Source organism: Telopea speciosissima, chromosome 10 (assembly GCF_018873765.1).
Source record: "Telopea speciosissima isolate NSW1024214 ecotype Mountain lineage chromosome 10, Tspe_v1, whole genome shotgun sequence".
In the NCBI taxonomy this organism is placed as follows: Eukaryota; Viridiplantae; Streptophyta; class Magnoliopsida; order Proteales; family Proteaceae; genus Telopea; species Telopea speciosissima.
This window is the reverse complement of record NC_057925.1, coordinates 47,734,203-47,806,291: the sequence shown is the minus strand read 5'-3', so window position 1 is coordinate 47,806,291 and position 72,089 is coordinate 47,734,203. Positions and strand designations below refer to the sequence as shown.

The window sequence follows — 72,089 nt, the reverse complement described above, 5'->3', positions numbered from 1 at the left end:
ACACTCATGTGTTTAAAAGAAACTGCATACAATGATACCTGATATATGTATAAACCAAGGTTTACCATAAGGTAAAAATACAGATGAAAAGAAACTTTAAATTACAATGAAGCAAAATAAAACAAACTCCCACTAACTAACCACATCCCATGATGCAACTAAGCTCATGCTCATAACATGTCTCTCAAAAACACAAGGGCGAAGACCTTTGGTTAGGGGATCTGCAACCATATCATCTGTACCAATATGCTCCACTGCAATGTCACTTTCCTTTACTCTCTCCTTTATGGTCAAATACTTGACCTCCATGTGTTTAGACCCTTTAAGTCTTTTATTGTTGTTTATAACCAACACAATAGAGCTGTTATCACAGTATATCTGGATGGGTCTATCCACACAATCTACAATAGTCAACTCCTTTGTGAGATTTCTGAGCAAAATAGCCTGAGTAGCAGCCCCATAGCATGCTACAAACTTTGCCTGCATAGTCGAAGTGGTCACCAATGTTTGCTTTTTACTCTTCCATGATATTGCCCCTCCTGCCATCAAGAAAACATAACCTGATGTGGATTTTCTGTCATCCTCACAGCCAGCAAAGTTTGAGTCTGTATACCCCACTAGCTTGAGTTCAGGAACGTGTTTGTAAGTCAGCATATAATCTCTTGTCCCCTTCAAGTACCTCAATACTTTCTTGGCAGCAACCCAGTGGCTAAGACCAGGATCTGACTGATACCTGCCAAGAAGTCCCGTCACAAAAGCAATATCCGGTCTGGTATAGACCTGAGCATATATGATACTACCAAGTGCGCTAGCATAAGGCACCTTCTTCATTTCACCTCTCTCAGCTTCATTTTTTGGGCACTGTGTCGAACTCAGTTTGTCACTCTTGAGAACAGGAACATTCCCAGGTTTGCAATCCAGCATACTGAACCTCTCCAGAACACAATCAATATAAGCCCTCTGAGAAAGACTTAATAAACGACGAGAACGATCCCTATGGATCTCAATCCCAAGAACAAAAGAAGCCTCACCAAGGTCTTTCATGTCAAATTCCCTAGATAAAAGTTGCTTTGTATTATGCAACATCCCTAGGTCACTGCTTGCAAGCAGAATGTCATCCACATACAGAATGAGAAAACAGAATTTGCTCCCACTGACCTTGTGATATATACACTGATCCACTTTATTTTCCATAAAACCAAACGAAGTCATAACACTGTCAAATTTCAGATACCACTGCCTAGAAGCGTGTTTGAGACCGTAGATAGACTTCTTGAGTCTACACACAAGATGATTTGAATCATCCACTGCAAAACCCTCAGGCTGAACCATATAGACTTCCTCATTAAGATTGCCATTGAGAAAGGCAGTTTTAACATCCATCTGATACAGCTCCATATCAAAATGAGTTACCAATGCCATGATCACCCTGAAAGAATCCTTCGAGGAGATTGGAGAAAAAGTCCCATTGTAGTCTACTCCCTCTCTCTGAGTGAATCCCTTGGCTACCAGTCTGGCTTTAAACTTCTCAACTTTTCCTTTGGAATCTCTTTTGGTTTTATACATCCATTTGCAACCAATGGGCTTACAACCTTTAGGTAAATCAACAAGCTCCCAAACATCATTATGTTTCATCGATTGCATTTCATCTCTCATCGCATCTATCCACAAATCTGACTGAGGACTAGAAACAGCGCCTGAATAAGTAACTGGATCGACCACACAACCAATGTCATAGTCATGTTCTCCCAGATAGACCTCATAGATAGGTGATATAGCTGACCTTCTCTCCTTGGTGGATCTCTGTAATGGTGTCACTACTGCCTCAACCTAAATCTGAGGAATCTCAGTTGGAACTGCATCAATGATAGGATCCTCAACCGTATCCTGAATAAGAGGAATCTCATCAGGTGCTACATGAATGTCGGGGACGGTATCGATCGGCTCCCGAACTCCAGAGTGTAACCAATGGCACAAGATGCCCCACATCCGTCTAATAGGTAGAAGAATAGGTACGATGTACCAACCATGTGACTATCTTGAATGACTGAGAACAATCATTCTTTTCACCACATCAAATTCCGAAACTTCATGTCGTGACTCCACAATCCTAGTACCTCCGCAGGGATTATAAAATTTATATCTCTTCGAATGATCTGGGTAGCTGACAAAGTAGCAACGAGTAGTCTTGGGATCCAACTTGTTTAAAAGTCAGATTATACAACTTCACTCCTGCAGGGCACCCCCAAACTCTAAGATGGTTTAAACTGGGTTTACGGTCGATCCACAACTCAAAAGGTGTAAGAGGAGCAACTTTAGTAGGTACACGGTTAAGGATATAAAGAGCAGTTTTCAAGGCTTCACCCCATAAGAACTTAGGTAAATTTTTCCTACTAACCATACTCCTCACCATGTCCATAAGGGTACGGTTACGCCTTTCAGCGACCCCATTTTGTTCAGGACTTTCTGGCATAGTAAACTGACTAACTATTTCAGAATCCTCAAGGTATTTGGCAAACGAGCCCTTAAGCTGTCTAGCATCGCCATGTCTGCCATAATACTCACCCCCACGATCAGATCTAACAATTTTAATAACTTTCCCTAACTGTTTCTCAACTTTAATCCTAAAAATCTTGAACTTGTCAAGAGATTTAGACTTTTCTTTAATTAAGTACAGGTATCCATATCGGGAATGGTCGTCTGTAAAAGTGATGAAATAAAATTTTTTACACAATGTGGTTGAATAGGGACCACTGATGTTAATGTGAATGACCTCTAATAGGTCAGAACTACGGACTGCAGTTTTCTTCTTTATTTTGGTCATCTTTCCCTTGCAACAGTCTACACAAGTTTCTAGATCACTTTCGAGAGTAGGCAGGATGTCAGACTTTATCAGCCTTTCCACTCTTGCCTTAGAAATATGACCTAGCCTCTTATGCCACAATGTGAAAGACCGTTCTTTAGGTAAGGGTCTTTTAGAAACAACGCTTTCAACATTACAGCAGACGTAGATATCAGTGAAAGACAAACACAATCTGTACAATCCGTTGGACATAAAGCAGGAACCAACTTTAGTTGAATTAAAAAATAAATCAATCATAGTATTCTTTATTTCAAAATAGAAACCACTAATGTCCAAAACTGAAACCGAAATTAAATTCCGCCTAAAGGACGGTACATAAAAAGTGTTCTTTAAAGTCAATTTAAAACCAGAATCTAATAATAAAATGACATCTCCCACGAACTCTACGTCAGAATGTCCATCATTTCCTACGATCAGCCTTGATTCATCCTTATTTGGCCTCCTCCGATTTATGAACCCCTGTATGGTAAAAGCAACATGGTTAGTTGCACCGCTATCTAGCTACCAAGAACTGGATGGGGCTTCTGATAGATTGGATTCACAAACAAAAGCCAAAGAATCATTACCTGATGGCTGCTTGGGCTTGAGTAACCAAGCCGTGTATTTGTCGCAGTCCTTCTTCATGTGACCCTTCTTCTTGCAAAAGAAGCAACGATCACTCTCTTTCTTCAAAGAGTCTCTCTTGGGTCCCAAATTGTTAGTCTAATCGAACTGTTTATTGGCAGACTTATGAGTATGATTTTTAGACTTTTTATTCTTATGGGCTTTGGAAGTAAACAAGGCAGTAGGCTTTTTCTCTTTCTTCAGTTTCTCTTCCTCAGACACAACCCTAGAAATTAGGTCATTAATACTCCAGACTCCATCTTGAGAAATGTAGTTGGTTTTTATGATGCAAAATTCAGAAGGTAGGGTATTTAAGGCTTGATGGACAATTAGGGCATCTGGAAGAGGAATGTCTAAGGCCTTGAGTTTAGTTTGGTAATCAACCATCCTAATAATGTAATCCCTAACACCCCCAGAACCATCATGTTCCATATTAAATAACCCTTGCAGAAATGTCCTAATCTCAGCATTCGATGAAACTTTGTATCTCTTGGAAATTGCATCTAGCAATTCCCTGGCAGTACATTTCTCAGGCAGACCACTTTTTAGGTGTTCAGGTATCGACCTCTTTATAGACAGTATACTGAGTCGATTACTCTTTTGCCATGCAGCATGCACAGACTTTTCATCCTCAGTACTATCAGCAGTTAGTTCCATTGATGTATCCATAACAAGGGACGTATACACATCTGTCATTTTCATAGCAAACATAATGTCCTCTTTCCACTTCTTAAAGTTTGACCTAGTGAGGAGCTCAATAGTAACCATGTTATTATTGACAGAGAAGGTGACTGAAAATTTAAACAATGAACAGTACAATAATTAAAATGATGCAAGTACAGCTTGAAAACTTTATAAGCTAATGAGAATTTTACACACATCATTGTGAAAACACCTTTGGGCTGAATTCTCAATATGTAATTGTAAAAATCCCTACATACCAGTGGCCATGGGAATACAGCTCAACTTTCAAAATCCACCACCTTTGGGTGTGTAGAATTCTAGGGTCAACTTATTCATATGCGTACTGTATATGTACCCCTTCAAGTACCAATACATGATCACCACCTTTGGGTGTATGACCCCACATCAGAGTTGAAGGACATCCCACAACTGTATAAGACCGGTGTTTCACAAATCCAACAAGGAAGGTCGCTTTGGCGGCTGCATCCTGTCGAAAACATGAAACCCTCTTTCGGGATTTTCCAAAATTACTTACATCCTTAAACAATGTGTTATTTTATAATTTATGACAAGGGACTTTAAATGTCTTAAAATTAACACAAAAATAATAATAATTCTGTTCATCAAGGTAGGTATTCCAGCAAGTCAGAAATTGGTTCGGTTCCCAATAGAACGAACCGATAAATTACATAAAAGGGCATGCATCAAAAGAATACCAAAAATATTTAAAATATGCATATCTGATCAAAACAGAGGACACCACTATGTAGAGCATAGAAAAACAGAGCCAACGCAAAAAACGGGACCCCAAACGAAGTCTCGTAGCCCCTAGAAAGCCCGGTCAAAGTTCAAGTCCAAATCCGGTTGACTGTACTAGTCAAACCGGTCAGAAAAGTCAAACCAAATCGATTCGATTCAACCCCGGTTCAAAAGAATCGGCCCGGACCCAGTCCAACCGAGTTCGTGTCAGACTTGATCAGGTCAATTTTTGGGTTATCGGGTTGGTAAACGGGTCGGCCCGACCCGACGGCGCACGTTAGCAAGTTATATACCTGTCAGGGGCGCATGATAGCAAAACCCTAGAAATATCTTTTTATTATTATTTTTTTTAATAAACCTGACGGCGAGTGAGATCACCCGTCGCTGTCGGCGGCTCGTGAGAGCGCGTCCGGCGACTATCCCCCCGCCAAAATTTCTGAAATTTTGTGCTCTACGCACCCATGTGGTCAGATTTTGTTTTCGTCGACTAAAAAAATCGGCAGAATGTTAGTGTCCGTACGGATTTTTGAAAAACTGAAAAAAACCCCTAAAAACCTTGATTCGAATCGAAAAATTTTCGATTCCCTTATTATGTTATATTATTGTGAATCTATATAGGTTCAAGAATAGATCTATGGAGGCTCTGATACTACATGTTAGAATAAATCGATCCGAATAGGGACAAAATCCCAAAAGCCATGATCTCCATAGGGCGTTCAATAACACAATCAAATAAATAATAGAAAATAGGGATAGAACCACCAACCTTGTTTTGCATCCATAGTGATGATGATTGCAACGGAAAATAAAGAACAAAGATCTAGATGCTTCCCCTCTATTCCCAAAATAACTGGTCTGATGAGAATACTGAATGCGCAGGGACAATGAACACTGAATATCTTCATCTCTTTCAAAAATGCACTCCTCAATAGCAATTGAGAATAATAAGTTGTGATCGGTAGAGGGGGGACCTAGCTCTCCTTATATAGTAATCCCTATAGGGTCTGTCTCATCATAGTCCCAATAAGAATCTATCTGGCCCACACTAAGCCAATCCACATTAGACTTCTAATATAACTTAATAACCCCACTTTATTAAACCAAAATCCTAATTAATCTGATTTAAAGATTTAATTATGTTCATATGAAATTTTATTAGAATTAAAATTCTAACACACATCACCATAAAAAATAGATTTATGGGCGAAGGAAAACTTAATCCTTCAAACTCTATTGTGATTTAAGTGAGACCTCTGATAACATTCTTTTCATCATATGGTCTAACAGATAACTCAAAAACACAAAATCAGGCTATTTAGAAACACTTCTAAGCGATTTTCCAGTCAAAGGTGTCTCTGAAAAACAAAAAACAAAAAAAAACTTCTTTCAAGGTAGAATAAATGACTCCAAATTGGGTTTACCACAAGACTTCCAAACAAATTTCTAGGGAGTCCAACTTGTTTCAGAAATGGTCCAGGAAAAACCCAATTTGCCAATTGGGGCCAAGAGATTTTTCCTAGTCCCCAAAAGTCTGTCTGAATAGCCTGTAAAGCCTTCCTACCTGGTCTAAGTTTTACTCTCTATTTCTTAAGATGAAAGACCCATCTTTGTTTCACGTGAAAAACCAAGCGGTGGACCCACCTGCACCCTCTAGTAGCAGAATCACGCGGGTGTACGGGTCCCGTTTTGTCACTTTGGGTTCTGGTCCATTGGCCCATCTCACCATCAACCAAGGGTTGCTTGTTTTAATTTGGAGAGGTAGATGACAAGAGCTAGACAGATAGGGGGTTAACGTTTAGTTGTATATATATGGGAAGTCAATCCTCCGCAAACCCAATAGCCCATGTTCACCACTGGTCGGGAGGGTGTCTATTTGCATCAAAAGTCAAGGTAGCATCTATTGTCTCTGTGTTGTCATTCTCTCATGCATGCTTCCTTAGAGTGAGAAAGAAAGATAGAAACGGACAAGGACTGTGCACTTTACCTTTGATGTTTTTACGTTTGGATGTCAAGAAAAGAAAAGAAAAAAAAAGAAAAATTCGAAAAAATTTAATTTTGAGAAAAAAGGTAGACACAACAATATCTTCTTCGAGGAAGTTTTTTATCCATCCTCTGAGGTACATCGAAGTTGCCACTCTGTTGGTTTTTGCTACCACTTTTTGGGATTTGAGTTTGAACTCAAATATTAAAAACCAACTATTAAAGAGAAGGTGCATATACATATTTCATATTAGGCCATTAACATGTACTATAAAACTACTGCTTCCGTGTAAAAACGCAACAAAATATTAAGAATCGTGGTAGCATTTAGTAGTAATAATTGAAGTTTGAGTCCTTATATCCAATTTGGCTCTCCTCCGGTCGTGGAGGAAGTTGGAAGATCCATTCCAGCAAGACAAGGGGGGGGGGGGGGTTTGGTCATTTCACAAATGGAACTCAAGTGGGGCACCCTGTGAAATGATCAACCCCCCCTCCGCTGGTTTTGTTGGGCTGGATACTCCAACTCCTGCGACGATTGGAGGAGAGCCAGATCCCCTTATACCAAGTTAGTTGATACTTGATAGGATCTAAGGATTGAGCTTATATGTTAAATCTATCTGGGTTGGGGTTGGGGTTGGGTTATGAGAACATACAAAAATATCATAAGAGTGAGATTTTCATTTTTCATAGGAGGCAGGGCGATTACATCCCATTGTATTTGAGTGTGGCTGTTATTACACTTCCCTCACAAAGAACTTTTCTCCTAAGCCTATAAGCTGGGGTTGGCCCAGGTGAAACTGCAAGTCCCATAATGAAGGGGAATTAAGCATGCAACAAAAGTGGTGGAAGGAACACAATAAGCTTTACTTCAACTCTTAATTAATCCTAATTTGTGGGACACATGCATGGGTCTCACTTCAGTCTTTGTTTACAAGAACGAGGGATATATGTCACAAGAAGATCTCCTGAAAGCAGGACACGCAGCCAGACACTAATTATGTCTGTCAGGACAAGAGATGGAGCTCTTGTTTCCCATATTTCAGCCTTCACGCTTACCCATTCCTTGATTCATGGATTCTTAAATTCTCTCTTTCTCTCTAGCTTTGCTCTTGTTTTTCTCAATTCTGCAAAACAAGTTACGAAGCGTGGATTAGCTTTTTCCTTGTTCCCTTTGTTACTCACTGTTCATATCTCCTCGTCGACTCTCTAATAAAAGAGGATGATATGGTAAAGACAAGGCGAGGTGGAGCATATTAGATGATTCTGATGAGACATTAAAGAGGGGACAACTCTGAGGCGAAGTAATGAGACTTTTTTTTAGCTTTTCTTATAATTACTCCCACGTAAACACATGATTCCAAGACAAATTAATTTGAGTGGGGGGAAGGTGTATCCCTTTCTCTCCCTAGAGCCTACAAGATAAAAAAACCAAAAAAAGAAAAAGTTTGTTGTCCCCCTTCTTTTAGTTCCAAGCTCCAACAATGGCAAAGTGGTCGGAAAATTCATCCACTATGGTGATAATAATTATAATAATACCACGTATGTTATTCAAGGCATGTGATTCTGTGCAATTAAAAAAATGCTATATATTTTTAAAAAAAAATTTATAATAATATTTGCAGGAAAAATGATGTACACACGAGAGAATGTATGGAATCTTATATATTAATCATATGAGAAAATGTTTTCTGCATTGGAGACGCAGGATGATGCACCTAAACACATGGGGTGGACGAAATGACCGCCTCGGTCCCCTGAATGGCTGAAATGATCGTTGCATCCTGTTCCATGTGTTTGGACATAGTTTGTGTCCCCATGTACTCTTGTTAAGTTTCATATTATGTGGATACGGATGATTTTCCATTGAGATTGTAAAAAATAAATACACAAAGAGGGAGTCAATCACTCCATAAAAAAGGAAATATAAGAATCAAATCCTAACTGTCCTAATCTGTATCCTAAATTAATTGACAAAGATATACAAGAAATATAAACAATATAAACATGTTGAATTAATGAGTCAATACCAACTCATTAGAATATATCGCTAACAAACTTTCCTCAAGGTGGAGCATGAAGGTCCTGAATGCCCAACTTGGACTTGAAATGCTAAAATGACGCCCGTCCAAGAGATTTGGTGAATTAATCCGCAATTTGATCTTCAAGTGCTATCTTTGTAGTACAGATCAGACCTTGTTGCAATTTTTCATGAACAACATGACAATCAATCTCGATGTGCTTCGTGCGTTCGTGATAAACAAGGTTGGTGACAATGTGAAGGGTTGCTTGGTTGTCACAGTAGAGAGGAACACCCTGCGGGGGTGCTAAGCCAAGGTCATTGAGGAGATAAGAAAGCCAAGTAATTTCACAGGTAGCGACTGCCATAGCGTGATATTCGGCTTCCACAGATGAGCGTAACACAGTAGATTGCTTCTTAGTCTTCCAAGAAATGGGACTAGAACCAAGTAAAATGTAATAGCCAGTGGTGGAACGTCTAGTCATCGGATAGCTTGCCCAATCTGAGCCACAAAACGCAGTCAAACGAAGATCTGGGGAAGCACGGAGGAAGATGCCCTGGCCAGGGCTGCTCTTTAGATACGAAGTAAACGGTGGGCAGCCTCAAGATGCTGTTGGCAGGGCTGATGCATAAATTAGCTAAGAATGTTGACCATATGCACTATATCAGGTCGCGTAACAGTGAGATAGATAGGGCGACCAACCAATCGGCGATAAGGAGATGGATCAGACAGTATGGCGCCGATCGAATAAAAAAGCTTGAGATTCTGTTCCATTGGAAGGTCTGTCGGGTGAGTGCCACTGAGACCACTATTAAGTATATCAAGTGTGTATTTTCTTTGACATAGATAGAGACCCTTAGAAGAGTGAGATACCTCGATGCCAAGAAAATACTTCAAAGTGCCGATGTCCTTTGTGTAGAACTGTGTACATATATGTGTCTTAACCTCATGGAGCAAAGTAGCATCAGAACCAATAATGATGATGTCGTCGACATAGACAAGAATGAATATCGAGGCAGATTTTCGCTTAAGAACAAAGAGCGAATGATCAGCCTGCGATTGAGTGAAGCCGTAGCGGACCAAGGCAGAAGATAACCTAGAAAACCAATTGCGGGAAGCCTGCTTGAGGCCATAAAGAGACCGTTGTAGCTTACAAACAATGTTCTTCCCCTTACGACGATAGCCAGGAGGAGGTGTTATATATACATCTTCGTGGAGGTCCCCATGGAAAAAAACATTATTAACGTCTAACTGATGAAGGGGCCAACCATGAGAAATGGCAAATGGTAAGAAGAACCCGAACTGTGACTAGCTTAGCTACCGGTGTGAAGGTGTCATGATAGTCAACTCCTTCAATCTGTGTGTAGCCCTTAGCAACTAAGCAGGCTTTGTAACACTCCAGGGACCCATCCGCCCGCCATTTAATTTTGAAAACACATTTCGAGCCAATGACCAGTTTGCCAGCAGATAGAGGAACAGCAGACCATCTGTTGTTGGCAGTGAGAACCGAAATTTCAGATTGCATAGCCTCACGCCATTTTTGGTGTTTCATGGCTTCGACAAAGGTGGTTGGTTCAGAAGAAATGGTCAGGGTAGTAAGAAAACATAAGTGAGGGTTAGAAAATTGATGATAACTCAAATAATTAGCAAGGGGTGGTGTGTACCTGGACCATCTGTAAAAGAGAAGTTTGCGCGGGCAAGAGACACATAGTAATCCTGCAAGTAACCAGGTTGCTTAATTTGGCGAACAGGGCGGGTTGATGGAGGGTTAGATGGGACAATGGGTAACGAAGCATGCAATGGTGGAGGCGGTGGAGTGGGAGCATGAGGTGGCGATGATGGACTTGGCGGAGTAGGTGTGGCAAGTCAGGGGGTGGCGGTGTGGGAGGGGGGTTTGGGGAATCAGGAATGTTGGTGGCGAGGAGAGGAAAAATGTAGGAGGGAGAAGAGGACGGGTCCAAATGAAATTGAAAGGGAAACACGTGTTCATGAAAAACCACGTCACGGGAGACATAGGTAGTTTTGGAAGCAAGGTCATAAATTTTGTATCCTTTCTGGCCATGAGGGTAGCCAATGAAGACCCCAAGAAGGGTGAGCTAATCAAATTTATGCTTGATGTTAGGGCGGCAACCAAAACAGAGGCAGCCAAAAACTTTGAGATGAGAGAAAATGGGGGTTTTGTGAAAAAGTTTTTTACGGGGGGGTTTTTTGTGATGGAGAACAGAAGTGGGTAAACGATTGATTAAATAACAAGCTGTAAGAATGCAATCGCCCAAAAAATTTGATGGTAAATTGCCTTGAAAGAGGAGGGCTCTTGCAATACTAAGAAGGTGACGGTGTTTACGCTCCACAACACCATTTTGTTGTGGGGTATAAACACAACTGGATTGTTGGAGAACGCCCAAGTTTTGAAAAAATTGAAGAGTATCAGTATTAAAAAATGCACGATTGATTAAATAACAAGCTGTAAGAATGCAATCGCCCAAAAAATTTGATGGTAAATTGCCTTGAAAGAGGAGGGCTCTTGCAATACTAAGAAGGTGACGGTGTTTACGCTCCACAACACCATTTTGTTGTGGGGTATAAACACAACTGGATTGTTGGAGAACGCCCAAGTTTTGAAAAAATTGAAGAGTATCAGTATTAAAAAATGCACGGGCATTGTTAGAACGAAAACAACGAACAGAAGTGGAAAATTGTGTTTGGACCATAGTAAAAAAATAACGAATGATAGAATTAGCCTCAGATTTATGGTTCATTAAAAACACCCTGGTGGTGCGAGAGAAGTCATCAACTATGGTAAAAAAATAGTGTGCACCAGACAGAGAGGGAATGTGATATAAGGTCCCCAAAGATCCGCATGAATTAATTCAAAACAACAGGTTGTAGAAATCATGCTAGAAGAAAAAGGGAGATGTGTTTGCTTAGCTAGAGGGCACACAGTACAAATATTTTTATTCAAAATATTAATATTATTGTCCAAAGTATGAAGCTTAGGAAAAATGGTGGGGGAGGGATGTCCAAGTCGCCAATGCCAAACATCAAAGTGGGAGGGGGTGGTAATAGAGGAAGTCATAGGGACTGAAGATTCCAAAAAATAGAGACCACCATGCTGTTTACCCGTCGCAAAAGTCGTCTTCATCTGTTGGTCCTGGAAACAACAAGAGTCAGAAGAAAAGAGAATAACATAGTTAGTTTGGGTAGTGAACTTTTTAACAGATAAAAGATTGTACTGAAAAGAAGGAACATGTAAGACATGAGAGAGTTGAATGTGAGGAAATAAAGCAACAGTAGCAATATGGCTAACCGGGGCAGTGGAGCCATCGGGTAGCCGTATGGAAGAGGGGGAAAGGGATGGGGTAGATGAAGAAAATAAGTGGAGCCATCGGGTAGCCCCGGTATCAATGATCCATAACGAAGAGTGGGGCATGGCAAGAAGGGCGGTACCTGCAACATGGGCGAGTGGGTGTAGATTACCAGAGGGCAACAAGGCTAGGAGCTGCTGGATTTGTTCGATGAGAGATGGCGGGCGGAGCGAGCATGTGTGGAGCGATCTTTGTCGGATCGTGTGAGATGGGCAGTGGGGGAGCGTGCGAACCAATAGCCGGGTGGAGCGAGTCGGATTCTTAGTGCCAGCTGTATTGCGAGGAGTCCAATTGGGAGGGTACCCATGTTGTTTGAAGCACCGTGAATTAGAATGTCCATCCATGTTATAGAAGTTGCAATGGTAATGGGGACGAGTAGTATTTTTAGAGTCCATGCGAGACGATGAATGCTGGGTAGCCAAGGCGACTTGGTCAAGAGTGACAGGGCGAGAACCCTGAAGTGAATGTTGGCGGTCCTCTTGAAGGAGGGAGTAGGCCTTGGCCACAGTGGGCAGCGGATCCATAAGCAAAATCTGACTTCGAACAGCAGAAAAAGTGTCATTTAGGCCTTGTCAAAAATCGATGAGAGCATCAGTTTCAACATACGCATTGAGGGTGGTCATGGTGCTAGCTGCAGGTACAGGTAGGCAAGGACCGGTATGAAGAGAGCACATGCTGATATGCCTTCAGAGAAGTGTAATAAGTGGAGGTGGAGTTAGTGCCTTGTGAATGATTTAAGATGGCATGCCGTATTTCAAAGGGGCGTGTAGCATTTTGCTGAGAAAACCGATCAGTGAGGTCAACCCAGATGTCACGAGCATTGGAAGTCCAGAGGATACTGTTTGTGATAGAGGGGATGGTGGAATGAATCAACCAAGAAGTAACCATGGAGTTGTAGTGAGCCCAAGCAAGAACGTCTGCAGATTCGGTGTCGGGTTGCTGGAGGGTTCCATCAATGAACCCAAGCTTGTTCTTCGCCTGAAGTGCCATAGTGATAACACGACTCCATGTTGGAAAATTGTCGCTGGTGAGAAGTTGGGTAACCAATGGTGTGCCGGGATGGTCGGAATTTGAAGATAATAAGGGGAGGTGGGATCGGAAATAGGTGGTGTTTTAGCCATTAGAGAAGAAGAAGAAGAGCAGGATTCGTGGTTAGGCTGATACCATGTTAAGTTTCATATTGTGTGGAAACGGATGATTTTCCATTGAGATTGTAAATAATAAATATACAAAGAGGGAGTCAATCACTCCATAAAAAAATAATTATAAGAATCAAATCCTAACTATCCTAATCTGTATCCTAAATTGATTGACAAAGATATGCAAGAAATATAAACATGTTGAATTGATGAGTCAATGCCAACTCATCAGAATATATCGCTAACAACTCTTGGGCAGAGAACATCGCCCCTAATCATATTGACCATCGGATGAAATGAAATACATGTCAATAGTTTGCTCCCATTATCGATGTAGTATCCATGATCCACTGCTGTTGCGTGGAATCTCTCCCTCTCCCCTCCCTGCTCTGGTGACTCGCCAATAGTCCCTACCCCACTCCACCCCCATCATCACTGGTCAATATGGCTCCATTTCGTTTCTAACCATCGCCTTCAGCCCCATCGCCCGCAACTAGTCAGAATGGCTCTATCTTTCTCTCAACTAACCGCTGCACATCCCTCGCTCACCACTGTAATCTGAACCCTCATTTGTCTTTTGTAATCCATCTTTATTACGGATTATACAATCTGTGTTCAGGCATTATTTGAATCTATTGTAAATATTTCCCATCTATTGGAAAAATGTTGATCTATTAATGGAGTCTAAACGTATATGCTTGCTCAGAGTTATTTTTGAGCAAAGATTAAGATGTATAGGTAGGTGGTGGCGACTGAGCTAAATGGCCACAACCATAAAAGCGGCTAAATAAGGCACTTTGGGCGAAGGGCTACAACGACGGTTGTTGAAGACCGTGAGAATGGATCATATGCACGTATGTGCAGGTGAATATACATCTCAGAGGCAACCACATTTCCCTTTTATTTCCATAAATACCTCTCCTCCCCTTGTAATTGGCAAAAATAGGACATATGGTTGCCTCTCACATGTACGTGCAGAGGAACCAAACTCAAAGACTGCCGTGATTTTTTTTTTTGGGGTAGAAAGCAAATTTATTAAGAAGAAGAGCTACTACAAGCAGTGGCATCTGTATTGCAAAGTTGCAGAAGCCACAGATTGGTGAGAGGCCAAACTATCGATAGCTCAACCGAAAAGGACCAACCTGGTTACGGAATCCACCATAGCATTGGTGGGGGCGGGCTACGGGTGTGAGAGGCAGGAGTTGGAGAGGGAGGGGTAAGCAAGGGAGAGCACAAGGCACTAGGGGGTGGGCGTAGAGGTAGGGTAGGTCGAGAACAGGGGAGAGATGCAAGGCAATGAGTGGAGGAGAGAGAAAGAAAGGGGGAGGTGCAATGGCATTAGTGCAGTAGCGGTGGAGGGAGAGATATAACATTGGATAAGATTGAACGATTGAGATGCTTCCCATCCCATCCAATGGTCAATAAAATGCTAGTGTGTAAATTCCATGACACACCGCTAGTGTGTAGATCCCTCTCCCATAGTTCTATTTGGAATTGCAATAAAAGAAAGGGTAAAATATTGTTGCTTGGTTGCATGGACCTTGCACCAGCATGAGGGCTATTGAACCCCCCCCCCCCCCCCCAAAAAAAAAGAGTTGTACAAGGTGTTACTTAATTTCCATTTGTTTGTGGGTTTAACTTATCATGTAAGAACTCATCATATGTTCGTTTAGACTTCAGTTTAACTTTGTAACAAGTAATATAAAGACTACTGTGAGAGAAATATGAAACTTATATATCACAAGGAAAGTGTGGCTCTTCCAAAATATCAGTACGAATTGAAACAAAGATAATGAAGACTATAAGGTGTACCAATGAGAACTTTCCTTAAGATATAGATGCCCTCTAGCAGTACAGTTGGGTCTATGCGAATTGGCCTCCAAGATACAACAGCCTAATTGTTACCAGCAACAATGGTGCACTCTCTTAGTACAAACCCCTTCGAATTCTACAAGGTTGTGCTCAACCTAATTACAAAGAAGAGATAGAAAAAGAGATGTTGAACTGAGAGAGTGTATGTGTCGTTGTATGAAAGAGACCAGGACAAGACAAAAAATAGAGTTTAATTGAGAAAATATCACTAGAGAATGTAATCTTGAAGGTCAAGGACAACCTCTATTTATACAATAGAGGAACCCCTTAAAAGTACTCTTTCCAAAAGAAGTCACCCTCAAAGCAACTAATCGTTACCGGCACTTGAAGAGTGTTGGATGGCTCTGAATGAGAAGTCGTAGATGCTAGCGCCGGTTGGTACTGATGCCAACGTCAAGCCAACAGGCGCCGGACACTCCTCCCCCGACACGAGCTGGAGCAGCCCATGAGCTGGATAGAGGGTGATTTGGGTCGATGGGGGGAGGGTTTGAAAATCTTTGGCATTCAATTCTGAGGGCCGGCATCGGTGATACGTCAGACGTCGCCGAAAACTGCAAGCATAAAGCCGGACAAAGAGAAAACATAGCCAGAATGGATCCTAAACGACCTTGACACAAGATATATTTTTCCCCGGCATTTGACGGCCTAAAAACAACGTCGAGTAAAGGATCGTTATCGCGTCAAGTAAATGTGCATCGTGCGGCTGGACACCGTCCATGTGTGCATGGTGGGGCCCACTCTGTGCACATGGGCAGTGCCCAGCCATACGATGCGCACTTGACCGCGTCAAGTACTTGACATGATAATTTTCCGTCAAGTAAAACCCCGTTAATGTCAGAAAAACTATATCCAACGTCGATAAAATATTTACCTGAAAATTAATCCGATTCAAAAAATAATAATATTTTATATACAAAAGCCTTCCCTCATCACGTGCATGTGAAAAACACCCTCTACCAACCCCGGAATTGAGAAAAGAGAAAATAACTCTCATCAAAGAACCCTACTCTTATATTTTCATTCCTACATATTAATATTTTTTAAATATTTTTATCCACCTCCAATTTGAGACTAAAGCTCTCCACAAAGTTCCTTTCTCAAAAACAATTATTCCAATGAAATTCAAACCTTATGGGAGGGAAAACAAACATTTAAGGCCAAAAAGAAGGTATATTGAAGCTTCTATTTTATAACACATATTCCAACAACTATGCTTTCCACATGGCACTATGGCAGTACAGATTTTTCAAAGATGATTCAAATATAATTTTGAGAATCTTTGCTTTGATGGTTGGAAAGTTAATCTCAGAAGTGGTCTTAATTGACCATATGCTTTCATGTTCAAATCCCACCATATATATCTTAATATTTTTTCGTGTATTTTAAATTATCTATTTGTTCTCAATAAGTTTATTTTTATAATTTATTTTTATCATCTAGAAACTCTATTAATGCTAAGTTTGTCATATGAATGGAGAAGGGGTGCAAGTTTGGTCCTGTCGGCCCGAACTCGTCCTGGCCCGCCCTGAGCTCAAACAGGGTCTGAGCTGAGATATTTAGCCATGTGGGTGGGTCAGGGTTAGAAATTTTTGGTCCTGAGTCAGGGTCGGGTCGGGCCAGCGTTGAAGCCTCGGGCTAAGCCTAGCCCAGCCTGGCCTAACCCTGTTATAAACTATATTATACAATATATATTGATATAATATATATATTATAAACTTTAAACGTGACCTATATTTTGTTATATAATATATTATATATGAAGATATAAGTGATATAATACATTTTATTATAGTGTTATTTTACGTAAAATTAATAATTTTCTCCCCGGCCCATTCCAATCCATGCATTTCCTTCCCCCTCTCCATGATCAGGATCAATCAAGGCCAACCCAGCCCAACCCTGAGGGCAGGTCAAAGCTAGATTTTCAGGCCATGAGTCAGGGTTGGGTCAGACCTGGGCCCAACTAAGGGGATTCAAGGTTGGACTAGGGTTCTATAAAGCCCAGCTCAATCCGACCCTGTTGCAACCCTACCGCTTAGAGTCTATCTATCCAGAAAAAATTATCTCATCCAACTTACCACGTGACATCCTAGATCCTCAAACTATGAACCTTAATCCTAGTAACGAAATGTAGCTTCGTCACTCATGAAATAAAAAATCATGGATAGAATTACTTATAATACATCCAAACTGATTTCTTATCTCGATCATATGTCTTATTATCTATAAAGCATTTTGTTTTTTAAACACTTTACCAAAAATATTTTGTTTTTTTAACAGATCATATTCTTTAAACAATCCCAACATAAATAAATACTGGCATTTGGCAAAAGAATTTCCACATTATTGTTCTATAAAACCAATCATTGCATGATACAATACTATGTCATATAGTGACTCAAGCCATTTGATGAATGGTAATTTCTTTGGAATTTGTTACCAAAATAAAAAAAAAATTCTTTGGAATTGACCATTCTACTTCAAGTACCATATCATGCAACCTTTTGCCTTATTTAATTTTTTTAAGGGGGTGTGGGGGTGGGAGATTTGATTGATATAACCACGATTGGTTATACTTAACCTGACTTGTTTGAATATAACTTTTGATTTACTTCTGTACAGTATGGGGTATTTTGGATAGTCAAAATATGGTCCTTATTAATATGTTTTGTTTTACATCGAAAAGGCTTTGTCACATAATAGGCTCCGTTTGTTTCGGTGTAAAATTTGCTCCTTTTGTTTTTGTGTAAAATTTTATCTGAAATTTTTTTTTTGATACATTTTACTTCGTAAATGTAAATTTTTATTTGTTTGAAAATTTTTCAATGTTTTTTTCCATCAAAAAACAAATATTGGAACACTTTTCAACATGAAAAATTTTACAAGTCAATTTTTTTGAAGTGAAAATTTTCAAGTAAATTTTTCCAAGTAAAAGTTTACGCCAAAACAAACAGAGCCTTAAGATTAATGCTTTTTTCCCTCCTCTTTTTTATGGAAAATTTGTCATTTCACTGTTTACATAGTTAACCCGCATAATTCTTCCATGTGGTTGGATGATATATCGATTTTAACTATTGGATAGAAAGGCAACATTTGGGTTGACCATGGATCAAATTTCAAATTCAGATCCAATCAAATATCCTTTCATGTATTTTTCACGCACTCATGTATTTTTCAGCCCTCAATGCATTGGCATGCACCCTCCCATAAATATTATTAATTTTTCTATTATATAGAGTTCAGGGGTTCAAGGTACTGGTATTGTATCAGATGATACATATTACTATCATTGGTACCCGATACCGATACAATACCAACATTGTGGCGGAGGTATTGGTCCAATTGAGGGAAAGTGGTCCAAAAACTCAAGGTATAGATATTTGGAATAGTAAAACAAGGAGCTCGGATCATGTCCTTGTACAAGTATCATCCAAGGCCCTCCAGGATCACTCACATGGAATCCACTTTGCGACCCACGTGAGGAGTGGATTCCATGCAAAGTGGATTCCATGTGAGTGGCCCTGGAGGACCTTTGATGATAGTTGTACAAAGATACGGTCCGTATTGGTGAAACAGTCCTATTCGGCCCAATACAACCAATCTGTATTGATATAAGCTAAAATCGATACATAAATTGATACCAATACCTAAGACCTTGAAGTTGTCTACTAGCTCAGTTGGCAAGATCTGTTCCTGCTAAATAGATGGATGGACTAACAACATATCCCCTGAGTTAACTCGAAACGATTGAGACTTACCCAGCCAATAATACCACTCATCTCTTTGATGAATTTCTCTCTCTCTCTCTCTAAAGAGAGGAATCTGAGCCGTGCTTATCTTCTGACCTGTACTTATCTTCCTTTATCTGTCTCTAAAGGGTCTTCATATTATTATAAGAAACTCTCAAATGGTGACGAAAGGACATAGGCGTGCCCAACCGATGCTGAAGTGGAAAGCCATTCATTTCCACGTCACAAGAACAGCGTCTCTCTCTCTCTCTCTCTCCTTCGCAGAAGGAGAACTGTCCTGGTCAATGTCCCCATTGACGGCGACGTTTTGTTCCTTTTCGTCTCAGACCAAAACGATTTAACGAAACCTCTTTAACTCTTTTACTGAAAATTACTTACTTTCATCCCAAACTATAATCCCGAGAATACCCACCAATTCTTCCTGATCAAAGTATCAAACTGCAATAAGATTGTTCTTCCTTCGACCCTTTTAACAGTTTGATCTAACTGTGACCATTTCAACACGCCATGTTTCACCTCCCCAACCAATTTGAGCTCACCAAATCCTCCCTATTCTAATTCCTAAGTAACCTTAATAAGTATTAAGTTAATGCCTCTCATAAACATTCGCCTTTTAACTAAATGATTCCTTTTCATTTACGTGTTTGATCTATTACCTCAGAGAAAGAATGATATGACTTAGCATGGTCCTGCAACTCGTTTAGTTGTTTTTCTTGGGTGGTTTTTGGGTTCTTTTTTTTTTTTAATTATTTTTTATAATGTTTTCAGGTAGAAAGAACTTGTGCAGTTTGACTGGAGAATGGTGATATACTATACGGATTTGGCAATGTAGCCTTGTATTGTAGTTGCATCAAGAGGGGTAGCAAACGTGGTTTCAGGTGAAAAACAGGGGCATTTGTTTCTTCAGTATTTGTTATAAACAATACCCTTCCTTCTCACCCCAAAACTCAACTCTTCAAGACCCTTACGTGGAGATAAACACCTACACCTAAGAGCCCTCCTTGGAGTAAAGGAGGTATGTTAAAGTCCCACTAGTTACTGATTTAATATTGAATGAATGAGTGAACTCCCTTTGTTCTTAATTTTTCCTTTATATGTATGTGTTGTGTGATATTCCTTAAAAAGGGGGATTCTCTATAAAGAAATCTCCTTCCTGCTTTAATTTCATGAAGTGGGTTCGTTTATCAGAAGATACAGTGTTCTGACTTCTTAGAGTTAATTGGGTTTGGATGTTTGAAGTTTCTGATGGGTTTGAGGGTTCCACGGTTTTCTGTGAAAGGTGAATTTTCTTTTTGCATCTCTAATGGAAACCCATTTGATGATTTTTTCGTCTCCCATTCTTACTCCTACCGTTCCTTTTCTGAGGGGTTGGTAGGAAATTCAGGAGTTCTAGTTGAAGCTCATTGCTGTCCCCTCTTTTTTTTTTATGAGAATTATCTGCACTTCTTATTTTTCCAAATTCTCTTTTTCTTTTTTTCTTTTTTTTTTTTTTTTAAATGGGGGGTGGGAATTGGTGATTTTGTTACTGAATTTTGAAATTAAATGTTCCATTCAAGGGTTTGGAAGTTATGACAATTAATATGTTGAACTTTTTTCCTCTTTGTTCCTCTTCTTAAGAAATGGGTGCCCGGTGCTTTTACACTTGGTAATGCTCTGCTCATTTTTCTTTCTAGATGACGTTAGTCTGTTCATGGATTTATCAACTCCAGTTGAAATTTTGGGTTCTTTCTTTTTTCTTTTCTATTTTTTTATCCCACCCTCTTTTCCTTCATCTTTGAGTGGATTTTCCTTCAAAACTTAGTTTTGCTCATTCGGAGTAAATTATGTTAGAGAGCGTAGTTTGGTAATCAAGCCTCATCTTCCCTTCCTTTTTTTTTTTTTTTTCCTTCTAACAGATGAAGTGTTCTGCTTATTCTAAAGCTTGGCTACTTGTACACTCTGAATTGGGAAAGTCAGTCCAATTTCGTTGCAGTAAATGTCTTCTGATTTTTCTTTACTGGGTCAAAATCTTATTTAAGCATTGAAACTTATTACATCTTGATGTTATTTGAATAAATTTGAATCAGAATTGTGGGTTCTGCAGTCTGTGTTAGTTATGTGATTTGTGAATATTGGTCTTTTGTTTGGATTATTGTTTTCACACCCATCCCTGCCTCCCATGTTGCATATTCATGGCGTATTCAACTTAACACTCGTGGGTCACCGTCATTATTCATCCCGCTGATTGTTCTTGAGCTTCATAGTTTTATATATTTTATTTATGTTACTGAGATCTCATGATACATCAAGCTATCTAGTTACATATGTGCCTTTGGTGGGTCTTATATGGTAGCCTATCCTGTGTTGGAGTCTACCTGTAATTCCTAGGCTAACATCTTAGTATTATGCTAAGCCTACCACTAGTCGGATCCCATTTAACTAAAGTGGTTGTGTAAACATTTTGCAGTTTTTGCCATTTACAAACATGATGTTCTAAGCTTTATGGATATATGACCAGAATAAGAGCTGATTTATGCAACAATCAATCTTAAATAAACTATCCCTTAATATTCTTTTGTAGAAGACCCCATTCCCAATCCCTGCTATGAGTGAAAAGGTTTTTGGTTGTTTACATAGTCGTCGATGTTGATGTCTCATCTACCCAACGAGAATCTGCTTAATATGGTCAGTTAATTTGATTGGTTTTATTTCTCCTCTTTGAAGAAGCCTATGTATTAGAGCTCTGTTACTTCCACAAGAACAAAAGGAAAAGAAGTAGGCTTTATCCCATGGGTTCGATCTGAACCTTCTCATCTACTCTATCTTAGAGGATGCATCACGCCTGCGTTATCGCATTAATTCTTGCCGGCCCTTCCTGATTCCAATTCCTTATTGAGATCGAAATCTTGTTTAGAACTTACTGAAAGACTCAATGACGATTGACGAGTGCTAAGATCATAGAATGGCCATGTCATGAAACAATTCTTGTAGTGGTTATTCTCTCTCCCTTTGCCTTTAAGCTCCAATATAATCCTGCCTGCCGGAGAGTATCTTGTATAAAATACCACATGATCCCTCTGTGTCTCCTGTCAGTTGATTTTTTTTTTTTTTTTTTTTTTTTAAGGGGGGTGGGGGTTTGTTGGGCCGTTGGAGGAGTAATGGTCTCTTGGCCATTTCATAAAGCATTCAATTGCCTGTCTTAAAAATTCACTCTCCTGAGTCTCTTCTTCCCTAGGCTTCTTCAGCCTGAACTTTTTACTCCGTTTAGAGTGAAATAAACTTCAAGGATGCGTATTATATCATGCACCATACAATTCTGAAACCCTTTTTGTTTGCTCTAGGCAGACTATCCCTCTTTTTCTTTTATTTTTATCTTTTCTTCTGACAAAACACATTAAAGAATCAAACTAAGATCATCTTGATTACAGATGATCCTTGTTACTTTTAACACTATATTTTAGCCTTACTTATGTCTGTAATATTGCTAGTCTGTCCTAATGTTTGTATTCTCTCTGTACTCTTTTCTGAAAACAGAATTTCACCGTTCATTTCTTATCTTCATTGCAGACGATACTCTCTTTAACTTGTTCATTTATGGACGTACAATTGATGAGAAATTGGAGAAGAACGAAGGAGTTGTATAATTCAGTATTAGTGTCTTATGGTTGGAAATGATTCATCTGGTTATTTGTCAAGGAGACTCTATGACTATCTATCCTGCATCCATTAATTCAGAAAGACATTAATACGCCACTGCCTTCTAATTTCTACCTATGATGAGTTCTCACTTAAGGTCAGACAATGACTCTGCCAGAAACAACTATCAATATTACAATAGCTTTTCAGTGGCTGGGCTAAGTCAATGGGGAGATTATTCTTCTAGGCAAGCTTCTCTTCAACATGGAAGTTCTGGCAAGTCAGAGATGTTGCACTATCAGCCGATGCAAGAGGTTGAGACCTGTTGCTTGCCTCAGAATTTTCCTAGTTCAGACCACTGCCTATACTCTGATAGTGGCTCCCTAGGGAATCAGATTCCTGTTAAGACTTCTCATGAACAGTATTGCACCCTGGAACCATCCTCAGCAACTGGGAGTTACAATGTTTACAACTCCCCATCCACTCTCAGTTTCTCACCTAATGGAAGTCCTTTATCACAGCAAGAAACTCATTCGTACCCATCAGGCCCACATCATTCCCCTGACAACAACTATGGATCTCCAATAAGTGGGTCCTGCATAACAGAAGATGTCAATGACCTGAGACACAAGCTGAGAGAGCTGGAAACTGTGATGCTGGGGCCTAATTCAGATATCGTGGACAGCTTTGATAGTAACTTCGATGGTGGAGCCCAAGAACCATCTTCAGAGAAATGGAAACAAATGGTAGAGATGATTCCCCGAGGAGACTTGAAAGAGGTGCTCATTGCCTGCGCCAAAGCTGTATCTGATAATGATTTATTGATTGCAGAATGGTTGATTGCCGAGTTAAAGAAGATGGTGTCAGTTTCCGGGGAGCCAATCCAGCGGTTGGGAGCCTACATGTTGGAAGGGATCATTGCACGGTTGGCCCATTCAGGGAGTTCCATTTACAAGGCCTTGAGATGCAGAGAGCCTGCTAGTGCTGAGCTTCTCTCATACATGCACATCCTGTATGAGGTTTGCCCATACTTCAAGTTTGGATATATGTCTGCTAATGGTGCTATTGCAGAGGCTTTGAAGGATGAAAACAGAATCCATATTATTGACTTTCAGATTGGACAAGGCAGCCAATGGATCACCCTTATACAGGCTCTGGCAGCTCGCCCCAGTGGGCCCCCATACATCCGCATCACCGGTATTGACGATTCCACATCAGCCTATGCCCGAGGAGGAGGACTTAAGATTGTGGGACAAAGACTCTCAAGGCTTGCCAAGTCATGCAATGTTCCCTTTGAATTCCATGCAGCAGCTATGTCTGGATGTGAGGTTGAGCCTGAAACCATTTGTATTCGTCCTGGGGAAGCTATAGCCGTAAATTTTGCATTCATGTTGCACCACATGCCAGATGAGAGTGTTGGCACTGAGAACCACCGAGACCGGCTGCTGAGATTGGTTAAGAGCTTGTCACCCAAGGTGGTGACGCTTGTGGAGCAAGAATCGAACACCAATACTGCTCCTTTCCTGCCACGTTTCCTTGAGACTCTAAACTATTATACAGCTATTTTTGAGTCAATCGATGCCACCCTCCCTAGGGATCACACGGAACGTATCAACATAGAGCAGCACTGCCTGGCACGTGATGTGGTGAACATCATAGCATGTGAAGGTGCTGAAAGAGTGGAACGTCATGAGGTTCTGGGGAAGTGGAGGTCGAGGTTCACAATGGCTGGGTTCACTCCATACCCATTGAGCTCATTGGTGAATGCCACCATCAAGTCTTTGCTGGAAAAATATTGTGAGAACTATAGACTTGAGGAGAGAGACGGTGCTCTCTATCTTGGCTGGATGAACAGAACTTTGGTTGCATCCTGTGCATGGAAGTGAATATTGGAACAGGACCTACTCCTGCTTTACAATATACTTCTCAGGCCAGGTAAAACCTGTAATTTTTGTTACCTTGTACTAGTTTACAAACATGGGAAGTGTTAGATTATATAGTATATAGTAATCCATATTAGCTGTTCCTGGAATGCCATCTCCTGAAGTAGCTACTTAATCTGAAATTTTGGTATAGAGCATCAGTTTTGGTATAGTACTTGCATTAAGGGATATAGCATAGACTGTCTACTTGATGTTTTGTTGGATAATTACACATCCCATACCCTCACCCTCACCCTCACCCTCACCCCAAAGCACACATACATTAGCACAAAAGTTCTTCAGGTACTGGGCATGGCCTTAAATTTCTATCGAGAATTCAGTATGATTTCACCCGAATGGAGAACGGGTAAGGATTGATTCCAAACATCTACATGCATCAGTAACTCACCACCCTCTCTTTTAACTAGGCTTGAAATTTCTTTATTATTTACTAGTCTGGCATTGAGACATACCGTGGCAATGATGCATGGTATATGAAATGGAACATGTATGAATCTTGTGCTGTTGTTTTTTTTTTTATCAAAAGCTATTCATTGACAGGCGAGTAACAGGGGAAGCCTTAAAGAACTCAGTGAAGACAGGAGAGTCAACCCATGACCTCCTGCAACTCCTACACTCTACTGGCAGGGGTACCAACCAACTGTGATAGCAGTTGCGTTCGTGCTGGTGGATAAGGTGTGGACTTTTTATGGTAACTAAATTTAGTCCGTCACCTAAGTGCCAACTGTCACATCTCTGAAATAGGAGTATGCTCAAGTGGAGTTCACAACACACTGATGCATGCCAAAAGGCTTGCTAAGCTGGTAATCTAGGGAGATTCATGCCCTTGAGCATTTACTAAGCATGGACCGCTATCTCACTATCCATCTAAAGAAAATATAAGAGGGGCACCATAACACAGTCTGAGCCTCTCTCTCGCTCTCCCCATGAGTACACAGGTTCTTTGCATGCAGTGAAATATTCTCTCGGACAATTGATTGATCAGTAGTGACTGGGTTATCTGCAGGGGATCTGGCTAGGTCACCCAACCATATCACATGAGTCATAAGAGGAAAGAGTGTTTAGGGGTATTTATGATAATATATGTGGTGGGTATGCATTATTACAGGAATTGCCTTTAGATACCTTTCTTGCTCATTAAGTTGGGCAGGTGAAGTAGCTATGTCTCCCGTCCCTCATGGGGGATGCAATCTCTTTCTTTTCTAGGATATCATCATGACATTCTCTAAAACCTTGCTGTCCCAGATGAACCCTGCTATTTTGTAGTCCTCTCTAATAGTTGAAATGTGCTCTTCTTTAATTCTTAGTTCACACCAGTTGGGTTGTGATCTGGTGGTTTTCTATTTTCTGATTTCCAGAATGTGTTCTAGATTCAGAATCTATTTCGGAGTATGTCAATATGGGTTCTAAGCTTCACTATAACTTTAAAAAAAATAAAGGATGGTGAACAAGGAAGCACCATTCATGTTTGATCCAATTAGTTTTTCAAGTTCAGAATTGTTCAATTAAGTTGAAATTTTAATATTTTTCCTAGTGTACTCTTAAGCCTAAGGATGACTTTCTGTGGAACACTCTCAAAAATTCAAATTGGAGGGCTGGATTAAACGTGATTCATGATTCCCAAATATCCTATATGATGGTTTTGTATTGCAAACCTGAATTGCTATCAACAAATCTGGTTTTTAATTTTCCTTCCTTAATGTAAGTTTGACATATGAATGGCAACAAGGGACCACAAGCCTATGCTTTTCAGGTACCACCTAAATTCCGGCAAGGCAAATGTTGAAAGTTCAGTGCCTGCCTCAGTAACATTGTCACACCATAACCTAATTAGCACTCAAATTTTGTCAACAAGCAAGACACATTGCCTACCTAACAAGAAAAGGGAGGAAAAAGCAAGATAGGTTTTTTAATTTTTATTTGTTAAATATACCCAGATCCAAATTTGATTCGATATCAAATAGAAATTTCATTTGGGTTTTTTTTTTTTTTTTGTTTGGGAGAGGGTTCTCTGAGCAAGTAGTGTATTCTCCACCGTCCCATATAAATATTGTTTATTCATTTAATAAAGGAGAGAAAAAAAAACAATAAAAAATATAAAATGAGGCAAGGCAATGTACGTCTTAGGCTCAGAGAGCCTTTTCCCAAATATAAAATAGAGGGAAATAATTTTCTGTCCGGGAGTGTAGCCTACGCCAACACTCCCATGTGTCTATCTCTCTCTTCCTCAAAACAAAGCGGCATAGGTGTCTTTCCATATGGAGAGGAGATAGACAAACTCATGGAAGTGCTAGCGTAAGCCATACCGCCACACTCCCGCACAGAATTCTTTTTCTTTAAAATAGATAATAAGCAAACATTTTCTGTAATTACCAGTTTTTCAGAACAAGCTTTTTTGCCCAATTATGAGCAATAGAAACTTCATCCCTTCTTTTTTCTTTTGGTAGTAATTGAAAAGAAAGCACTAAAATAAAAAGGAAGATACAATACCCAATATGTCAGATTTGGTCCTAGTAGATCTAGCTTGTAAAACTAACCTATGAGCTTGATCAATATAAGTTGTATCATTTTTAGCAAGACATACGTACATAAACGATTTAATTACAGTTCTTGTATCCAGCAAAATAATAAATATTATCCATGATCATTGAGTAGAGGTTTGAGTCATCCATTTTGCCAGCTCCTCATAATTAGTCCAAATGTCTACTACTGTCGATTCCTAAGGACTTTGCTTTTTGCAGCCCCATGAGCAATCCCCAAGCTTTTGTCTCTTGTGGATTCCTTGTATAACTAAAATCCATACAAGCAGCAATAATTTTTGGATTAAATACGCGTACCTGTAATGCACCCAATATTCCTCATAACCCACTAATTTTCTAAGCTTTTGATAAGTCCACGTACCACCCCTCAATATTCTTTGTACCACCCCTGCTTTACCCTCCTAATGCCATTTAAGTCCACACCAGGTATTAAATGCTAAAAAATTACCAAACTACCTTTTCTTCTATCTTTTCTAAATTTCAAAAAGACCTAATTGCCCTGATCTATTTGTTAAATTTTGAAAAGACCAAAATGCCCTCATCTTCCCCAAATCATCATCTTCTTTTATATACCCACCGCCGCCGCCCACCAATGCCGAAAGGAGAGCTCGAGAGCTCGGACGATTTTAATTTTGGTGGGTGGCGGTGGTGGTGGGTACGTAAAAGAAGATGATGATTTGGGGAAGATGAGGGCATTTTGGTCTTTTCAAAATTTAACAAATAGGTCAGGGCAATTAGGTCTTTTCAAAATTAAGAAAAGATAGAAGAAAGGGTAGTTTGGTAATTTTTTAGCATTTAATACCTGGTGTGGACTTAAATGGCATTAGGAGGGTAAAGCAGGGGTGGTACAAAGAATATTGAGGGGTGGTACATGGACTTATCAGAAGCTTAGAAAGTTACGAGGAATATTGGGTGCATTACATGGGGGTACGCGTATTTAACCCATAATTTTTTGGATAAATTACATGTCACCCCTTAGTTTTCAAATGAAACTCAGATCATCCCTTGGTTTTTGAAAAAACTCAAATCACCCCCTAGATTAGACCCAATATGACAAATTAGTCCCTACCGTTAGTTTTATACTGTTAAGTGATGATGTCAGCCAGTTAAATAAATTTAAATCCCTAAACTCTCTTTGACCAATGTTGAAGATGAAGAAAGGGTAGTATTATAAATTTAATTCTAATGTTTTAGTACAAGGATAAAATAATCCTTTCATATCAATAACTAACAGCAGACTAACACCGTTATTGTAGAGGGGATGATTTGAGTTTTTTCAAAAACCAAGAGGTGATTCGAGTTTCGTTTGAAAACCAGAAGGTGACGTGTAATTTACCCTAATATTTTTGTTGCCAAATATAACTAAAGCCCAACCAGCTCTATATCTTTCAAGAAGCTGCCATCACAAATAACCAGGGGGTGATCAAGGTGTATGAATTCAAGGAAGTCCGCCATAGACAAGACTAACTCAGATTGTGAAGGGCTCGTAGCTATATGGACATGAAGATGAAAAGAAAGGAGGTTTTGATCTATTATCCATTTATCAATATTGTTCATAACCTTATATGGGTTCGATTGGCTATTGGTAAAAGAGGCAATGATTTCCAGTATTCCACAAAAAAATAACATGTAATTGCAAAAAATAGCCTTGAAGAATGAGTTATCTCAAATGGGGTGTGGGTTGGATACTAGCAAACTATGTAAAAAGTCACAAATATTTCTACATTAGAGAAATTCAGTCCTTAATCCTAACAAACCTTCTGCCCAAATCCTCTTAGAGAAAAGGCATGATAAAGAAAAGTTGTCAATCGGTTTCCAGCTACATCCTTTTGTTTTTTTGTTTAAGAATATTTACATCATAAAATATCTTCAGATACAAAACATTCAACAATAAGTTAAAAACCAACCATGGCCATCCTTCCTCTGTCCCTTGAGTAAGCCAGGATAACTTGATGACAATCCATCCAATTTGTTGGATTTGTTCATTTGGGTATTTGAAAAAATTTTGTACTCTATGAAAACATAAATAAAAATAAAATATTAAAAAAAAAATTCTCTTTACAGAGACTCATTTATAAAGTTCTTTTCAAACGGTCCCGTTGACAAATGATACGGCAATTTCAACCATTGGATAAAGAAAATTGATCTAGATTAGTCAAATACCAAATTTCAGAGCTTAATTCAATTAATAACCATTCATATATTGGCACATATCTGTGCACGGTTATGGTACTTCGACCACTACTATTCATTCTCTCATAATCTTAGATTTTCAAAACTTTATTTACTACTTGGCAAAAGTTGAAACTTGATACAAAATCTTTGACCACACCTAAAAGAATAATACACATTAAACAGACGGGAAGGAGTTCGTTGGTTGGCAGACCTTGTTGATTTAGGGGCATAGGAGAGTAAAAAAAACGAGGGTATTAAAGACCCTTTGTCAAATAAAATGGATATATTTGGTTTCCATGGTCGAGAGCATAGTTAGCAAAAACGGGAACATTAATAAAACGAAATTTTACAATACGAATTTTAAACGATAAAAAATTACAAACGGACGGTCAAAAAAATAGAGAATGGTAAAAAACGAAAAACAGACGATACAGATTTTAAACATTTATATTTCAAAAAAAAGGAACCAAAAAAACGCCACTATTCTCATATAAATTGAGGAATTTTTATTTGAAATACATGCTTCTATTTCCAGTATCCATGCATTGACTTTGAGTTGAAGGTGATATCATGAAAAATGTAACCCTTTGAGTCATCTTTACATCAGTGAAAGAATTAAGCCGATCAGAGTTCGGAAGAGAGAGACATGGTCAGTTAAGTCCAAAGACTTAAAAAACGCCAAAAAAATAGAAACGTGTTTTAAACGCGTTTAAAACGGGAATACTTGCCGTTTGCCCTTTGTTACCGTATGTTTGGGAAGCATACAGCAAAACGTGTTTAAAACGGTAAAAAAGGGAAATGTGTTTAAAACGACATTTTAAACACGTTTTTGCTAACAGTGGTCTAGAGCACCAGATCATGGTGTCAGTTATCTGTTGACGGACCAGAAAACTTTTCTCCTAAACAGAATTGCATCGTGTTTTTGCACATCGCACACCACACATCAACAACCTAAGCTAAGTGTCGGTTGAGCTGCAATTTGTCAATCTGCAAACAAGAGTCGTCGAAAAATAGATCAGATATCCGACTGAAAGAGCTTTCTCCAAGCGCTCTAGTCAGGTGTACAGTATACTATCGTCGGACTGGAAACTTTGAGTATATTAGTTTCACATTTGTACATTAGTCTTCAGCTTACAAAGGTTAAATCAAATATACAACAAGAGGCAGCTTCAAGAAGGGTAAAGGCAATTGCTTGGGGAATACTAAACAAGATGACAGCAACAACAGTTAATTGGATGGGAAATAATGATACCTGCATCAAGCTAAACATTGATATTTGCCTTCTGCAAATAACACCTGCAGCTTTTATTTCCTTGGAGTCATTAAACAATCTTATGGACCCAATAGTAATCTACCCACATTCTGTTGATATGGGTTAGAAGAATGACTTAAAGGTGTAGTCTCAAAGCTGAAGCCTTCACCCTGGTCTTCTCTAGATGCATATTGCTCCATGCCACTGTTAAAAGCACCATAATAGGCCGAAACTGATGTTGCTTGAATTATACTACTACAACCGGGACCGGCAATGTTGGTTAGACTTTGAACAGGCTGAATATCAGGCATCTGCTGTTTCTCAATTGATCTATTTTCAGGACTTGAGTTAATGCCTACTCCAAGATCAAGGCTAATGGTGTCACTTTCTTCTGACCTAGTCCTCAACATGCTATTTAGAGCCATGTTGTGAATAGTAGTTCCTGCTGTGTCATGACTATTACTTCTAGCAGCAGGTACATCGTGGTTATGTTTCCCCTCATATGTGGTTATTACTGCTTTTGGATCATGTGATGCCCTCTCCACATGCTTCCTAACTGGACATCCAGCATTCGTGCACTTGTAGTAACTCCTGCATAACATGACCAGGTTAACAATCACCATAGATCTAAGACAACCAGAAAATCAGATTCTCCAATAATCATGAAATGTATCTCCATAAATGAATAGCCACATACTGCAATTTTCATCTTTAATTGAAGGAGGAAAGAAGTTCATACAGACAGGTTTTGAATTCACCATTTTGTAACATAAAAATTAAGGTTCTGCTAGAGTAAACCCACTGTGGTACCAAAATCTCCATACACCTCTCGCATGGGTCCTAAGAGTACTAATTATTCTCTAATTAGTTTCCCAAAATGAAGCATTATTGTAAGGAAGATGGTGATTCTTGCAAAGATCCCATACATATGTGAGCATCGGGCTGCAGTCCTGTGATTCCAAGGGGAGTCAATGCATCAGGAGCTCATGGAACTTCGTGCCACTGGATTCAAGATATCATTTTCCATAAATTAAAGATACAGTTACAAAGACCTTTTTTCGGGGGTAAACTATGTAGCTCAATTTGTGGCAAGTTATTTGTCAGAAAAGAAAACAAACTTAAGATAAATCAATATTCTCACTTATAAATATTCCTAGTTTTTAAGTCGTTGACAAGTTTCTGTGGGAGTTTACAGAGGACGTCTATGTATGTTGGGAGTATTTATTTCACTGTATTCTTTTTGTTGTAGGTCTCTAGTTCAATTCTTATAAGCTAATAAAAATTTCATCAATTCAGTGGACAAAAACTGAGAGCCAAAACTGGTAGTTTATGATTTAACAGAAGATACAGCCATTGTTAAAGAGAGAGATGATGGATTCAGCATTTTCTAAATGACCAAAATAATTGGCATAAAGCTGTGTTAGTAGACATAAACCAAACATAAATGGTTGAAATACGGTTGTTAGTAGGTAGGGTTCTTCCATTATTTGAGAGCAATTAAGGATTTTTCCACATCTCTGCCTGGTATTATGTGTTCACCATCTTCCAACAAAGAAGATCTGCATCTGTCCCTCACCAAATAAACTTCTCCATATTAAACAAAATATAGGATTAGATCATATTGGACCAAGCTAGTTAATGTCTAGGTCATTTTTAATAACCATGCTACAGAAAATAAAGAAGATACAAATAGTTAGAATGGGATAGTGGATCGGTATCATCTAAGACCCAAATGGTTGGAATATGAGGGCATGAAAAGAAAAACAGAATTGACATTCTATGTACATAACATACAGAGTTTCCTGCATCGATCTTGAGCAAGTTTGTGTGGGATCAAATTCAACGTTAATCTTTTGCGAAGAAGATTATTAGAAGAAGGATAGACGTAGATCTTTATTTGGAATACAACTAAAAGGAATTATGGTTTATGACACTTAAGTTAATGACGCTATATGCCAATTACCAGCAATATTGCATTGAGCTGAATGTTGGGCAATAAAAGACAACATATAAATAAAATATGTAGTTAAAATTGATGAGTTGAAAAACGAGAAAAAGATAAAATAAGAAACGAACACATTTGAGATAATTTAGGAGAGGCTCTAAGAGATGATAAGTTGAGGGGAAGTAGTCCCAGGTGATTTGGGAATGCATTACAAAAGCTATTAAATGCAACTTTGAGGAGTAACATGGTGCACATTAGAGGAGTTAAAAGATAGGATGAAATTGAAATAGTGTGAGAAAATATACAGATGATTAGAGGTTATTGCTAAATATGACGTTAAATAGAATTGAATGGTGAAACATTCAAGTAGCCTACCCCATTGATTATGGTAACGCTTGATTCAGTTGAGTTGTACATGCTATAGAAAATCAAGGCAATGAAACACCAAAATGATTTGGATAATTTTCTCCTTGGACTCTTTTTGTTTCTGTTAAGTCGTATAGATTTGTCACTGTTTTTCTTAGTTTTGGTTTTAAGTGTAATTTAAGTTATTCCCTCATTTGTAATTTCAATTTTTAAGTTAAGTTATATATACTGGCCCAGAGCTCACAGTAAGGCTATTTGGAACCTACCATGAGCTCTAGGTTTCTTGCCTCTTTTCTCCATCAACTTCACCTTCTCTTTCTCTTCTTTCTAGTGTTGTAGGTGTTGGTCTCATGGTTCTTCTATTGTTACATGGTATCAGAGCCAGTCTGATCAGTTCCTACTACTCTTTTTCTCTGTTTTGAAAGTCCTTTAGGGCTTTTCTTCTTGTTGTCTGCAGCAACCGATGTTGCTGTATATTCTATGAAACCCTAGTTGGGAAAAACATGAAAAACTAGGGTTTCTTACATGGAGTGTTGCTGTTTTATAGATCTACTGGCTGTATCTTGCGTGGACCACTCTACAACATGAATCTTCCTTGAAAGCATCAAATAACAAGTACATGAAGCACATTACCTGCAGTATAGATTCCCCTGATGACTTTCCTCCTGCAGCAGTGATTTTCTGAGTTCTTTTATATCCAGCAGATGCCCTGTTTTTAGGGCTTTTTGGGCAGAATCGATAACTACCATTACAGGGGATCTGATGGTCAGATCCCTCTAATATTTTGAGGCATTAAAGGTCCATCAAGCAAGGTCCTTCGACCTTAGTTTGATGCTCATCCAAGCCTTTCGTTTTCTATGGCACAAAATCTTCCCAAAACTGAGTTTTTGGTTCCTAATTCTCATCCATTGGATCATCATCATATTGTGGGGTTTTGATACTCTATTGGCCTGCCATCACTGTCCAGGATTGTCGTCCCATCTAAAGAGTTGTCTTGACTTCTAGAGGACTTCTATATCTGACCAGAGTTGTGTTTATTGTTGGTACTGCTGCTAGTCATTCAGTTTTATATTTTTATCTATGTTTGGGCTGCTGTATCTGACAGATTTGTGGTATTTTAAGGTGATATTGCTGCTGATTATCCTTATATATATATATATATAAAATTCAAAATTCCCAATGAACTCTGTAAATGTCCAAAGTACATCATCAAGCTCAATGGTGCCTCCAATTATCTCTCCGGGGATAAGCAATAAAGGTTTACATCAATGCCAAGCAGAATATGGAGTATTTTAATTCATGACCCTCCACCTCCCGAATCTAAAAAGTGTATAAAGAATGGATGGCTGAAAATGATACTCTCCTCGTATGGCTCTTGAACAACATGGAGTCATCTGTTGTAGCTAATGTTATGTTCCACACCATTGCCAAAGGTGTCTGGAACGATCTTAAAGAAAGTTTCTCTCAGAATAAAAACATGTCTCGAGTGATCTTTATGAGAAGTTTTTCTCCGTCAAACAGATTGGTAAATCAATGGGTGATTATTATAATGCACTGAAGGGCTTGTGGGAGCCACTCGCTGTCTATTGACCTCGAAGTTTTAAAATCCCAGTGTGCAGAGTTTCTTATTGGCTAAATTTTTGTCCAACTTAGATTTGATTTGCAGCCTATCAAAAGCCGGATCCTTGAAGGAGAAAAGATACCTTCTATGAATGAGGCATTTTGTTGGATTCAATGCATTGTGTCTCTCCCTTCCTAAATTAGAACTGTCCTCTTCTAAGGATATTTTAGCCTTTTTAACAGTGATAGTCGTGGCCATGTATTATGTGCCACATGGGATCCACTCTAGTGTATGGGCGCTAGATTGGGCCAGCCTAGTACGGGATTAGGTTAAAGGGCTTGATTTAACGCGTTCCATCAGCTCTGGAGCTTTTGGCGTATCGGTCAATTACCTAACATTTGGTATCAGAATTAGGCACCACGTCATGGGTTCGAGTCACGGAAAAGGGCTACCTAGAGTAGAGTGAAAGCCGTCAAGAAAAGGCTACCTGCCGCCAGGAAAAAACCTTGGAGCAGAATGGAGCCACTTGGAAAGGGCTACCTACCCCTAGAGTGAAAGCTGCCTAGAGTGAGAGCCGCCGAGGACGACGGCTACAGAAGCGTGGTGGTCTGTTAAGTGCCTAATGGGGTCCAATCTAGTGTATGGGCGCTATGTTGGACTAGCCTAGTATGGGATAGGTTAAAGGGCTTGATTTAACGCGTTCCATTAGCTCTGTAGCTTTTGGCGTATCAGTTAAGTACCTAACACCATGGTACTGGTTTTCCTGGCAGAGGTAAAGGTTCAAGGGGAGGACAATGTTGTGGTGGCGGTAGAGGCAGAGGACAGCAACCTGATCAAGGCATACATCTGTGTACTTACTATGGAAAAGTCAATCATACTATTGATACACGTTTCGCGAAGCATGGTAAACCTGAGTGGGCTCAGCAGTTCCGTCCACTAATACTACTACATCAAAAGGGAGTTCTAAAAGGGTGTCATCTTCGGATTCAAATTTTGCTTCTACCTCGGAAGGTAGTCGGTCTCTCTCTCCATTACACAATGACCATGTAAATCAATTACTTAAACGTGTTCAGCAACTTTAGACATTTGCATCTACATCCATTGCTATAATTTCTCACTCAGGTACTAGGGCATTTCTTGCCTCCTCTTCCTCGATACCATGGGTTATTGACCCCCGACGCCCCATATGACTACTAAGTCCCATGAATTCTCTTCTTTTCAAAAGATCAGTCACTCTTCTTAATGTAGTCCTAGATAGGTAGGAGACCTACTAGGAGCCAGACATCCAGGACCTGTTGAGCTGCTGGTTCGATGGGACGAAATTGGAGTTATAGGTCAAGTTTAGGGTTAGGGTTAGGGTAATGGATAGGTATCTTATATGATAAAGCTGGGCAGGTGTAGGGGAGTCTAATGAACTAGGTTTTATTGGTTTTGGATGAGTAGAAATAGTTTAGATGTAATTGGGCAGCAACTACGGTTAGAGTTTTGGGAAATAGGTAAGTGATGGAATCTAGGGTTTAGAGGTGGAGTTAGGGCAAGGGCTTTAGGTCGAGTGTGGGTAGGGTGGAGGGGAATATATGCTGAAAGTTACAGCTAAATCAAATGGTTAAATCAGGAGTTATGGAGGTTTCCTAGTAGAAGTAAGAGAGAGGGGTAAAACTGTAATTTCAGACAATTAGTTGGGTGGATGGTGTTGAAATTTAATCGAGTCTCTCCTAGGGTTTGAGGAAGATTCGTTCAAATTTTTAGCAGGTTCTAACGATTAGATTTGGTTGGGCAGAATTCTCACGAAAATCACCTTGCATGTGACCTTCTAGAAGGGAAGAAGAATAGTTACAGGTTTTAGGGTTCTAATGGATCTATGGTATTAATGGTGGATGAGGAAAGTAGTAATGATTGAGTATTGGCAATGGGGATTGATGGGGTTGGGTTTAGAGGATTAGGAGAAGAAGGGTGATTGCTGAAACTGTAAAGTACTTACTAGAACATTGATCTTCAATGGCAGCAGCTTTGAAGATGAAAAACCGATCTACAAGATGCAAGGAGATAAGTAACAGCCCTCCCGATCTTCACAATGCAAGGAGTCGATTGGAGATCCACCAATCCCTTGACCTTGATATACTCACAAGGCACACTCACGATGGAGCAAAGGCAGCAAGCATAAAGCTGAGTTTTTATTAATCAAATTCGTATTCAATGTTTGCCCCCCTTACAACCTTATATAAAAGACTCAAAATTAGACTCATACACTAAAAAGGAAATGCCTAACCCAATCCTTAACCTATTAGCTAACTTAAACTGACTAGGAAACTGAAATAGACTAAAAATGGAGTCCTAATCCAGCCCAACTAAACAACTAAAAAGAAAAACTAATAAATCACTTAAATTGAACCACTAGTTCAAACCAGCTTTGGACCGATTCAATTTAAAACATTAAAAACATGAAAATAAACTAAGTATATGGCTAATCCCTTATGCAACTCATGTACCCCAACTTTAGGCCCATAAAAGTGGCCTATTACATAAAAAAAAAACCTTGGGATCAAAAGCCCAACATATATATATATCCCAACCTTAGACTTATTTCTAAAGAAATAAGCCCATTTCGATGATGAATTTGCATCAACTCTCCCCAGCTTGAAAAAATTCATCCTCGAATTTTGCAGTGATGGGGGGGAATCAACATGTAATTAGCATCTTTGATCGTTCCTAAACAAAATTCTGGTGAGGCAGGAACATTAGGAATAAAATCTTCAAGGCGTGGAGCTTTCTCTTCGAAGAACCATGGTGGCATAACAAACTCTATGTATTCCTTTTCTGAATCAACAGCAACTGTGAATGTCCTGTCCATAGAGTTTTCAGTGTTAGCAACCTTCTCATCTAATGTTTGAGACACAAGCTCCACCTCTTCAAGAACAGCATCTTGAAGGTTATTGTTCTCCTGTGGAATCATCTCTTCATTTCCTTCTGTATCAACACAAGGACTTAGGCTCTCTTGAATGAAACCCTTTTGGAGCAGCTCTCCAATTTGCTTCTTAAGCTCATCATGCTCTGGAGGACTCATTCTATAGGCTGGCAGATTTGGTAAAATAGAACCAGGCACAATTACATGTTGAATATCACTCAGTGGGGGGTAACTCGTTTGGCAGCTCCTCTAGTACTACATCAAAAAAACCATGCAATAACTCCTTGATGAGCAGTGCTAACTTGACCTCAGGCTGGGCAGCAACTTCTTGTTTAACCATGGCTAGGATCAGACCTGAATCATGGCTGGTCTGCTCAAATTCCTTCTGTGGTATAGCTAAGACTTTACTCTCACAATCTGTCCCTTTCTGGTTGGTGCGCATGGTTTGTCATTTACGCATCTCGGAGGGTAGATTAAGAGGATTTAGAATGATCTGCTGTTCCTTGTGTTGGAACACACACTGACTTTTTCTTCCATAAATAACAACATCGTTGTCATATAACTAGGGTCTTCCCAATAACACATCAGTCATCTACATTTGGATGATGTCGCACCAAACCTCTTCAGCATAGTGTTGGAGCTGTAAAGGAACATAACACCTTTTATTTACCTCTAATTTGTTTCCATTCAACAAAGCAACCTTGTAAGGTAGAGGGTGCCTTTCACACTTCAGATTGGCCTTCTTCACATATCTTTTAGAAACCATATTAACACAATTGCCACTATCAACAATAATCTGAGCAATGCACTCTCCAGCCTTCGTACGAGTATAGAATATGTAACTACATCGCCAATCTTCACCTTCAGTTTCAGCCATCATTATACATGCTACAACATGTACTCCTCAGGTATCTTCATAATCTTCACCCAAGTCTTCATAGTAATCAGCCCCATCCTCACTATCATCTGCGGGTAGGGTAGATAAACCTTGTTCATCTGGTGGAGGTGGAAGGGTTGGATTCAGTACTGGATTGCCATGCTGATCCATGGCTCTAATACCACTTAATGTAATCCTAGATAGGTAGGAGACGTACTAGGAGCCAGACATCCAGGACCTGTTGAGTTGCTGGTTCGATGGGACAAAATTGGAGTTGCAGGTCAAGTTTAAGGTTAGGGTTAGGGTAATGGATAGGTATCTTATATGGTAAAGCTGCGCAGGTGTAGGGGAGTCTAATGAACTAGGTTTTATTGGTTTTGGATGAGTAAAAGTAGTTTAGATGTAATTGGGCAGCAACTAGGGTTAGGGTTTTGGGAAATAAGGAAGTGATGGAATCTGGGGTTTAGAGGTGGAGTTAGGGCAAGGGCTTTAGGTCGAGTGTGGGTAGGGTGGAAGGGATTATATGCTGAAAGTTACAGCTAAATCAGATGGTTAAATCTGGAGTTATGGAGGTTTCCTAGTAGAAGTAGGAGAGAGGGGTAAAACTGTAATTTCAGACAATCAGCTGGGTGGATGGTGCTGAAATTTGAATTGAGTCTCTCTTAGGGTTTGAGGAAGATTCGCTCAAATTTTTAGCAAGTTCTAACGGTTAGATTTAGCTGGGAAAAATTCTCACGAAAATCACCTTGCATGTGACCTTCTAGAAGGGAAGAAGAATAGTTGCAGGTTTTAGGGTTCTAATGGATCTATGGTATTAATGGTGGATGAGGAAAGTAGTAATGATTGAGTATTGGCAATGGGGATTGATGGGGCAAGTTTAGAGGATTAGGAGAAGAAGGGTGATTGCTGAAACTGTAAAGTACTTACTTGAACACTGATCTTCAATGGCAGCAGCTTTGAAGATGAACAATGGGGTCTCCCGATCTACAAGATGCAAGGAGATAAATAGCAGCCATCCCGATCTTCACGATGCAAGGAGTTGATTGAGATCCACCAATCCCTTCACCTTGATATTAGTCACAAGGCAACCTTGATATTACTCACAAGGCACACTCACGATGGAGCAAAGGCAGCAAGCATAAAGCTGAGTTTTTATTAATCAAATTCGTATTCAATGTTTGCCCCCCTCACAACCTTATATAAAAGACTCAAAATTAGACTCATACATTAAAAAGGAAAGGCCTAACTCAATCCTTAACCTATTAACTAACTTAAACTGACTAGGAAACTGAAATAGACTCAAAATAGAGTCCTAATCCAGCCCAACTAAACAACTAAAAAGAAAAACTAATAAAATCACTTAAATTGAACCACTGTTTCAAACCAGCTTTGAACCGGTTCAATTTAAAACATTAAAAACATGAAAATAAACTAAGTATAGGGCTAATCCCGTATGCAACTCATGTACCCCAACTTTAGGCCCATAAAAATAACCTATTATATAAAAAACCCTTGGGATCAAAGGCCCAACATATATATATATCCCAACCTTAGACTTATTTCTAAAGAAATAAGCCCATTTCGATGATGAATCTGCATCACTTCTAGAGTCATACTCGTTGAAGGATCCTCTACTTAGGTATCTGCATCTGGTTGTGTTTCCTTACCTTCTCTTGCTACTTTAACTTTTGTACTTCAAGTACCCCATCTACCTTTAGATCTTCTTTATGTTAACCAACTTACTAAGTCACTAAATTGTTCTATTACATTTTATCCTACTTGTTATCTCTCAAGATCTGAAGACAAGGAAGATGATTGGTGGAAGCCATGAGAAGGATGACTTTTGGGTGTGTATGGCAACATTCCAAAATATTGTTTCTGGTGTTTATTTTTTATTTTTTATTTTTTTCTCTTTTTGGGAACAGAAATGTGGTAAAATCTGTATGGCATCACCGGTTCATTTTACTGTTTTTTTTTAAATGGATTGAACTTTAGAATCAGCTTTGGGCCTCATTTAGGAAACACCAAAATGATATTTCTACCATTTGAGAATTGATTCTACAAAAAAATGTGGTGAAATGGATCTTCACTTAAGTGGATCAGGGGCATTTATGACATTTAAAAATGGTTCACAAACGGGGCCTTAAGGAATGGGTTAGGCCTTTCCTTCTCAGTGTTTGAGTCTATTTTTGAGCCTTTTATATAAGGTTTGTAAGGGGGGCAAGCATTGGACACGAATTTGATGATGAAAAATCTGTTGTTGCTACTCTTCTTCTCCATTGAAGAACCTCTTGTGTTTGATCAAGAAACCCCTTGAATTTGATCAAGGAGATTGGTGTTTGATCCAATCGCACCATCTTGTGGTGTGAAGCCCGGGTGTTATTTTCTGTTGTTCGTGTTCTATTGCTGCTACTGTTTACTGATTTACTATTCTTATTCTTTAATCACAGCTATTAACAAAACTCTAATCTGAAATTCTGCAACTAGATCGCAACATTTATTTTTTTTTGGAGGGGATTAAGCAAACCAGCCACCTGATTTGACTGAAACTTTAACTGAATCTCAAGAACCCTAGAAGGCAAACTCAATTCAAGTTTCAGCCAATTGGCTGCTGGAGTGAAATCTGTGCTTTACCCTTTGCCTTGTTAAAACCCTGTTTTCATCAAATTCAATTTCTGATTTGCTAAACCTATTAAGCTACTGTTTATAGGTTATTTTCATGTCTGAAAACCTGCAATCTATCTTCAACCTCTGAACCCTAATTACAGAAGTTACATTACAATTTTACCCGTAATCCTATTGCTATTAGGAATCACCCATAATTGCTGATCTAACCATCAGATTGAGGTCATATTTTCAGTAAACGTTCCCACCCCTATTCCTTAATCCTTACACTCGACCTTAATTACAGCTCCACCCAACTACCTGATTTTGTGCTATTTAAAATCTCCCTAATCTGAACCTTCCTTTGATTAAAAGATCTTGTTATTGGCTACTAATTTGAGCATTCAAATCAGTACTACATTAGGCTCTTTTGACCTACCGTGAGCTCTAGGGTTCAGGAAAAAACAAAAAAGGCTTTTCCAGTGCAAAAGGCTCCTGCCACTGTGGTATCTAGGGAGGGTCATAATGTATGCAGTCTTACCACCGCTTCGCGTAGAGGCTGTATCCTGACTCAAAACTGCAACCACTTGGTTTCAATGGAGCAACCTTACCGTGAACTTTAGGGGTCACTCCTCTTTTCTCCATCATCTTCTTCTTCCTTCTTTCTATTGTTGTGGGTATTGGTTTCCTAGTTCTTATGTTGTTACTGTTTCCATGTAAAAAAATGTGGAAAAGGAAAATTTTACAAAAATAAGATTGGCTGCTGTTTCTTTTGACATAAAATGCAAAGAATGACACTGAAAGATACGAATTTTCATGTAAAGTATCATTTACGGGGAAATTTTTACAACGAAACAGGCACTTAACTTCACATAGGATCAACAATATTTGCATATACCTCGGATTTGGGTTTCCTTTCACTACTTTCTGCCCATACTTGCGCCAGCGGTATCCATCATCCAGTATATCAACCTCACTTAGAGTTTGTACAACAACACGCGGTTCTCGAGTTGGTTTACCCATTGGAGTAACATCTAAACAACCAATATCCTTTTTCCTGCTTAAAATTTGTTACAAGAAGTTACAAAATATTGGCTCATGGATGCACTAACTCAGAATAATTAATCAGGATCTAGATCATATTAGACACACCTGCGCTTCGACTCAGGATCATCATCATCATCATCATCAACCTCATCATCAATCCTGTTTGATTGTGCAGCTGTGCCCTCTACATCATCATCACTTGCTGTTACAGGAGAGAGCTCATGTGTACCATTTGGCTCAATCTGATGAGATGTCTGGCCATGTGCATTGGATGATTTGTCTTCAAATATGAGCATGTCAAGAAAGGAAGAACAAAATCAAGTAATTTATTCACTAAAAAGTGTTAAATTATGAATCACCAGCGTAGATTCTTAAATTACCTTCTGTGCTAGTTAAAGAAGAAAACCTATCAGGTCTTTCTTCATGGATGGACAAAATCATACCAACTGCTGAGCGACGGCTAGGTTGAGGTTTAGGATGATCATGGCTACCCTTATATATAATCTCTGTAATCTGCCCATCATGAGATCGTTCCAATTGCTTTTTCACTTGGCAGTTAGGATGTGTACATTTGTAATAGCTTCGTGGATGTTCACTCCCTTTCACATGTTTCTGTCCATATTTTCTCCAGTTGTATCCATCCTCTGAGAACCTCTCAGCCATGGTTGAAGTATTGGTGCCTCTATGATCTGACTGCAATGCTTGGAGCCCAGTATCTGATGCTTGATGCCGTGGCAAATCATCAGCAACTTGCACAGATGAATTGTCCCTGGAATTAACCAATGGAATTGGTGGGTTTGGTGCATTTACAGATAGTTTCAGTTCATGTGAGGAGACTGTCACACTCTCATTTTCAGCTGAAAGTGGCTTCCCATATGATTGAGACTGACATTGACGTTGGGCCTGTACAAATGGCTCAGACTGCTGATACTTTGGGCCTGCGGGAGCCTTGAAAGCAATAGAAAAAGTTAGGCAACTGATAACTGAAAACATGTCCTGAAGTGTTTTTCATCCCAGCAAATACTAATAAAACTATTAAGATACAAATGGCCATGAAAAAATGTATACTTACCACCCATAAAAAGGAGCAGGTGTGTTATAAATGCACTCCTAGAAATAAAACCCTCCCACCCAAATTACTGAGTTTGATAATACCTCTCCTTGTTTGGGGGTTGGAGTGAGGGGATGGTATCTAAAGTCTAAAATTGGATAGGGCCTATTCATGCAGAATTTACATCTGACGTGATGCCCTGGCTGGACATTGCCCCTCAGTAAAAGTTCAAGGTCTTTCCCACATTCTCATAAGTCACAAGCTTTAGATTCTTCAAAAGTAATTGATTCTACTTCTCAATGAAGAGACTCAAACTACTAAATCTAATTCCAATCACCCACACAAATCATATTTCATCCTTACTGCTAACCCCGAACCAGGGAATTCCAGTGGAAGAATAGCTTGCAAAAGGTTCGCAGGTATAGGAATAAAGACCAGATTAAAATTAAATTAAATAACTCAATCAAAACAAATTTGATATGCATGAAATTCTGGCAGATTTCTCTATCAGTCAGTAACAAGTTTGCAAAAGATGATTAAATCTGACAGACAAAAGTAGAGTTAAGAGTTATGAAGCAAACATACAGGAAGTAGGAAAGCTAGAAAGCTGCAGAATTGATGAATAAATTAAGGATCTAAATAGAATTCAGTTAAACAAGTTAAGCAGATATTCGGTTGAAAAAAAAATTTCTTCACAAAAATAGATACAGAAATCTCATATTTGAAGATGTCTAGTTGTAATAAGATTTCAGAATTAGATTGAAAATATTTGTTTGGAATCAGAACTAGTATTAGAATTAGAAAAAAAAAAAAAACAGAGAAGAAGAGAGAAAAGATCACACCTGATTTTAGAGATGAACAAAACTAGGAGGGAGATCAGATATGGAACTCCAATCCCGTTTGCACAGCTCAACAGCACCAAAATCCTCCAGAAAAAGCCTCAATTTTTTTATTCAAACCATCTTAATTGATGGAAGGTGTATTACATAAATTAGACCTCCTTAAATTCCTAAATTGACTCATAAAAGGACTCCTAATCACTCTTTTAAATATAGTAAATAAACTTAAAACAGAACTCTTAAAAGCTATTAAACATCCTAATATAACTCAGACACTTAACTATTAATCCTGTGTATTTACTTTACTCCCACTTCAAGGGCTTATAAAAATTAGGCTTGTTACAATGAAACCAAAGAAAATAAAAGGCCCAACCTATATAACTGCCCAAAGCTTGTTTTCAGTCCATTGGACTGCCACCAGCACTCTATGGGTCTCCCATACAGGATGAATGTCTAATGTAACTGCATCACCACTCTACTTAAAACTCTCCTTCAACTGAATGCAAGGTTCAAAATTTCGAAGGGAAGGCCATTTTGGCCCACCAAACCCAAAATATTTCGGTGAAATGGGGGCAAAATTAAGTCCATTTCACAGATATTGGAATTAGAAACTGCATGCATACATAAAATAAAAGACTCCAACCAAAACAGGAAATAGAAACTACTAACTAGGAAACTAAACAAGGAAAATATTAACTTGTCTCCCAGTAGCTTACCCAAAACAAAACACAATAAAATAAAATATTACAAGTAACCCCAATTTTAAAAAAAAAAAAGAAGAAAATTTACGTCTATCAACCCTATGTTTTCAAACAATTACATCAATCACCCCTGGAATTTTAAAAATTACATCCGTACCCCTGAGTGCTAACTTTGTTAGTTTTATTTTGAAAAGACAATTTTGCCCTTTTTAATTTGTTTATTAGGGAAATTTACATTTACCACCCCTGGAATTTCATCTATTTCATAAACCTCCCCTGTATATTGAAAGATTCTTACAAACGTACCCCTACTGTTAGATGAGAACAGTTAAGTGATGATGTCATTGCCCAAACATTAACTAAATGCCCGTAATACCCTTAATGAAGATGCTTTTACATATTTACCCCCATTTGTTTGAAACACCATTGTCTCAAAAGGGAAAGTCGTCGCCCACAGATCCTCTGCAAAACCCCCTTCATCCCAATCCACCGCCCCACCTCCTCCCTTGCAACCCAGCCCCACCCCACGCTATCACCATTTCACAGAAGAAGAAAACAAAGATGATAACCATTTTCAGAGCCCACAAAACCAAGGGTTAGTGGTGGTCGTCAGGGAACAGGGAATTAGATCTCAGCAGCGTAGGAGTCCTTTGGTGGAGCAACATTGGTTTAGAGGTCGAATCAAGTTGAAACTCGGTGACGCGAGGGCAGATGATGAGCCAGATGATTAAGGAGATAACACCCATGATGACGTTTATGGCGATGATTGTGATTGTCAGGATGCGGAGGAAGGTGTCGCCGCTGGTCGTCTGAAAACAGACCTCGAACTTGGGTATGGGTTGTAGTATGAGCTTGGGACTGGCGGTGGAGCTGCGTATGGGTTATAGTATGAGCCTGGGACTGGCAGTGGAGTTGCATATGGGTAGGCTCTGCCACCAGAGGTTTTGGGGTAGATCAGGTGCTCTTCTTGCTTGGTATTAATGTACTATCATGGTTTCAAAGATGTGACCACAAAGTTGTTGCTTTGATCGGTGGTGCAATAGGTAGGATTGCAGACCCATCTGGGAAAAGCTTAGAAAGACCAGAATTAGATATTGAAACATTAGAGAATAACACGGTAGGAATTATGAATACAATTACTAGGATTTTAGGTAGAAAGACTTCGATTTCGACAATAGGTAATGAGAAAAACCTGACTTCTAATCTTGTTGCAAGTCAAGATCGTATAGCTTAACTGGAGCTCTGTTCACTGTAACATTGCGGCGTAGTTACTCACTCGGCTCAACACAGCTGAAATCCGAAGACTTATGAACTCAAAAATCAAGCATAGCACTTCCGCCGGAGCAGCAGGTGGTTGCAAAATGGAAGGTCGTCGAATCCTAACCCTTGTCGCTCCAGATAACAAGGTATGCAATGATAACAAGGGTGGGTGGGGTGAGTTTATTAATAACAAATAAGAAAGGATAAAATTGTCTTTTCAAAATAAAACTAACAGAGTTAGCACTCAGGGGTACAGACAATTTTTTACATTCTAGGGATGGTAGATGTAATTATTTGAAAACACAGGGGTGGTAGACGTAAATTTCCCTTATGTAAAAGCATCTTCATTGAGGGTATTATGGGCATTTAGTTAATATTTGGGCGATGACATTGTCACTTAACTGTGCTCATCTAAGGGTACGTTTGTAAGAATCTTTCAAAATACAAGGGAGGTTTATGAAACAGATGAAATTCCAGGAGGGGTAGACGTAATTGTTTGAAACCACAGGGGTGGTAAACATAAATTTCCCAAAAAAAAAAAAAAGTAAATCACTACCAGACCCTTCTGACCAAAAACCCAGTTGGTTCCAGTTCGCCTCAGTTTGTGTTTCCAGACTGGGTCATGCCAGTCCAGCGGCTCCAGCCATGATATTGCTACTGCACTAGTTTGGCATTCCGTATTTTAAGTTTACAAGCCTAGAGCTGTGTCAATACCATTTACTGTTCCAGGGAGGGTCAAAATCATTAGGCTACCCCTGGGACCAACGGAACCATTGCTCTGACTCTATGAAAAATGACAGCCATGTTATAATCTGCCTAAAGAATCTCTCAAAGTCCACCACAACAGTAATGCAGATCAAAAGAAGGATCTGCGGTGGACTTAAGAGAGAGAATAAGAGAAGAAAAGGAGTTGTTCCTCGGCTGTAAACAGTACCCATAAACATTAACATGAACAGTAAGGAGAGAAGAGAGAAGAGCTAGGGAAAGGAGGGAGAAGGCCACATGGGCAGCAGTCACACATCACACTGGTAACTCAAACTAACTTCATTCCATTATTCAAAACTGTTGAAGGTTTGGTCCAGTTCTCTTACTTGGTTTGGTTCTCCATGTAATGTTCAGATTCATTGTATCTGCTTACTAGATAAGGCCTATGAGTCAGCCCTAGCTAGCATTCCTTATTTGTAAGTCTTCTTCATCTCTATAAATAAAAGGTGGTCTCTGTAACTCTGACAAGCCAACACATTCTCAAATCTCTTCTCCAAATTCTTCTACTAAATCCAGTGTAGGATTACATGCATATTAATAGGAAAATAAAACTCCTAAAAATAGAAACTCTTAAACAGGAGATTGAAATCAACTCAAACAGAGAAACTCAATATCCTACGCAATCTACCAAATAAAATGAAAGATTACATGATTATCCCAAAAATAGAAATAAGTCCCAAGTATCCTACTAGACCCAAAACCCAAATTAGTAGCTCAATATAGATCCAATCTAACCTAAATCTTCTAAAAAACTGAAAATAGAAACGATGGCAAAATCTAAACAAATCAAAAAGGATGCTAACTAAAAGGAAATTGACCTAAACATTAAGACACAAAATACTTAACTAAAAAAGGCTCTTTCTAGACTAAATTAACAGCACATGGGACCCACATTGTTACGTGCATAGTGGGATGCACGCCATGCAATGATGTTCCTATGTGTATGAGTGTGCAGTTGTAGTAATAGTACTTATTGTGTGAGTTATGGACATTAGTTACATATTGTAGTTATGGATAGAAGTGGTTGAGTCAGTATGGGGTAAGTGAATGCACGTATGAGTAGTGTGTGAGTGGGATAAGTTGTAACTAGCATTAGTGGTGATCTGTCAATTATGTAACCGTTGTCATTCTTATGCAACCTATTTATTAGCAAGTTGAAGGAATGAAGGATAGCTTGAATCTACTAAAATTTCCCTCATTAGAGGGTGAGGCAAGGCTACCTCCGTAGAGCCCAAAATTCCAATATTTTCTGTTTTCATTTATTCTCTTATGAGAAGTGAGGTTCGGCTACCTCCTAATTAATCCAATTTATTTCCTAAATTCTCTCCCGAGTCTACCGTCCTTATCTCTTCCAAGACAGGTAAGCCAAGCATGTAACACACACAATCTTCTCTATATACTTAATTCCGTATACCCCCTTACATCCTAACTTTTAGGTTTATAAAAGAGGTGCATTACTGCCAAATTGTTGTGTCTTGGGTTCTCCATCAACCACCTTCCGGTCAAGTACTTGGGCTTGCCTTTGATTCTGACCAGGTTGATAGCTTATTATTGCAATCCTATGTTGGACCTTATTCACAAGAAACTCCAACTTTGGAAGGGCAAGCTTTTCTCTAGATTCCTTCACCTGACCAATTGGGCTGTTGTCTGTCTTCCAAAGGATGAGGGAGGTCTTGGCTTGCGAAGAACCAAAGAGTTAAATTCAGTTGGTATTCTCAAGCTAATCTGGAAGCTTGTGGCAAAGAAGAAAAGTATTTGGATCGATTAGGTCTTCTATGGTCTTCTTCGCAGTGATTCTATCTAGATTGCTCCTTCCATCACTGATGCTTCATGCGTCTAGCACAAGATTCTAAAGCTTAGACCTATTGCTCTCGGGGCCATTTCCTGCCAAATTGATGATAGTGCCTCCACCTCTTCCCTTTGGCTTGATCATTGGCACCCTATAGGTGTTCTTCTCCACTCTATTTCCTCTAATATTTGGGAAGAGCTCCTTGCAAAATGTTGGTCAAGGAGACGTAGGATTCTTCCATTCGCGAGGGAATAGATCTGGTGGATATGTCCTTTGCTGGTAAGTCAACCTATGATGTGGTGGGTAACCTTGCCTTTGATGTCGCTATTAACCATATAATGGATGGAGCATAATCTCAGAAAATGGTCCTCCAGTCCAACACCCTTCCATCAGATTTGGGACGTCATTTCTTTTGATGTCAAAGGCAAGTTATCTATGGTCACCTCTTGTTCTGTTGATTCCCCAAGGAACAAGCATATGGATGTATCCTGGGCAGAGATTTAGGAATCGGTATCGGAAATGTATTCGATACCAATCCGGATCAGAGACGTAGGATTCTTCCAGGGAATAGATCTGGTGGATGTCCTTTGCTGGTAAGTCAACCTGTGATGTGGTGGGTAACCTTGCCTTTGATGTCGCTATTAACCATATAATGGATGGAGCGTAATCTCAGAAAATGGTCCTCCAGTCCCACACCCTTCCATCAGATTGGGACGTCATTTCTTTTGATGTCAAAGGCAAGTTATCTATGGTCACCTCTCGTTCTGTTGATTCCCCAAGGAACAAGCATATGGTTGTATCCAGGGCAGAGATTTAGGAATCGGTATTGGAAATGTATTCGATACCAATCTGGATCAGCCCATAGCGGACAGATTTTCCCCTTATCTGATCTGCCTGAAGCAACAATCCAATACCAAATCCTCAAACCATGGTCCCGGGTTTTGCCTCTCTCCCTTTTGCAGCCCTTTGCCTCCTCTTCCTGAGATTGGGTTTTGCATTGTCTGTATTGTTTCTTCTGCATTGTTTTTTCTTCTTCCCCTTTCTAGGGGCTCATTGTATCTTCTTCCCCTTTAGGTAATGAATTTTTAATTCACCCAAAAAAAGAGGTCCATTACATTAATAAACCCAAAATAAAAGGTCTAAGGCCTATTATCGAAACCATGGACCAAAATGAAGTCTTCTGAAGCCCAATTGAACATCATTGACTACATCTAGCAACCCTATAGGTGAAATCATCAGCATATGCAAGGTAACCCAACCTAGGGGCTAGGGTATAGATTACCGGGTTGTGAAGGTGCGTATGTGGATCCAGTACAACTGCTTGGTCGAGCAGATATAATAGTTGTCACGGCATCTAGGTGATTTTAGGCGTTGAAGAGGGGAAATCAAGGCAACAGTGACACCAACAAGGTGTCAAGGTGACACCTTGATAACTATGGCAAGCATATATTGTAGAAGGACCAAGGAAGAGAAGATGCTCTCCACAAAAGATGACCCACTTCGTGTTTGACCCTTAAACTCAATGGGGAATCAAGAGCCATCACTGTACTAGCCATATCCACCACATCCACTACCCTCCTCAAGACTCAGGCCTCCAAGAGTACCAGACAAGCTCGTAATGTCTAAATCAACTGCAACAATCATGCTAACAATAATATTCAAATCAGTCAGGAGAGCTCCTAACCTTATGCCTCACAACCTAGGCAGTAGAAGGCCTTGACACCTTCTACCTTAGTAACTAATGCAAGGAGAAGACTTCACTAAAAGCAAAGGCATCTCTCAAAAATATTTTCTATTCCATCTACCTTGATTTAATTTATCTTCAACATTACTCTAGGCCCCCCAAGTACAAGCGTGTCACCTAAAAATGTTCCTTTCATATGTTGTATTTTATTTTTAATCTGTACTCCCACATTTTAATGTTGTATTCATCATGCCAAATTAGCAGTTAGATCCAAATAATTGACTCTAAGAGCAAGTACAAGGTTTATAAATCTCATAGCTTTTGCAAAATGGAAACATGATTCATTTTTCTAATTTCCCACTTCATATATCATTCCTAATCAGCCTCCACCACCCTCTCCAAAGAAAAAGTGTCCTGGTCTGACAAAATATGGAGCTGTGACCTAATAAATTTTCCTCTTTTTTTTGGGGGGGGGGGGGTGTTGGGGGATAGGTATGACATAATAATTTTCTTACCCAAAAAAGTTTGAGATTGTGCAATTTTACTAGACTATACAACCTGTGCCATTTACAGTTACCTGCTCTACATTATCATATACAAATGTTCTTTGGATGCAGGATATGTAAAACAATCATTCAATCATATTAATTGAAGATAATATAGTTTCGAAGAAAACAGCATATAAATTCGACCACCCAAACTTCTGTTCATTAACAAAACAATAAATAGGCAGTTACCAAAGTTCCCAATGAGGATAAGCTGGAACCCGGGATTGTTCTAGCATGGGGTCTAAACTCGAAGTCAGTAGAAGTTCTTCCGTTGTTGGAATTTTCATTGGTGGTGTCTGTTTTAGAAGAGATTGTGGCAGGACGAACAGAAGAACGCATGATTTGAGGCTTGGAAAAGGTACCGGTAGTTGGGGAAGGCTCTACCTGCAAAACAAATAGGTGAAGGAAATAACAGTTATTGACTGGGGAGATTTTCTTTTGGCTACTGAATCATGATGATATACAGCGATGTAAAAAACGGAATCAGCAGGTTTATTCACTTTTGTGGACCTAAGAGTGCCATAACCAGAAGACTGAATGGAACATTAACATCAATACAATATCTACAAAAAACATGAGGGAAAAAGAAAAAATAAAGAAATAGAGAAACAGCAGGGTGGCATCTCAAAAAGCCAGTCAGAAATCCTGTTCACTGACAATAAGAAGAACTAACACAGTAATCCACGAAAAAGGACCAAAAAAAAAGACCATCCACCATATGCAATCAAAGGCAGAGGAATAAAACCGATTGAACAACATACATCGGATGATTTCTGACAAATACGATGAAAGACCTATAAACATAATACACAATACCTATTTGATCACTCCCATGTATTGAGATACTCCTACTAAATGAAATCTGTTACTCGTGTATTTCAATTAGGATAACCAATTCCTATCCATATAAATTCATCCTTTTCCTTTATTTAGACAATACCAGACTTGGGCCAAGACACAAGGGAGAGCTAAAACCCCGAAAAAGGAAGATGCATACTGTGGAAAAACCACACTTCCTGCAGAACAAGAAAAGGTGGTCGATTTAAGAGAGAGACAGATTCTTAATGCAAGTCAATACAAAGGGCAGATATTTAAAAATGTCAGATCATACTATACCGGCATAAAGGAACCAAAACAGAATAGCGTAAAGCAAACATCAGAATCTAACTAATGGCCTCAGCTGAAATCCACCAACTTTTGCAGTTCACACCCAAAAGGAAAACGAAACTAAAATATAATAACATCCCTAACCAATAACCACAACAAGATTCCAATATAATGAGCACAAACGAAATAAGAACACGAAGCCTCAATAATGTATGATGAGATTCGCTTCACTGACAGCGTATGATTACGTCCCCATGACAACGAGGATGATAATTTATGTACTCTAAGAGAAAGATTCGAATTTAACCCCAAAAAAAAAAAACGCCAGTCTCTGTGAATATGTGGGGGTACGAGTTCGTTAGAGATATAGCAATAATTGATAAATTGAAATCTAAATCTGTTTTCTTATTTTTTTGGTAAGAAATCTAAATCTTTTAGATCATAACAATTACGTATAAACGGCTTCTTCAAGTAACACTAATACTACCAAATTAAAATTTGTTTAAAATTGTATAAAATTTTAAAGGAAAGCTCAAACCTTCATGTTGGATAGAAGAACAGGGGAATCAAGTAAAGTAGTAGGGCTCAAGCCAGGAGGGATCGTCAAACACGGCGACCGCGAAATTGGAAGTCTGGCCGGTGACATCAATTTATATCTAGCAGCAGCGTTGGATCCGGCAGTTGGGAAAATACTGCAATCCGATCTCACGGGAAAATCGCTTCCTATCGCAGAGTCGCCATTAAATACAATACTAGAACCCGTAACGAACCCGTTTTCTCCATTACAACCCTCAAATCGAAGCTCAGAAGTAGCAGATCCTTCTTCATGAGTCTCTATTCGTGAATATTCCACTTCAAACTTCACATTCTCATCCATTATCGAGTACAGAATAAGGTGAGAAGACAGAGGTGAGGAGAGAAGTCTCTCTGTGATCGGAAGAGTAAAACGATGGTCGATGCGATCTCGTCGTATCTGTGTTTATGAGGGCATTTTTGGTATTTTTCTCTCTGGTTGAGTGTTTTTTGTATTTTAGTCATGTCAGTCTTGACAGGAAGCAGTACTTCCTCGCTGTCACTGATTAAAGTGATCATCTGGCAAAATTATCTCCAACTCTTATCCCGTTTGACTGAAAACTCCCCGTTTTGTACCCTGCCGATGTGAATTAATACAAAAACGTGGATTTTGTTCCCGGGATCGGTGATAATATCGGTAGCTGCCGATACCGATGTGTATCGCTTGTATCAGTTTGGTCAAATCACGAGTATAGTTAGAAAGTTCGTGTATTGATTGTCGTATTAATACACGTATGTGATCGTATGAATCAATAAATTGATTATTATCATATTTTATAAAGTAGTCTAATTTTATATGCGATTTTGAAGAAACACAATACTATATGCGTATTAATTGTCGTATTAATTACATATTAATTGTCGTATTAATCGTATATTAACAAATTTATGAGTTTTAATTTCTTTTTTAGAAAAAAACCTAAAACCTAAAAACCCAAAAGTCGATGAGAAAACCTCCAAACCTGAAACCCGAAGATTCAAATTCTAGCAAACCATCTACTCTCATAGTTAGGTAGAGCACTCTAGGTCTCTTATCAACCTAAAGACTCTAGTCCTAGTCCATATCCATCAAATCCACCCCTCTCTCTCTCTCTCTCTCTCTTAGGCTACGTTTGGTAAATGTCTGAACAAAGAACGGGCGTTCTTTGTTTAGAACGTTCTTTTGCGTTCTTTGTTTAGAACGGCGTTCTGAGACCAAAAATGACTGTTTGGTAACGGTCTCAAGAACGTCGTTCAGAACAGAAATGATGTTTGGTAAAACCTGTTCTGAACGGTATTTAATATTAATTACAATAATGTCATCCATACAAGAAAATAAAATAAAATAAAATGTGTCTTACATAACAAACTTAAATTAAAAATATCTTATAAAAACATATTAAAATAATTTTAAATATAAAATCCATAACCAACCTTACCATAAATTAAAATATAGTATGTTATAGTTAATTAAAACAATTATTACAACTTTAACACTTAAAGCTTGTATTAATCTTCTTCTTTCTTCAGGTCTAGCTTGGTAAGACCTTTAAGGATGTCTTTGAACATCTTGGCTTGATTCTCTGCTGATGTAATTGCACTCTTATTGCCAGACCTTACATTCTCTACCATGAACCTAACTAGTATGGCAGTCTCATTGTTGGACCAAGAGACAGGCCCTACTTTTGCTTTTCCTTTTGATTTTGCTGCAGTAGCCATAAAATCTGAATATAGATAACAAACAATATTAAAAAGAAGATGACATACACATGCTATGCATAAGGCTCTACTGATCCATTACCAACATCAAGGCTGACTAACAAAGGAAGGGATGTATGAAAGCATCTTTACATAAAATGTGTTTTTAATGGACAGTCAAAAGCCTAACTGGCAATTAAAGAAATGAAAACACCCATATCAAGGGAGCATATCGTGAATAACTATTTATAAATACAAATAATTTGACATTTCTTTCTCTTGTTTGAGAGAAGGTATGAATCTATAATCTAGAATATAGTATTCCTTAAGTGCAAAAAGAGTTGATGAAGAACTGAAATACATCCGTAAGGCCATAAATGCTGATATTTCTATAAATAAGATTGAAAATTAAAATTGTAAACCAAGCATATAATAGCAGCAGTGAACATCAGGAACAACAAGCAATAACATGCAATTTAAGCTATGATTGTTTTGGATTCTAATTCTAAAAAAGGAAATTTTTATCACTCCCATAATCTTAACCTATAATCACTTAAATTTCTCTACTTCAAACTTCTTTCCGATTCCCCCAAAAAAAGTAAATTTCCACCTCTTAACCCGACCTGCAGCCTATCCATTACTCTTAACCCCTCTACCACCCTCTACATCTATATATATATGCTCAGTCACCCTTGCCCGTGGTTGGCTACCCCAAGTGAATGAGGGTAAACAAGAGACCAGAAAGGGCTATAGTGCAGAATTTTTGGCTTGGATCTCTATCTCTTTCCCACCATAATTTCTCTCTATCTCTTTCTCTCTTAGTCCTCCACTTTTTGATACCATGGTTTAAGTGCATGGTATTCAAACGGGTAAAATCAACCCAGAAGAGATTGGCATCATATCAAACAAGTTTAACCTTGGTTTTTCTTTAAAAATAGGATTTCTTACTGTCTTACCCCCTGTCCATATTATATCACTTGAGATGTCTCAGATCCCCTGTTTTTCTTTGTTTGGGTTCATCTGTTTCCTTCTCTGTTACCTACAATTTATCTAGTGTTTCATCCTCAACTTGGGTTAGGGAAGTAGAAGCTCAACTCCCCCTTTGTCTGAAACACTCAAGAATAAAATTGAATGAAAGATCTTCAAATCCATTTCTATAATCACACAAAGGCACAAAGCTAGCTAAAAGCTTGATCAAAAGCAGTATATTTAACATAGTTTTGTAAAAAGACTGTTTCTTTGTTTGGGTTCATCTGTTTCCTTCAAAAGCAGTATATCAAAAGGCCTTGGATCTTAATCGCTACAACCAAAGCTTATAGCTAAAAGCTTGATCAAAAGGTAGTATATCAAAAGCAGTATATTTAACAATTTTACTTTAATTGATAATTCGTGAAAAGGCCTTAGATATCGCTACAACCAAAGCTAGTGTCTCCAAGAGCAATGGATCTCTATGGAATGAAAACAATACATGGATATGTACACAGAAATGAGAAAAGAGAAAAGAGTTTTAACAAAACAGAAATGAAAAATTTTGAGAGAGAGAGAGAGACAGGCAGGTTGCGGCTTCCTTAGCTTCTAAAGATTCTTGAATCCACATAGAGGAAGCTCCCATTAGCTTCAGCCCAGCAAAAAGAAAGCAAAAAAAAAAAAAATACACAAAAGCGGTTTTGGAAATCTAGAAATCCAAAGATCGTAGGTTTGCAGTTTTACAGATTGGGGAAAAAATAGATTAAAGGGAAGAATAAACAGAAATCCAAAGATCGCAGGTTTTGGAAACAAAAATAGTTTGGAAAAGGAGTCACCTTCAAGGTATTGCTCCAAAGCCTTCACAGTAGCCAAATCCTTCAAGGCATTGCTCCAAAGCCCGAGATAAAGGAGTCAACTTCACACTTCACTTGCAGAGAAGGTCGTGCTAGACATGATTGATCACTGTAGCAGAATCCTTCAGGTTGTCGATCCAAATCCTGAGATAAGGAGAAAAAACCAGAGTCAGATCTTTGGATTCCAACAAACGAGCGAGAGAGAGAACAAAACCGGGAGAGTGAAAGGTAGAGAGAGCAGAGAGAGGAAGCGAGAGAGAGAGAGAGAGAGAGAGGAGATCGACCTGCAAGTCCTCCTCCTCTTCCTTTCCCCAGATCTGGCCACTGCGTTTTGAGGTTGTGGTTGTATTCGAGGGTTGCTCGATTTTGATCGAAAATCGTGACTCTTGCGTTCTTTGTTCTTTGCAGACCATCTCCAAATCGGTTTGTAAAGAACGTTCTTTTAGTCAAGATTCCCTCCGGTTCATTCTTAAAGAACAAAAGAACGAACCGGCAAGCCAAACATAAAATCCTTTTTTTTTGTTCTAAAAGAACGAAAAAGGGGTTCAGAACACCGTTCAGACATTTACCAAACGCTGCCTTTGTGTTTTGTGTTGATAAGATTTATATAGATCTACAATTCTTCACGAACTAAGGTTTTTTGTTTTTTCTCTATGTTAGTTGTTTTTTATTCATGGTTTTATCATTTCTTGATGGAGGGTTACTCACAAACATGAAATCCCAGCTTCCTAATAGAATCAAACTCCTTCATTTCCTTCTCGATTTGGTATTCCCTGAGAGTGTAGCATCCTAAAGAACTATAAAAGCTTGTTCCAAATCTGTACTAGAGAATATCGAGAGTCCAATAAGGTTTGGACTTCCACCATCGCACATAACAAACAATTCAAATAGAATTTGGAAACCAAACCTGGACTCACTTTGAGAAAGAGCATAGGTTGTTAGGTATTTCAAGTGCTAGCTATAACTTTTTGGATCTTTTACGAAAAAAACCTTTGGATTCTGACCCTAGTGCTTGATCCATGATAATGTTGGATATTTACTGGCTGACACCAATACCTACCTTGGCTCTTCCAAGTTGCATCAGTTTGCAATCAATTGTTTGGCTATGTAGTATAGTCAATAAGAAGTGATCTGGTTCTTGACTTGCAAAAATGAATGCAGCCTATGTAGCTCTAGCAGGGTTTTGATTGATACATGCTTTTATTTGCTATGATAGATTGTGGTTGATGGATTACCAATCAACATTTGTTTTGATAGACATGGTTAAACTTAATTAATATTTAGATGTAGAGATCTAAAAGAATGAGAAATGATTTCATATTGGTTTTAAGTGTTCATGAAGGCATGAGAGATTAGAATTTAGTTGCAAAAACAAAAAAACAAAAAACAGTTGCTCCTTGATTTTTACTAGGATAAACCCGTATTTTTTGCTCCTGGATTTTTACAGAGCAATCGTATTAAAACACATATTAAACACGTACCGTATCATTACCGTACGCGTTTTATTGCACCAGATTTTTTGAAACATATTATTGCCTTATGGGCCAATTAATTGTCATACATATCTATTCCCGCATTATTGTCGTACCCGAACTTACTAACTATGGTTACGAGTGTGTTAGGTATCAGTATTGGCTAACACATTGGTATAATCATAGTTGATATTGATAGGGTCAATCCGATATGAATTTCTAAAACCATGTCCAATGTACATTACGGGTAAGGTTGCTAGAGAAATTCGTTTATTTCTGGGTCTATCAAGTACTTAGCAGTTAAGGCTAGATATAGGTAAGGGTGTCAAAACCAATTTAAAATCGTTGATTGAAATCAAATCAAGCCATTTAGACTGAAATTTGTGAAATCATTTAATAAATTGTTCGATTTTGATTTCAAAATTGAGACCATTTAGTTAAATGATTTAACAAAAAAGAATCGTTTTAATTCGATAGTAAATTGTTCAAGTAAACCAATTAATATATACATAATAAGTTAAGTCAATCTTAAGTTTTTACATCAATTTCAATAAAAAAAACTTGAAAACATATAAAATACTATAACTTGATAATTATTAAAAGAAAATATATAATAATAAACAATTTATTTTAATATTAACTTTATATCCATTTTAATAAAAAATTAAAAGGAAAAGAAGACATTTGATTAAAAATTTATAAAACATAATAAAATTGTTTAAATCAAACCCATTTAAAAACAGTTTCAATTTCACTATCTAAAACTTTTTATTAAATTGTTTGGTTTCAATTTCACCCAAAAAATCTTGCATCAAATCGAACCGAATAACACCCTTAGATGTTGTAATATGTAGGGCTTTTTTAAGGACAATATTGCAGACTTACTATTTTGTAGTTCTAATGCATATTATCTGAACCTGATCGATTAAGAACAAAATTGAACCCAATGTTTAATAAACAATTTGATTTTTAGTTTTCAAACTTCTGAAATTTTTTAATAATCGATCGGTCTTGCTCCAACTTGATTGAAGAGTACAACCTAACTAATTAAAGATCGATTATCTAAAAAAGACAAAAAAATAATAATAAATCGATCGACTAAGACTGATTAAAGATTGAAACCAACCCATTGACCGATCACTGACCAATCTCAAGTGTGGTCTTAAGGGCACCCCTAGCTTAAGGTATCCTTGATTATTTCTAGAATTGATCTACCAATTTTAGATAAGTGATTCTGGAGTTGGTCTACCAATTTTAATTCCTTTAAATAAATTCAAATCTTTATAGACAACTAAAAGTGGAGACAAATCTGCCATAAGTGCGTGTTCTAAAACATGCTCTTTTTCTACCCGAATTGCGACCCGATATTTATTGAATACTAATTCTTCTCGATTTGCTTCTATGAAAATATGATGTGAACACACGGAATCGAACCTAGGTAGAATTCATCTTCAAAAGCTAGCCATTAAGGAGAGAGTGCCCAAGTACCTATTAACCCACCTATATCTCTATTCATATCCGATGTGAAACTATTTTTTTTCTGCCTACCGCGTGAAATCCCAACACATTTGTCATAAAGAGATGGAATCTTTTTATCTCGTCTTTATCTAAGAGTAGTTGGACTACAAGACCATTGGGCTTGCGTAGTAATTACCTTCAACCTCACTTCTTGAGTCAATGCTAAATACTCCATCTAAATCGAAATTTCAAAAAGTCCACCAGGTTTTCTATCATAATGTTCACATTTTATTTTCTATGGATGGTTCATAGTCAAGTTGCCTTTCTTCATTCCCCTTTTACAATGTTCTCTTTGGTTGAGACCATTATTCCTTCTCAAGATTCTGTTTCTCTTTCTCTCTCTGTCAGTTGAGGCATACTAGCAACTATTCATTGAGAATCATTCTCTTTTGATTTTTTATGATAACTTTAACCCTCTAACCGGGAAGGCTGCTTGGGAATCTGTTTTAATCATTTATAAGAAATTTGTCTCCACTTATACAGATTTTGATCATGCATGATGTACTCAAGAAACATAAACAAGGGAGGTGGAACAAGGATTGCAGAATACAATGGAAATTAGATGCCAGAGGGCAGAGGTGTGAACTTTATTGCATAAATCTTGAGGAGTGGATGAACAAACAACATCATCTTTCTTGGCCTTGGGAGATCTTGGTTTATCATTATATATGTGTGTGTGTGTGGAAGGGGGGGGGGGGAATTGAATATGAGAGGGAGAGAGAAATTTTTGAAACTTTCGTATTCATTAAGGGTGTCAATCGTGGGCCGGGATTGAACAGAAACTGAATAAAATCAAAGCCAACCAAATGAAACTATCGGTCTTGGCTTTTGAAAAAAGTGCAAATAATCGAGCGGTCCAATTCTAGAGCAGTTAGATTCAGGATCATTATCCTCTCAGGTTCCCTGTCCGATACAGTGATCCAGTTCTTCCTATAAGGGGCAAAAATGACGATCTAACCCTCTGCCCGAACACACTGCCCAGGAGTTATTAAGTTGTTATTTCCATCCCTTTATAAGAGGAACCGGACAGCCAGATGGGGCAGGGAACCTGACAAGAAAAAAATTCTTTAGATTCATGGATCCCAACTGAATTAGCAACGGTAATAGGTGTTTTTTTTTAAACCGAAATTGATAGCTAGGAACATAGAGTGATTAATTTTTCACTTTTTGAATTTGTAAATTTGTTTTTTACCCAAAAAAAAAAAAAATCAAATCAGGACTAGGAATGTATGCGGGATGGTTTCCATCTAGCCGAGGTAGGTTCAACCCAAGCTGCTGTTACAAATCCTGAGCTTGGGTCTGAATTTGACTAAGCAAAAAACCCAACCCTAAACCAGCTCACTTCAACACATTGGTCATCGAGCCAAGGACTCAGGCTTACCAGTGTGATGTTTTTGGAAATCTCAAGTCGAATCATTTATTATTATGATTTTTTAAATCTTAACTGTTTAATACTAACTCAAGTGGCCAGAGCTGAAAGAGTGCACAGTATTGCCTAGAGTACAGGTAAATATATAAGGAAATACATAGTATGCATGCTAATACAATAAAGGTATTTGATTGAATTAGATTCTTAAATTTGATAGGTATTTGGGTAATCTAGATTATGCCATCTGTATCGTAAGGTCGAAATGGACACATCATCTATCCACATGGCATAATACATGCCTTGTGACATTCAAAAAAATACCACACCATTGGGACCATAATAAGTCACCTTAAAAATTAAAAAGCATGCAAATTGTAATCAGAGTAGATGTCATTGCTCAATGAAATGGGACTAAATCCCTGAACAAGAAAACTGTTGGAAACTGAAAATAAGACTGCTCTTAGTATGCATTCTAGTGGATAATAAAGACAATTTCGATCCTCTGCTGCCGGGCAGCCATGTGTGCGGCCTCACTCAGAGAGGGCATGAACCCAACCCAGGCAGGGTGCCTGGGCAGCAAGTGGGGCAGTCATTTCATCCATGCCTATGTGAAGCTGCACGGCTGCCCAGCAGCAGAGGATCACATGACTGAAACTATACCTTCAACTTAGAATTCATCTGTACATTCTTGAAATGCTTTCTAGGTCCATACATTTCAAATGATCATACCAAATGCAGCCTTAATTAAAATGTCCATTATTTGAATTCAAATGCTTTCAAACTAAAGCCATATATTTCATTCTCTTTAACCACAACTTAGAGTGGAGATCTTCAGGAGTGGGATGCTCGGAACCCACAAATAAATAATATGTCCACATGTTCAAGATCATGGATGGAAGACTAAAGCTATGTTTGATAAGATTTTTTTGAATATAATTCTTAACCTAAAATGTATTTAAAAAATGCACACCCAACACATGTATTTTGATTTTATATTAGCGAAAAATTTGTAGTTATTATTTTTAGAGAAAAAAATCTCTGTCCGGGAGTGTGGCCTACACCAACACTCCCATGAGTCTATCTCTCTCTTCCCCATGTGAAAAGACACCTCTGCCACCTTATTTTAAGGAGGAGAGAGATAAACTCATGGGAGTGCTTACATAAGCCACACTCCCGTAAAGAAAACTGCTTTCTTTTTTTTTATTTCTATTTTTTAATTTTGAACAAACTTTGAGACTTCCACTTCACATTACAGAACTGAAACTTGAAGAGTCAAAGATGTACAATGGATCTTATTGACAAGAAACTAGGACTTAGTATGATACCAATGATCCTTGAGAAAAATGGTTTATGATTCCATTTTCTAAAGTAAAAACTGACACAAACTCATTTTCTTTTTTTCCTCCCCCCTCTCTCTAAATATTTTCTCCATTTTTTTTTTTGGGAGACGAGGGGTATCCGACTTTAGGCCGACTAAATCCCCCCTGGGCTCGTACATAACCCCACGCCACGCATGAACCGGGAGCTTCTGGACCCTAGTGAGCCTCAGGCGAGTGGCCCCAAGAAATTATGCAGCTACGAAGGTTTGATCACGAGACTTCACTTCCTGAAGCGGAGTCTCATGTCCCCTCCAAGCCAGCTGCGCTAACCCTTGGGGTTATTTTTCTCCTTCATTTTCCTTTCTTGTCTAACAAAAAGTGAACTGCGCAATAACACAACACAATCCTGTATTTACAACTACTAACACCACAAACCAACTTACCCTTCCACATAGCAATATATACGAGTTTGAAAGTAAACATGACTTCCATATTTACAAACAAGGAAGCAACAGGTTTCCTAGCCTGTGAGATTCAAATAGAATCTAGGGACCAACAATTACACTATATTTTGCATATGGTCCAAATACTATCAATGATCCATAATATTGGACATCCATCAGAAGTTCAAACTTCAAAAGTTGAGTTGCACTAAATTTTATGCGGCGCAGATTCCCCACATACTGGACCAAGAGCCGCAGGCAGACTAATAATAGACAAAAAAGAAATCATAGATTTTCTATTAATATGGTAAGCTAACAGCCAAGACAAGTCTCCAGAGAGATACGAGGAGCTAAGTTCACCTAAGCACATTATCCATGAAATTATTTCTCAATGGAAGACCGAGCAGCATTATCTGTCAAAAGAAGCCAGGACCAGTCTCCACATAGATTGTATAAAGATAGAGGAGCCAAGTTCACCGAAGAACATTTATCCATGAAATTATCTCTTAAGGGAAGGTACGTTATCTGTCAAAAGAAGTTAAACCCACCAAAACAAATATCTTGATAAACAAAATAAGAACTTGCTTAGACCCTATCTTTTGTACAATGACATTAGGAGTTTATATGAGATGTTTTCAAAGCCTGCTTACCACCATGACACCACTCACCCTCAACCTATCAAGGGTAGAACAAAGGACGGTGCTGAGGTGGTGGTAAACCATAACCACCATAGCTCAAAGGCCTGTCATAAAGACCAGAAGGGTGTGACTCTGAAGAGTACAGGTGCGACCTAGGCGGGCTTAGGTGTCCACCAAAGCTGAGTGGGTTAACACCAACCCCATACAGTTCAGACGATGTTCTTAGGTAAGGGGATACAGAAGGTGGTCCTGCCAATCCATATGGTCCAGCTGCTGAACCAAAGTAAGGAGCAACTCGATCTGCCAACAAGCTAGACGGCTGCAACTGAGGCTGCTGATGAATTTGAGCAACAGTACTAGAAGTTGGCCCAGGAACTGATTTTGGGGTGGCAGGAGGAGGAGAATCAGCAGGTGGCGACGGTCGATGACGTTTATTTCCAGACTGCTTCTTGTTGGAAGAGGTCTCTGCAGACCGTTTCCTATCCGCCTTCAGCTTCTCCAGCAGCTCAATATGATTCTCTAGCTTCTCACAAGGGTACTGGGATTGGAGATTGTGTTCTTCAACGAGCTTAATTACTGCCCTCATGGCAGTAACTTCCCTGGCTGCAGCCTCATTCTGTTGGCAAGTTAAATAAAAGGATAAAGTGGAGTATGACGACTACTTTAAAAACCTAAACATCGAAGAACTCATAAGGAGAAATTGCAAATTTACCTGTGACTGAATTGAGAAATTTCCCCTTGTCTTAATTTCCTGCCCTATTTTCTTGGACTCCCTAACGTGAGCTTTAAGGAGAGGTACTGGTGGGAACTTTTCCGTAAGCTCAAATGCAAATATAAATTTTACAGCTTCAATATGCTTCCCCTTACTTGTAAGTTTCTGAATAAAATCTGTTGGAGAGAACGTAAAGATTTTATAAGACTGACCCAATGTGGGTACAGAAGCCAAGCAACAGGATGTATTTGATTGCCAAATTCAAGGTATAACCTACATTTAAGATCATGATTTGGGGGAATAGGGGAGAGCCAAAACACACACACACACAGAGACATAACGAAATTACTATCTGACAATTAAAAACCCAACAAAAGTCTCCTAAAAATCTGAAAATGATAAAACAGAGACCCAACAAGTCTCCTAAAATGGGAAAAGGAACAGTAACCTGCGCTGCAGCATGTACCTGCGCCTAGGCACAACCAGTGGAAAAGGACCGGGGCACCGCTAGTACTATGCACCTTTTCCAGGGAGGTGCACCGGTCATTTCGCACACGGCTGTGCCTGGGCAGAGGTACACGCCGCGATGCAACATTGGTTAGCATTCCTTTTCCCAATAGAATAAATACCAAATTAATGTATAGATCTAAATTATTAAGAAAAGATGACATGAAAAACCCAAGCGATCATCAAATCACTTTTGAGGATCCCCAAAGGGTTAGCTCAGTTCACAAACCTCACATTTGGTTGTCATGAGTTCAACTCTCTTGGGGACCTACCTATCTTAAAAAAAAATTGAAGAGTTAAAATTTTCAGTAATCGGAATCGGTATTAGAATAGGTCTCTGCCAATACCGATCTGATAACAATCCAGATCGGTCTGTATCGGATCAGCTTTGCCCCTGTTTTCATAAAAAAAATAGATTTTTTTACATTTTTACCCTTGTCCATATCGATCCACGAATACGGAATCGTCCAGGAATCAGTATCAGTCTCCACTGACACTGATACAAATCGAGGATCCGATAGAGATTCCTCGAACCATGGACACGACCAAGGATCCAACAGCAGGTGATGAGCGTATAGCTCAATATTGAGCACAAGAATTGGAAGAAAAAAAAACTTGGAATTGTAGGTTGGAAATTCGGTACTCCGAGGAGGAGCAAGGAAACTGAACGTAAAAGCAGGTAAAGGGAGGAGAAACTGTAAAATCAAAAAACTGAGTGGCATTGCAGGTCAACAAAATTGAAAACAGTATTTTAGCTCAAGCAAGAAAAATATACAAAGAGATTAATTAGAGGCCTCAGAATTGCAGAATAACATCAAGTTAATACCATTCAGTCCCGAATGATGGTTTTTACAAGTGATATCAACAGACCATTAGTTAAAAATCTAGAAAACAAGACTAAATAAGATGTTAACATTGCCTGAACAAGAGCGGGAGTACTACCTACAGAAACTATTGATAGGGGAGATGATATATGCAGACCACCCAGCAGCACAGAAAGATTAAAAAATTTGAGAACTCAATAAATGACAATGTGAAATCTGACTGAGCAATTTCTTGATTTCTCAGAAAAATAATGCCAGAAATATTGCATCACATAGCTTCTCCCAGCCAAGACAATCCATAACAAAACCACACCCCCATATACATAAATATAAGAGAGAGAGAAGGACAAGACTCAATCAGATATTTACACAAGAAAATTGACAATGTATAAGTGGCAAGAAATAAGCCAGAGCAAACGAACCAACAGTGACATGGGGACTCATAAACATTACACCGAATAATGGCCACAACACTAGTATTGATGCAATGTAATATAAGAACGCCCATCAGTGGAGGAACACCACATAAAGCAATTGGTGAGCTTGTTTTATGGACAGTACACAATTACAGACAGTAACTGTGCATGAGCCCATCAAGAGGAAAACTTTCCCCCAAAAGTATATCACCAGCCAAATAACAATAAAGCTTAAAAATTTATCCCGACTAGTCAAAGTAAGAAATGCATGAAAGTAATGTCATCTCTTAAAGCAGATTCACTCTCAGAGAATGTTTGCCGTTCAAAAAACCAACAGATTCACTCTCATAGAATGCTTGAGGTTCAAAAAAACAGCATCATGGGCATCAAGCTCAAAACACCAACTAGGGGGGGAAATTAACAGTACAACAACTACAATCCAAGAGGAAGTGGCAGAAATCACAGCCACGAAGGCAATGGACTATGAAAAGGAAACCATCAAATGGAGAGTTTTGAAGAAGGACCGCTAAAAAGCCTGATTTGAGACTTTAACTAACAATAATTTGTCCCACAAAAACTCGCACTTCAAAATAAAATTTGAATTAAGTTAACTCACATAACTCAAGGCGTAAGGCTTAGCATCAACTAAGAAGCTCTCAACAAACAGCATCATTGAATCATGACCAGCAGTGAATCATTAATGCAGGACAGCTAATAAAAAAATATAACACTGAAATGGCTAAAAGTATCTTTACCAAAAAAAATGGCTAAAAGTATGAAAACAGAAAACAAAGTATCACAACACCGTGAAACCAACAAAAGCATATGATCTAGACCGACCAGATCAAATATAATCCTTCAGCCCATGGAAGGAGACAGCAACAAAAACATTTAAACAGAAAAGGACTAGATCGAATTGTCAGAAAGTATCTGAACATGCTAACTTATGGACATGAATTTTTCATTGTGGTAACGAAAATGTTGTCTACAATTTTAAGCAGGAAATACAGCGAATGCTTAGCCGGAAAATTTCAAGGGAACCTACAGCTTCCCTCGATTGCACACATCAATTGGAAAAAAAAAAAAGTTAACCTAAAACAAGAATGACTTAAAAGAGTAACAAAACATGTCCGGGATAGAATAAGACTTACCAGGCATCTTTTCCGTGAAACCAAGGGCTCGACACAAATCAATTGCCTGTCTGCGCCGAGCGACAGTTAGAATGAGATCGAGAAGTTCACCTTCACGAATAGCGGGGACCAACTCGTAGGTAGCAACAAATTGCAAAAAGGCTAAAGTCTCTAGAGGATCACTACTTGGATTAAGTTTCCCTTTCCATTCAATGGCCAATTTCTTAGCTTTCTCCATCGACTGAGGTTTGATTGGTGCGGACATCGCCGTTTGTTGTTCTAATAAAAAAACACAAGCTTTGATAGCCGACAATTCACCAAGCTTGTCTTTCTTATGTTTTCTGATATAAAGACCTTGCATTGCGTCTAAAAGAAGCTTTGCAGGATCGGATGCAGATTTAAGAGCAGTAGCAAGTTCATCCTTGATCAGAGCCAACTCTCTCCGACGTTCCATTATGTAGGACCACAAACCCTTCCCATCCATCTTGACGCAGAGAGAAACCAACTCAGGATCTGTATCATCATCCTCCAACGGCAAAGATTGCTTCCCATTAGAGTCCACATTATGGGGAGGAGATTCTTTCAAATCCGAACCATCACCGGCTTGGGACTCTTTCAATTCAAGTTCCTTCAAGCGTTCATCGATGGAACTCTTGATCGAGTCAAAATGCTCCTCCAGGTCCTTCCACTGAAGGGTGAATGAAGCAAGGGAAGAAGAGTGTGATTGGAGATCTTCGAATGCTTTGCGAAGCTTCTCCCTTTTCTCATCGCTGGATTTAATAGCAGTAGAAATCGCCTCCAATGAAGCCATTTTCTGCAGTTAAACCTAAAAATAAAAAAAGATGAAAACTAACGCAAATATCCTAAACCCTAGCGATCTAAATTATCAATACGATAAAAAAAAAAACCCTCAAACCCTAGCACTCAGAACTGAGAAGAAACAAGCCCTGCAAGCCCTAACCCTAGTGATAGAATCTTGCAAGAAGGAGAAGACCGACTTTCTCCTGCGGAACAGATAACGTCCCTAATCACGTTACCTTCATAGGTTCAGATCAAACCCTAGATCCGCAACGGAGAAATTCATAGACGGAACAGAAATTCGAGATGAAGACGAAGAACACCGTATGGAACGGACCAAAGAGAGAGATTTATAGTCGCGTTTGTGATATTTCTTAAATCGTCCGATGAGAATCGTGCGGTGTCCCGCTTTTATACTTTATCGTGTCACGCCGCGAATGGAAGTTCTGTTTTTTGGTCAATAGCCGTGAATGGAAGATTAGGGTTTCGAGTGTCTGGCTTCCGAGCTGGGGTCCACTATAGGCTTGGGGTGGGCGCTAGAACCTCGAAAGTGGGCCACATAAGAACTAATGAACCATTTATACCATAGATCTGGGCCTTTGTATTGTTCCTCTCTCGGTCTAGGTCACATTCCCATGGGACTCTTTTTTTGTTTGGTAAAGATTCCCATAGGACTTAGCTCTCTTTGGTATGATTTTTTGGTATGATTTATACTATTGTTTAGGAAAAATGTTATTTGCATTAGGGACACAAGATGCGCTCAGACACATGGAAGTAGGCAAAATAATCATCCTGCCTCATGTGTCTAGACGTAGCCTGCACCCTCGTGCGTGGTAGTCACACAAACGCATGTTGTCTCTATGCTAGACATAAGGGCGCACAAAATGACTGCCACATCTCTAGTCATTATGTCTTTCTAGTGGAGTGCGATCGTCATTTTGCATACCCCTATGGCCCTATGGTTGGGCATAGGGTGGCGTTGTTCTGTATTTCTAAATATAAATTGGGATGATGTATAATCAAGTACGATGAGATTCCAGTCGTTGGATTATGTTAAAGTATATCCAACGGCTTAGGTGGACAACTTGTTCCACTTTCCTCAAGCAGCCGTTGATTAGATAGTTGGTGAAGTAGTAGTTTATCAATTTAACAGAAAAAGAAATAAAAAGTTATCAACCTAGTGCACTTTTGGCCGAATGAGGGAATTCCTTATGACATATCATTTCTCACATAAAAAGTCATATGTGAGGTGTGCAATTTCATTTTTGGATGGGTGTTGTGCAAATCTATTTCCCACAAAAAAGTGATGATTAGTAGTTGATATAAGAGGTTGAATGAGTCATATTGGGACTGAGAGAACATTAACCAGTTTTTGCACCTAGACACATGATCACGTGAAATTACTGCTAAAACTCCACAATGAATTGAAAAACTCTCATTCACTTAAATGCTCCTACATGTACTCTTATTGACTCTTGCACTAGTGTAGGCACTACATGACCAAATAACAATCTCTTGCCCCCCACCCTTAAAAAAAAAATTTAAATAAACTGACTTGTAATGGCATACCCTCTCATGCGTGTCAAATGGAAAAACTTGGCTTTCCAACTATAGTTCATATTCCTACTATGTGATTCCCGGTGAAACATGATTAGGTGAGCATACCTAATTTGTAATTCTATTTAAACTTCAATGTAATGGTATCCCCTCTCATGCATGTCTATGAATCCTTCAGAACATTTGGATCTTGTAATGATTTTATTTTTCCAATATAGTACATTCTGGATTAAAATTTTACATATGACTGGTGCTATTGACCCTTCCATGTTGTGAACTTGTGATTGAAGTACTTCCCTTATTCTTTTTGGGAAAATGTTCTATGTTGACAGGGTAAAGGCCATGCCCAGACACAGCGGGAGCGAAATGACTGCCCCACACCCATGAAAAGCGAAAACTTTGCCCACTGAGATGCCAAAATATGTGCTCTCATTTGTTGTCGCTCGCACCTCTCACCCATGTGGTCCTGCACAGAGAACGCTCTTACACTCTCCCTTCTCTTTTTAAAGGACAAGCTTTACCTACTTTATTTTTTATTAAATCTGAAATGAGATTTTCAACTTTTTTTTTTTTTTTGGTAAAAAATACTGCATTCAACTGACATAATATATGTTGAGACAAACATTTATTCTCGGGCCTTCGGCCGGGCTTGGGCTTGTAAGCCAACCTAGGATGGTTTATGATTCAGTTCTCCCAACTTAGTCAGGTTTAGTTGAATTGGGACAAAGAACTTGGGCTGGGCTTGGGTTTTTCGAAGCCCACTCCAGCCTACCCAGTCAGGAGCTTATACTCTTCTTTCGGGAAGGGAGTTGATGGTAAATCCTCCTAGTGTTTTCCTAAACCAATTATCCTTTATAGTCTTACGTGGCAATGACATGGAAAACCATCTATATTAGTATTCACTGGCAGTTGGTACTAATTTCTAATGGACTACATTCTTTTTCCTACCATCAAGAGAGCAAGTTCTTGAATCTTATTATATTTAGGATTTTTTTATTTTAATGTGGAAAAAAGAATGCTACTTGATTGCGTCACCAATGTGCCAGCGGCTAAGCCAATGGCAGTGAGCGCATGGACATTGACAAGAAGGGGTGAGATGGTCTTTTCATGTGGCCATGTGAGAGTGCGTAGGAGGGTGTGACGAGACGTCGTTCTTTCTTCTTCTTTTATGAAAAAATATTTGTTTTGATCTGAAAAAGTTTCCTTACACCAGCAGGCCAACACCATTTTTTTTGTCACTGGGAAGGTAATGTGGCAGTTTCAACCATATGAATATTCAAATAATGGTGTGAATTAGTCTTACATCAAAATTAGAACTAAGATTCAATCATATATTTTCACAGGCCGCTACGAGCAGCTTGGCCAGGCCGTAGACGATCTGCATTGTGTCCTCTCATGTATTTCCTTCCATTCTCTCTCCTTTGGAGGGTCATACTTAGAAATATTTGAAAGGGTAGTCTTAAATTTCACAACACTTTATTTTACCACTTAATAAAATTTGTTTGGGTTACAATTTAATACTTGAGCAAGATAACAAAAAAAAAAAAAGGGAACAAAAAAAGAGACTATTCCTATAAATTGAGGAATTTTTACTTGAATATTTGCTTCTAATGTTCAAAACAACTGTACCATCCAAAACTAATCCATATATATTCCACAGCCCATTGTAAATTTCAAGACATGTCAACTAATATCATCAAATATCAATTCCCAATTTATACATCATAATGTCCAAAGCCTTGTTGAGCAATGCTTGAAACCTTGTTGAGCAATGCTTGACTATGGTTCAGTGGTGGAGTCATCTTTTAAAATTCTTGTCAATAAATGCATTGTTGTAAATTTTGGATACTGCATTGATCTTTAGTGATGCATGTTCCGTTGGAGTTGGAGTCATCTCTTTAAAGAAATTCGGGTTCGGAGAGAATGATCAATAAATGCATTCATAAAAAAGCTTGTACCTCAATATCTTTGGGAAACTAATGATCTTTAATTGAAAACAACAATGATATGCATGTTTATAAATATATCAAACTCTTCCAATTGGAAATGCATCTTTACATCGATAAAAGAATTAGATTGATCGAATTTCGGGAGAGAGATAACGATGAGTTAAGTGAGTCAATGTGAACGACAAGCAATTCTACATAAAAAAAGGTCAAAAAAAAAAAAAAAAAGAGTGGAGGGGAGTGGGGAGAATGTGTTTTAAATGTGTTTAAAATGGAAAAGAGGGTCAGTTGCCTTTTTTTTACCTTATCTTTGGGAAACTAACGAGAATAACCGTTTAAAATGGTAAAAAACAACAATGCCATTTTAAATGCACTTTTATAAACTAGGGATCAAACTCTTCCAATTGGAAATGCCATCCTTCTATATGACCTAACAAGGCACCCATTGGGCCAAAGGCTAGCAAAATGGTTTTTTTTTGGGGGGTGGGGTGGAATAATATAGCAAAATGTCATTGTGCTACACTTTGTCATATTCATATATTTTGAAGAACTAACTAGAAGTAACTAGATCAAAATTTGGATACTTCAGCAAAATTCATTTGCATGGTCTAGAGTTGAGAGGTCTGTCAACAAGATCTACCTTCCTTGTGCGACATGAAAAGGTATTGTGGTAATTATGATTAATGTTGGACAAAAAGGATACGTTTTGGGTGAGTCATGTGTCAAAAGTGTGTTGAGATATCTCAACCCGACTTCAAGCTTGGTCAGACCTAGGCTGAGCCCTAGAAACGCCTATAGTACTCCAACCATTATTATGCAATCCCCCTTGATCCTGGATCATTTTGAATATCATTTTGTAGATTTGGCAAGCGCTCTTTAGGACGAAATTTGACATGCAAGCATAGAACCTTGGTGTTTATCTCTCCACAGAATTTGAGTTCCATTGATAACAAATATTTGCACGGTGTTGAGAAAAGCTCTCATTTTGTGTTGTAATCAATTTTGTGAAAAAAAGTTGTCTCAATAACAACTTGAAGCTATTGGGTCTGGTTCATTAATTTCCACAGCCCAACTAATACAATAAAGGGAGAGATTCCCTACTATGTCGGCATAGAGTTTCCCACCAATAGGTATTGTGGATGACGAATTGTCTATAGAGGATATTTAATGTGGAGAAATTGTGTGGATCCCATGAGTGAAATTTGAGAGAGTGTATAAAGGAATCTGCATGCTGGCATCGTGGGCTTCTTTTTTTCTTAAAATAAATTACATATTATATTCAATTTTTCACGACACTAACGGGTGTGTGATGCTCCTTCAAAATCATGGTTTATTAGACTCAAGGGAATCAACCAATTCAACTTGATATGGACCAATCCTAATTCCAATTAACCTCGATTCTCAGAAACGAGTTCTCATTGAGTCTTACTAAATCTAACCAATTCCGATTGATTTTGAGACAATTGCAATCAATTCAAACAAGGATTTGAATTAGGGTATCAAGATCGGTATTGATCCCGGTCGATACCAATATAGATCGGTTGATACTTGATACAGGCCTTATCATATGGTTTGGTCATCGTTTTTTCAAAAAATAAAAAAATAAAAATTCAAACCATTTTTCCCCCAACATGGTCCAATACATCACTATTTTATGAGTCGGGTATCGATATCGGGTACCAACGATGTCAATACTAGTGATCGAAAACTTGACCGAAACCTGTTGAAACCGCCAAATTGTCTCGATTTTGACAGGTTCCAAGA

General features: G+C 38.7%; 3 protein-coding genes and 1 non-coding gene across 4 annotated transcripts; 1 reads left to right on the top strand and 3 right to left on the bottom strand.

Moving 5' to 3' along the window:
* Window positions 1-22,506: 22,506 nt before the first annotated feature.
* On the top strand, window positions 22,507-24,813 carry LOC122642486 (scarecrow-like protein 21). Its single transcript, XM_043835983.1, has 2 exons — window positions 22,507-22,989; window positions 23,044-24,813. The coding sequence occupies exons 1-2, from the start codon at window positions 22,785-22,787 to the stop codon at window positions 24,531-24,533; spliced, it is 1,695 nt and encodes a 564-aa protein (XP_043691918.1). The 5' UTR covers window positions 22,507-22,784; the 3' UTR covers window positions 24,534-24,813.
* A 5,568-nt stretch (window positions 24,814-30,381) lies between these two features.
* On the bottom strand, window positions 30,382-52,531 carry LOC122642624 (probable WRKY transcription factor 20). The gene is made up of 6 exons (XM_043836155.1): window positions 52,145-52,531; window positions 50,689-50,883; window positions 42,243-42,810; window positions 41,968-42,142; window positions 41,714-41,872; window positions 30,382-31,148 (listed from the first exon to the last, which is right to left on the bottom strand). Exons 1-6 carry the CDS (start codon window positions 52,481-52,483, stop codon window positions 30,638-30,640), a joined length of 1,947 nt encoding a protein of 648 aa, XP_043692090.1. The 5' UTR covers window positions 52,484-52,531; the 3' UTR covers window positions 30,382-30,637.
* Window positions 52,532-62,338: 9,807 nt separating this feature from the next.
* On the bottom strand, window positions 62,339-66,943 carry LOC122643929 (truncated FRIGIDA-like protein 1). Its single transcript, XM_043837505.1, has 3 exons — window positions 66,046-66,943; window positions 63,148-63,323; window positions 62,339-63,051 (listed from the first exon to the last, which is right to left on the bottom strand). The coding sequence occupies exons 1-3, from the start codon at window positions 66,833-66,835 to the stop codon at window positions 62,476-62,478; spliced, it is 1,542 nt and encodes a 513-aa protein (XP_043693440.1). The 5' UTR covers window positions 66,836-66,943; the 3' UTR covers window positions 62,339-62,475.
* LOC122644387 lies at window positions 64,445-64,526 on the bottom strand. Its single transcript, XR_006330319.1, has one exon. It is a non-coding gene; the product is annotated as a small nucleolar RNA SNORD96 family (small nucleolar RNA).
* Window positions 66,944-72,089: the final 5,146 nt, after the last annotated feature.

What these genes read in the sequence shown, in the direction of transcription:
- LOC122642486 (XM_043835983.1), top strand. Translation starts at nt 22,785, where the DNA reads ATGATGAGTTCTCACTTAAGGTCAGACAATGACTCTGCCAGAAACAAC. An exon ending in CTGTTGCTTGCCTCAGAATT is followed by an intron (nt 22,990 to 23,043) that starts TTCCTAGTTCAG and finishes TAGGGAATCAGA; the next exon opens with TTCCTGTTAAGACTTCTCAT.
- LOC122643929 (XM_043837505.1), bottom strand. Translation starts at nt 66,835, where the DNA reads ATGGCTTCATTGGAGGCGATTTCTACTGCTATTAAATCCAGCGATGAG. An exon ending in TTTCACGGAAAAGATGCCTG is followed by an intron (nt 63,324 to 66,045) that starts GTAAGTCTTATT and finishes TCTCTCCAACAG; the next exon opens with ATTTTATTCAGAAACTTACA. An exon ending in ATTTCTCAATTCAGTCACAG is followed by an intron (nt 63,052 to 63,147) that starts GTAAATTTGCAA and finishes ACTTGCCAACAG; the next exon opens with AATGAGGCTGCAGCCAGGGA.
- LOC122642624 (XM_043836155.1), bottom strand. Translation starts at nt 52,483, where the DNA reads ATGGATGAGAATGTGAAGTTTGAAGTGGAATATTCACGAATAGAGACT. An exon ending in GATCCTGAGTCGAAGCGCAG is followed by an intron (nt 41,873 to 41,967) that starts GTGTGTCTAATA and finishes AATTTTAAGCAG; the next exon opens with GAAAAAGGATATTGGTTGTT. An exon ending in AAAGGAAACCCAAATCCGAG is followed by an intron (nt 31,149 to 41,713) that starts GTATATGCAAAT and finishes CATGTTATGCAG; the next exon opens with GAGTTACTACAAGTGCACGA.